Genomic DNA, 72,089 nt, shown 5'->3' on the forward strand with positions numbered 1-72,089 from the left:
CCCAGACCCCCGCCGCTGATTGCAGCCTTCAGCGATCACGCCGCCACCACCGCCCCTCCCCTTTCAAAGGACCTAGCTACGCTACTGAATTGGATTAATTGTCATTGGGGCCCGCAAAGCATATTCCGCACAGGGCCCGAAATACCCTAAGACCGGCACTGAGGCTACATTGTAACATTACTGGGGTTAGTAGGCTACGTCGAAATTTCGTCTCAAAATAGATCATTTCTTGTATCAGCAGCATATAGCAGCGGTTCTTAACCGGGGTCCTCGAAGCGTTTTCAGGAGGTCGGTAAAAGTTGCCGAGCTTATGCAGCAAGATTGATAAATTTGTGCTTTTTTGAAAAAATTGAAAAAAATGAAAAAATCATTTGTGCTTTTTTTGTGTAGCCTATTAGGCCTGCAGTAATTCTCAAACTGTATGTTGCGACGCCATGGGGGGTCGTTTGAAATTTAAAAGAGACACGTTCGGTTTTCCAACTAAACAAGTTCCATATAAAAGAGTCAAATCCTTTTATTAAGCTATGTAGCCTATGTTTAAGTCTATTTTTTTAAAACAGCAGATTGTTGTTCAATGCTAATTTAGAGATACAAACGTTAGTTTGCAGCCTATTAGCTCTCACAGACGTCACAGTTTTGCCATGACTATATACCCTTCCACCTTTTTCTAGACCTCTGCTATATGTTTGTCATAGCCTACCGCAGTAGGCCTAGGCTATATTGTTTTTTCGTTGTGATGGTCAGAAATAAAAACAAACTGAACTATGGATCCAACGGAATATTGATTGGGTTAAAAAAAAGTGAGAAATCCTATATAAGTGAAAGGTCTCGAAAATTCTATATTTTAAATCAAATTTATAGAAAAACATTATAAATCGGCGTATAGATTAGGCTACTGATTTTGGATCTTGTGTAGCCTATGTGTCCGTGGAACATGGTTGGTTGGTTTTGAATCTTTATTCTCGGACTGACTAAGCCTTTGATATGTCATACCAGGCAGTTTCGCATACTTGTAGAGGCTTTGAACTACTGATGCAAGCAGGGCCGGATTTAGCTGATGGAGAGCCCGGGGCACTTTTAGATCGGGGGCCCCGTGCAAAAACCACCTCTACGTCTACAGTAGCATTAATCCAGCACTGCACAGCATTTTGCAGAAACTTGAAAGGCTGAAAGAAAAAAAATAATAACACAAAATCACATTTTTCCACGTCGGAGGCCCTTCAAAAGGGGGGCCCGGGGCACCTGCACCCTCTGCCCTCCTAACTCCGGGCCTGGATGCAAGGTCAGTTACAGAGCTTGACAGAGTGAAGTTTCCGATAATTGTTAACGTGTTCTTTCCGGCGAATTATTCCATCCATTAGGTGCCTGAGCTAGACGGGGGCGGGTAAGTTGAGCATTCCATCCTGACCACATAGGCGTGTCTTTATAGCCAGCAAAAGCGATTGACTGAATCTCATACCTTTTTTGTCACATTTTATAGATTTTCAGAAAGCATATTGAAAGTTTTGAAATTGACGGAAACTATCTTGGCTTTTTTGTTACAGGCTCTAGCTCAGTGTGAGGAATTGTCAGTGCACGTTACACGCCATATTTCGTGTGACGTTTATCCAGTGTATAAAACATTTTAAGTGCACTAATATTTTCAACTGAAACCGCCTGCCCCCTTTACTATTTCGTCAAATGTTGTGTATAAGTTTAGTTGTTTGCAGGACGCAAACCAGACATACATTGGTATGTCAACCAAACATTTATTGGCAAGGGTCGGGGAGCACTTAAACTCAAACATAACAACCAAAAGTGCTATTAAGAGCAGATCGCCTTTTGTGTAACGATGTCTCGATCGACCAATTTAAAGTCATCTCTCCGGGTAGATCTGAATTTAAGACTAAGATCATTGAAGCCTTAAGAATCAAACGTAATAATCCGTCTCTCAACAGGCAGTTATTTGCCTGTGGCTCATCGTTCCATTTGTGTGTGTTTTAATTGTTTGTCACATGCCTGTGCCCTGCACTTTACATCTCATGTGGTCTGTTTCTTGCCGTATAATTTACTCGTAATTATTCTTGCATCACTTGTTCAGTTTGTGCTTTTCAGTCCGGAGTGTCGTTACAATTAGGCTTTTGTGCATAGTCAGACTTATCTTATAATGTCTCATTGTAGGCTATATGTGTAGGCTATGTCCCTATTGCAGACTTAAGTAATTCCTGATGAGCACACACGTAGGCTACGTGACGAAAACGTTTGAGTTTATTTTTTAATTATGGTATATCTTTTTGTAATAAAACACGTTAAACCCGCCAAGGTTGGTCTACTTTCTTTTGTTTTTTATGGCTCAAACAATCGTAGTTGCTAACCCCTTAATTCTCTGCAATTATTTCCTTGACAAATTTTTTCTTCTCCAAAACCTGTAGGGCAATTTCTGTTTTATACTTCCCAAACAAAGTGTAGTCTAAACATGTGTCCAAAATAGTCAGAAAGTTCAAAGACATTTTTGGACTCGTCAGTGATTTCGGAGTCATTCCTAACAGCAGATGTTTTGCAGGCTTGATTCTACATTTGCAGCTTTTTAAACGTTGTCTTTAGCGGATGACAATGCCTATCTTTCACTTTCACAGCGCTCAATCATCGTACCTTTGCCACCATATAGGCTACGTATATTTGTAGAGCTACACAAGATCTTCAGATGGTTGCATTTCACCATCATTCAACAGATCCGCTGTTATAGGTGGCTTTAGCTGCTTTACTTTAACTTAGCCTACTGCTTTGCTCAACAGTTTTGTGACGTTTCAAGTGTATCAGTATTAGTCTTGCAGTGCGTTCAGTATTGCTTTATAAAACTCCACAGCTTTCAATTCAATGTCATTTTCCCACACACACAAAACAAACGTGGTTTTTAGCAGTGTTGTCACATTTTCTAAAATTTCCGGCCTAATTGCCTTAAAAACTACGCTAAATAAGGTAGCTCAATCGTTACAAGTAATGAAACAAGCATACACGTAACCCACATTTACAAATTCGTGCAAAGTGAACTAATCAAAACTGAAAATTGTAAAGGAAATTTTATCGTTCTGAATACTTTCAACTGTTCTAACAGTCCATTGTATAGGTCTATGTAAATTTGTAGCAGTAGATATTCAATGAGCTCTTAAGCTGACGACATCCAAAGTGGTTCTCAGCTGTAACCTTTGTGCATTTGCAGTTTGTGCATTATTTCGTTGTTTTGGATACCGTATGGACAGTTATGTCTGACGCAAATAAATAATAATAATAATTTACTCCATAAAAGTTGGTTGAAAATAAAACAAACCTAATGAAAAACCAGACCACAACAACTTCAATTTCCCGCGACCAGAAAATAAAATTAACTCAATTCCGAGGGAACACAACGCAACATGCAACTTTAGTTTTGAGCCACGTATTCAACCAACAACCTCAACTTTCTCATGAGCTCTAAGCAGTGATGGCATTCTCTTGTAGACTAAGTCAAAAAATTGCAAATATCTTAAGATTGTCCTGTTTTTGGCTTGTAAGCTTTCGATTTTTGAATTCCACGCCCAAAATAAATCTAAAAAAGTCTTCCTTGCTTTTCCTAATGAAAATGTAATTAAACGTGTTTAACTCTTGTTCTATTATTATTAACCACTGTATTTTGTTCAGATGTAGATATTACTGTACCGGTAGGCCTTCGTAACAACTGTTATTCCTGAAGATGAAATTGTTACGGACAATCGTTCCCTAAATCAAACCTCACATAAAACCGTTAAGGTCTACTTAACCTGGCGCCTTACGTCATGAAATATTGTTAAAAAATGAGCAGAGATTTCAGTATTCTTTGTAACACGTGTAAGGTATTTTATCATCTTGAATCTTGAATTACGCAATGTTGCATTTTAAGCCAAATTTATCTAGTGCTGGAGTGATACAACAATACTATCGACTATTACGTCACAGATACAAGTTATGCGGTTTGAAATATCCCAAGTCAGTTTCGTCATTTTAGAATTGTCGCTGGAAAAGTTGGTCGAATATTAAAACTGTTTTGCTTGTGCTTACCAGACGAAATTTCAGTCTTTTATCTCAGAAATCTGTTTTGTGTTGATAAGTTTTTAGCGCGTACGTTTGCACCCTCTTTTTGACAGCCTGTGGCTATTCTTTGCTGAAATACAATTCGTGAAAAGACGTTTTCAGAAGAGTATTTTTTCGGTGTGATCGCATGCAGACGAAAAGATTCTGAAATTTTATGTTACAACTTTCCCACGAAGATATTATGGTTTTCCGCTGTGACCAGTAATCGTGTGATGTTGACGACGTTCTATGTGAGATTTTATTTAATGTTGCCTATACAGTAGTGTTTGTTTTTTGCAAAAGTTAAAAATAAACGTTTATGTGAAATCTAGTTGCGTTACTCGGCTCCGTATGGTTATGATGGTACAACAAGAAAAACTCTCTACAAAAGCTCTATCATCTCTAACATATTTAAAAATTTGTTTGCCGCTGAATATTTTTTAAAATTTCAGAATCGCTGTCTTGGATTTCAGAATTACTTCAAAGTTCCTGAAGCCTACACTCAGGTACGGTAGGTAAGAGCAACTAAGAGTAGTAGCGAGCAAAATAAATAGTGAAATTCAAATCAATTCATTGCAACTGAAGCTTTCAATTTAAAAATCAGCTCAGTTGCATGGTTTTATTGAATAAACCTTTCCATTGTTATTCTTCATATAGCCCAGTGGTTCTCGACGGGGGTGGTACCGCCCCCAGAGAGGCGTTTGATTTTGCAGGGGGCTGGTATGATTACCTCAGCTTAAGGAGGGCGTTTTGATTAATAGGGGGCATTCTGGTTTAACCTATCTACAAACCAGCGTAACAATTTCGTCACATCATTTTCTGGATAATCTACTCTACATGCTCGCACGACAGCCAAACAATTGCTCTTACACCATCGGCGTATTTGATTGATCAACCGTTTTGTTTACAAACGCTATAGGCTATCTATTTAAAGTTTAAATTCAGTAATTTTTCAGTAGCCTATATCACAAAATTACCAGTATCGCAAATAGCCTATGTTTGCTTTTCGTAATTAATCATTTTTGTTTGGGGGCGGTAAAATTTCGCCAGTTTATAAAGAGGTCGTAAGGCCAAAAAATGTTGAGAAACACTGATATAGCCTAAGGAAAACAAATAGCTGCAAACTAACTGTGATTGGTTCATGCGGATGAAATTTCTGCAAAATAAAAAATTCCGAACCGTTGTGTTAAAGGTTAAAAAGCACTAGTTCAAGATATTAGGTAGCTTACCAAATAGATCTGCTTAGTTAGTGGCCGAGAGGCTTTGCGTTTGGCTCTGGTAGGTCTGAGATCGATTCCAGGTCAGATTATAATCTATGGTACCGGTACCAAAAACTTTAAAAGTGGTGGGCTATACCGATTGTATTTTTTCGGGTACGGTACCGTAATAATTTAATATAGTGACATTGTAAATCTGGCACAAATTAAAGATGACCCATATCATTAATAGGCTAAGCGTAGCCGAGTGGTGAGAACGTTTGCGCGACGTTCCAAAGGACGAGGGTTCGACACTGCTCCAGAGCACGCGGCTGTGTCTCGGCGAAAGACACTTAATGGCAAGTCAAAATAAGGGGAGCAGACGACTCGAAGACTATATGTCACTTCGCTGCATCCTGTCCTTGTATCGCATTTGTGATCGCAGTGTTATCGCAATCAGTGGCGTATATTCAGGGTGTTCAAGGTGTGCACTGCACACCCCAAGAAATCCAGAAAAAAAATAAAAATAGCGGAGGAATGATCTTGCTGGTTGTTACCAGTCACCCACGCTGACACGAAATTTTGTTTCCAACATTTCAACCTCACTGAGGTGTCTGAATGCTTCAATAAGCAGTAAATTGCGGGTTTGCATCCTTCGCTTTTTGCAGCATTTTTTACACAACTTCTGGGAAGCTATGACTGAAAGACTGCAACAACTTCAAATGCCAGCTTACACCAACTAGTTAAAGAACAGTCAGTTGCTTGGTCTACTCTGCTGTACTTTAGCGCGAACTGCTATGCTTTGGCGCAAACTTTTTAAAACGTGACGTCATTGGGGATTAGATAATCACGTGACCGCGATTCAAGCGAGCAAAATCTTCGTCAAGATTGCCAGTGTAAACAAAACGAGCTTAATCACTAACTTAAGCAAGAATTTCTAAGCAAGAACACTTTCTCGTGTAGACGCACCTTAAAGCTGGGTGTGCACTGACAGCTTTGCGAGTGCTATTTAAAATAAACAATTAAGAAAAATGACGTCACAAGGCAGCGAAAACAGCAATGGTTTTAGGTCAGCCAGGCTGTGCACTCGCTGATCTGAACACCTTGGCACGTCATTGGGGGAATTTTTAGCAAGTTTTAGCTTGTTGGATTAGAGTTTGAGGTGATCAGCGTTGGAAACAACTTTTGCTAGAACTGAAGCAAAAGCAAGCTTTCTACGACGATGTAATTCAAAAATTTATTGCACAAACAAGAAGAATCAAATTATGCTATAGATGAATTTTCCTTCTGTAGTCGAGGTGTTAAACATTTTCGTTTTTAATAAGTAGTACGGCGGATAAAAGTACAGCCGACCAACATAGCAATCGACTTTCTTTTCTTGTTTATTATCGAGTTGCTTTGCTATTGTTTTTTGTTTTAACTTTCAACTGTTTGTTTTTAATTCGCTTGTACATTTCTCAAGGTGTTGCGACCGTGCCTAATCCTTGCATGAAGTAAATCATTTCCATCTCGAGCACGCTTTAACTTTCACGTTTTTTCAGACTCCTGCTGTGTTATGGCAAGTAATATTGTTCGTTTTGATGGTCGGAAATAAAAAGTGAACTGAAGTATGTGACTTTAGAAATGCAACTTAATGTTTGATATTATTAAGTCTTTCATTCAATACGCTGTCAAATAAATATCTATTTTGTATTCTTCTCCATTCCGACAACATTATTTTTGTCAGTTCTGTTCATGTTCAGAATTTGTGCTGAAAATGCTCTCAGAACGCACCAAATTCAATGGTAATTTTAAAAATTTTCTGGGGGAGGCCCCCCAGACCCCCCGCTGTTGCTTTGACGTCACTGAACACCCTGTCAAAGTGGTCACGGTACGCCACTGATCGCAATGGGTGCAAATAAAGCATGATTATTATTATTAAGCATACATTTGGTGCCATTTGCATAGTCGACTACTTGGCTGAACGGTGAGAACATTTGAGGGTTACGCTACTCGAAAGGACGATGTTTGGAGTGATTGGACAGCCCTTTTTATTTACTGAAGTAGCCTAGTTTGCCTGCGCCTGCATTCACGTGTGTATGAATGTGTAGTTATAGATTTATTCAGTAGGCTACTGTAGGCCTATTCGTAAAAAGCACAAGGTAGCCTAGCTATAACTTACCTACTGTCAGATTTGCCAAAAATGATAAATAATACACAACTTTCAAAACACTAATCTTTATTCTACCATAGCATGAATTATCAACATCAAAATTGGACGAGATCACGAGAGGTATACATTTTTTTTATTTTTCTATGAATAGGCCTACATTCCAAACAGCCTGCAGAGAAGAATCTAGCTTACATTATCCTCTTTACAAATTTGGGATCTAGTATCCTTTGATGATCGGTGGTTTAGCAGCCAGGATGTTACTTATTTTTAGCGGTAAATTGAGCCACAGGTGGTCCATTGCAATTAATAAACATCACAACAGCTCACATTATCAAAGATGCTCTTAAACCTGTGATAATATGTTTCATTAAACTGAAACCGCGTTCACATTATGCTGTCGAACAGGGTAAAGTTGAAATAGCTGTCAAGAGAGACTTCAAATCATTGGGCACAATCAGTAGCGTAGCCAGAAATTTTGAAAGGGGGGGGGGGGGGACGCTGGCGCCGACTTACGGGGTTACGGGGTGGCCACGCCATCCCGTAACCGCTATGGCGGGGTGGCAGCCACCCCGTTTAGGTTACATTACTTACTGCAAATAAATGTAATTTGAACGGAAGTTTAAATCTTTTTTTGATCATTAGTTTTCGCTTCAAGTCAACGTGAAGCAAGAGGTGAACCAATACAGTATTGCGAACAAAATGATTGTTTTGTCACAAGCATGATACTCGCGTAACATCAAGCAAGCTACGTGAAGATTACGCAACACATGGCTACAAGTTTTTTCCTTGTTGTTGTTGCGATCGTTTTATTTGTTACTTGTCATAAGTCATTGTTACATTTGTTAGGTTTACAATGGGATTTATTAATCAATAAAATACGATCTTTCCATTGCCTCCCTCAAAAATCTTTTTTGAAAATTTTTAAACTGCTCATAATATCGCTATAAATCATGACAGCTATAAAATACTTGGAAATAAACTTATCTGGATGATTGATAGCTCCACTCCCTAAATAAATATCTATTTTCAAATTTCATTAAAAAAATGCAATTTTCGAAACTTTTTGAGTTTTATTTAAATAGTGCACTTAGTAAAGTAGCAGTTTTAACGTTCTGCAAATTTACACGTTTATATGATTATATTTGAGGAAAGCTACACCCCCTGCCAATTCCCAATAATGAAAGCAACCTTTTTTAATTACTCAAGATTTTGCATTTTGAATTATTTTTCGATTTCAATTGGAGTGTACTGTCATCTACTTCATGCTTTAATTTCTACTTTGTTATCTACTTCATGCAATAATATTGCGTGTCAATGCGTGACAAACTGTGAGGCGGGAATTGATTGGTCTGACATACTGTAGGAGTTGCTTGTTACATCATAGAAAAAATTACGAAAAGTCGTCCTGTAAAAGTCTGAGGCGAGAATTTATTGGTCTGACATAGGAGTTGCTTATTACATCATAGAAAATAAAGAAGACATAAACCCAACGCTTCTGCGTCTGGAATTGCAACAGCTGGAAAGTTTTCAACAGCAAACAGATTTTTGTTTCAACTATGTCGCAACTGCTTGATCTATTTGCAAGCAATGAAACAATTTCATTAATGCTTCCAAACGTGGTCTGCAGTGTGAAAATATACTTATCGTTGCCTTCCACCACCTGCGAGGCGGAGTGATCATTTAGTGCACTCAGGCACATAAAAACCTACTTGCGATTTACCATGACACAACAGCGATTGAACCACGTCCTAATTTTAAATGTTTATCAAGCTGAAGCTTCACGGTTACAACTTGACCAGTTGATTAGCAGTTGGATTGACAGAGCTGCTGTTCGCAAAAATACTTTTGCCAAATGTTAAGTGTCAGACCAGCAACGTAACAATAAAATTCACGACATACCTCCTGTGCTTTGTTTTAAAGTTGCTTTGTAAATTATCGAGCTACAAATCAGGTGTGAAAAGACAATTGCATCTACAAAACACGCTTAGTAAAAATCAAACAAAAACATGCAGTTTGATAGTTTTTAGGTTGCCATATTGTGCTACCGCCACCCCGTGCAAAAATAAAAGTCGGCGCCTATGGGGGGGGGATTTTCACGACCCAGCAGCGGGGGGTCTGGGGGGTCTCCCCCAGAATATTTAAATTTTAAAAATTTACTTTGAATTTAGTGCATTCCTCAGAGCATTTTCAACAAAAATGTTGATGTGAACATTCCTGTAAAATGGTGCTGTCCGGTGACATAGCGAAAGGATAAGATCATGTTTTCTTCGGCATTTTTCGGAAATAAAGCTAATAAGTCTCTATGTTTTCTTATTGCTAATTCCTGGCTGAGATGTTTAAATGTTTGATATTGGCTAAACTCACTCTTTTAATGCAGTTTTGCTTAAAATCAGGCAATTTTTTTTAGACTGAAAGCATTATTCTCAATCATAAAGAGACTGAAAGCATTATTCTCAATATCGTGACGTCACACGCGTGCCACAGGGGGGGTTGTAACCCTCAAAACCTCCTCTCTTATCTACGCCACTGGGCACAATTTCAACTTTTTTACTAAACTCTGAACCCTTGGATTGACTGTATTTCATCAATGTCAAAGCGTTTACAAATTCTTCTCACCTCTGCTTCTCCATGACGCAAATTTCCTTGTATCATTTTTTCAGGTTGCAAGTTAGCAATATCAACCAGTTGCTGACCATTGTTAGTTTCGGCATTAGTGCAAAGTCTCATTTGCATTCTGCTAACAATGCTCTGAATGAATTGATCCGCGTTAATTGGCACCGTTTTAGAATTCTGTATCAGAGGAATAGGCTATTTCTGAACATTAAATTATCATTCGCTGCTAAAGCCAATTGTGTTTTTTCTTCTGGATTTTTCTTGAAACTTTCAATAATTCGTAGGCTATTGTCCTTTTTATTAAAAGTTCGGCTCTAGGTAAAGTTGTACTTCGAGACTGAGAGTATACCGCGTATACCCTCGAATACAGCACTGGATTTATTGTTATGGGGTATGCCCACCACTTGCTCTTCTTTGCTATGAGCTAAACATAGGTGAGCAAAGTTACTTTCAAAAGTAACTGAGTTACAGTTACAGTTACTTGGCCAAAATAGTAACTGAGTTACCGTTACAGTTACCGATTTTAAAAAGTAACTAGTTACCGTTACTAGTTACAGTTACTAGTTACTTTCAGTTACTAGTTACTTTCAATTACTCACAAATCTGAACATAAAATTCTGCACCTGGCCAGCTCTGCGTGCAAGTCCAGTTTAACCGCAATGTTTGATATATAGTGTTAGAGCCATCCATGCTAACATAATAGCACAAGTAGGCCTACAAAACCAACAAGGTTTTATTTAAAAAAAATAATCACTGGCTTATATGTTTATTTCCTTTAAGAAATACGAGCATTTCAAAGTGCTGGTCACTCAGGCCTGCCCTTTTGGGCTTTAAAATGTCCTTGCCCAATCGTCGTCGTCGTGTGAGCCTCTGGGGCCGAGAGTCTATCCTTTTACCGCCCCAGATTCACGATGTTTTCGGACTACACTGGAAGGCTACTAGAGAGCAGCCAGTCTTTGGTTTCATCATTCATGACACGCAGACCTTCCACTCCGTTAGGTGGCTTGAAGATGTTACAGTCATTGATGATGCACGCCCCGATAGTTCAATTGATTAGCGCGTCACTTTTGGAACGAAGAAGCTTCAAGATCAAGCGGCACTAGTTCGACTCTCAGGTCATGCGCTTGAGCAACGTACGTTAAGGACTGCTCTTCATCTAGCGGCATCTAATAGATGGAATAATTTCCCGGCAGCAAGACTTCAACAATCGGAAACTTCACTCTGTCAATCTCGGTGACCGGGCCTGCGTCAGTGATTTAAAGCCTTTAGTCTACAAGTATGCAAAACTGCCAGGATTAAGTTCTGCAAGAAGCTTTTCCAGTCCGAGGATAAAGATTTAATCAATCAATCAATGATGTGGTCTGCGGTCTGTTCCTCGGCACCACATTCACAGGAGGAGGAAGAGGCCATTTCCTATTGGTGCATGGTTGAGCGGAAAAGCCCGACGCCCATACGGAGACGATTGAGGCGCACCCATGCCTGTCTTAATTGGTAGTGTCAGGTCGATGGAGTGGGTGTGGGCGTCGGGGATGAACGAATAAAGTCTGGTGATGAACAAGTGCTGCAATGAAAACAGTATTTCTACTGCATCACTTGACGGAATGGGAGTGTTATGTTTTTAAAACAGTTTTTTCATCGGTCCAATTGTGAATCTGGATCCGCTTAACTTGTCCTCAGGGTCCGCTTCCAAATACTCCTGTAACAGATTCAACGCGCATTGCTTTCTTTTCTTGGTTTTTGCGTAAAGTGGTGCAAAAAGTCTTCCGTGGCTTTACCTAGGCTACCACCATCCACTTCAGTGTCGCTGCTACTCCCCTCTTCAGCAGAGCAGTTTGCTTCTTCAATTGCTTGAAGCATGTTCTGTTTTATTTTGGTCTTCAATTCAGCAGTGTCGCTTAATGATCAGGCATTAAACACAGATAAGTCTAAATTGTGGGTGGAATGCACTCGCAAGCTGAAAGTCGCTGTCCTCGAACCAATGACCAAATCTGGTTTGTATAGCTTCCACAAGAACGTCTACCAACGGCAAGCAAACAGCAATGCTGTTGCTGGTTTAAATGTCAGACAATCTTTTTAGAGGCATTGCAAGCGTTACACTAAATGCAATAAATTTCAACTTCTTGAAGGTAACTAACAAACTGACTATAAGCATCAACAAATTGCTTTTAATCGCTGCGTGTTTCTTGATGCTAATAGTCAGTTAGTTATACAGTAGAATTCGCCTATAGTGACACCTGAAGGGACCGCGGAAAAAGTGTCACTATAAACGAAGTGTCACTATAGACGAATGATGACGTCGTTGATAAGGTCACTTGTGCAGTATCTGCGCATGCGCATCCCATGTTGGTTTAATTCAAACCCAGTCAGCAAATCAATCCTTTATGGTTCAACCTCTGCATACGTTAAATCAATGTAAAAAGATGGATTTGCTGGCTGGGAACTGGCGAATGCCGATATCCATTATTTCATCATATAAATTCCCTTTCTTTAACTAAAATGAACCATTTCAAACCATGCGTAATTTCCTAAAGAATTGTAATTTTCCATTTAAACTGCTCCCGAAGTAAATAAGAAAAAGGGAACACAAAATAAAATGGTTTGTTCGTCCTTTGACGAGAGCTCTATCACATCAAACCAGCTCAATTAGACAAAGAGCTCTATCAAATCGGACTAGCTCACATCAAACCAGCTCAGTTCGACCAGTTCAGCTCTCAGAAAAACATTAAATTGATTGTTTAATTAAAATGTAATAACTCGTGATAATGTTTCACGATCCTGTAATTTCATTATTCTGTACTGTTTAAATTCAAATTGTGTTATAGACCTACAACATTATACGAACACCTTCTGATAACTTGAAATTATAATTCGAATAACAATTGTGTGGAAATTAGTTTATGGAGTCAGATAGCTAAATTAGATAAATAGAAATTTCATCAGGCAGTTAGACAGCCTTCATCTTAATTCAACTTATAAACAAACCATTCTCATACTTAAGCTCATACTTAAATAAACTAAATAAATGATATAATACCACATTCTATTTTACGCGTGAGAATGTTAAGCGATGGTTTAAAATGTTAATTTATTAGGTAACTGGCTGTCTAATAAACTCTGTTTGTCTCAAGGATATTCACACTCATTTGTCTAATTTATATATCTGACTCTATTATCTAATTTCCACACAATTGTTATTCGAATTATAATTTTAAATTATCAGAAGGTGTTCATATAACATTGTAGGTCTCTAACACAATTTGAATTTAAACAGTACAGAATAATGAAATTACAGGATCGTGAAACATTATCACGAGTTATTACATTTTTATTAAACAATCAATTTAATGTTTTCTGAGAGCTGAACTGGTCTAACTGGGCTGGTTTGATGTGAGCTAGTCTGATTTGATAGAGCTCTCGTCAAAGGACGAACAAACCATTTTATTTTGTGCGCCCTTTTTTCTATTTTCTTTGGGAGCAGTTGCATGGAAAATTACAGAAACTTTAGTAAAAGGCAGGAAAACTTATATGTTGAAATAATGGATCGCTACAGACAAAATATGATTCCAACTTAAACTGGAAATACACCGTAAAGTGTCCTTAGGCTATACAAAAATTTTTGAGCCCAAGGTACAGAAATGTGGTGTCACTGTAAGCAAAGTGTTCTTATACACGAAGTCACTATAGGCGAATTCTACTGTAGTTACCTTCAAGAAGTTGAAATTTACTGCATTTTTATAAATATTTTCAGGTTCCTGATGAGGGCTTAAGTTAAATCGAAAACGTTTGACTGTTAAACTCATTTGTAAATATGTAAAATATATTATTATAATGCTCAAACCTGTTGTATTGTTGTGTCTTGCCTGTCTTTGGTACATATTGATTAATTGCCAAAAACAATTAGCCTAATTTAGCCAAATCAGTTATCAAAACTCGCCAAAAAAAAGCCAAATCATAAATATGAAGCTAAACGTCTTAAAAAATTGCCAGATTTCTGGACTTTGGCGATAAATTCGCCAATATGGTAACCCTTCTCCAACAGACAACAAAACAAAAGTAGAACCGCGCATGCGCAGTGCAGCGCCGATATATCTGCGAGAAAAGTGCATTATTGCGCAAACTCAGCAAACACGCACTAAGCAAGACACAACCACGTGCAGAGAAATCAACGGCAATTAAAAACTGAAATTTCAATACAAAAGTAACTTGTAACTGTAACTGTTGAAAAAGTGCTAAAATAGGAACTAGTTACCGCGTTTCGTTACTTTTGGAAAATAGTAACGAAGTTACCGTTACAGTTACTCAAAAAGTAACTAGTTACAGTAACTAGTTACTTTTGTAACTGGTTACTGCCCACCTCTGGAGCTAAACGCGTCAAGACGTGTTCCCCTTACGACCATCAGCACTCTTGATAACGCACCATGGCCGATCTTCATAGCAACTGTCCATACAAATCTTAAATATATCAGCTAAAGCTATGTGGGCTAATAAAGCTATAGCCTAAATATATGTTGTTTATTTTATTTTTTTGTAACATTTTCTTTTTTTATTTTCCCTTTATATCTTAAATTTTTCTGAAGGTGTTGCGACCATGCCAAGTTTCTTTCAAATCAATAACTTACTTCGGTCTCAAACACGTTTTAACGTTCGCGTTTTGTCGCTTCTACCCTTTTCTCGACCTTTGCTATGTTGACGTGTATTGTTTTGATACGATGGTCAGAAATAAAAACAACTGAACTGAACTGTTATATGTTATTTGTTGTTATCGGTAGCCCACCACTTTTAATTTTTTATGTTTTATCTGGCAACACTATTATGTTAGAAGAAAAGAGAGTGGGGTATTTGATTCTCAGTTACTTAGTCAATTCCCAGTTCCCACTGTGGTTCAAATGAAATAAAACGTTAACAGGATCGAGCATATAAGTAAAAACCAAGATAAAAACATTTGTAAAGTGTTGTGAGTATGAGGTTTTCAGTTGCTATGCAACATTACTTCATTTGAAGGCAAAGGTTTGATTACTTTTATACAGGCACTCAGGTTAATTAAAGTCTTCAGGGTATGACATGTTAGTGGCAAGGATAAACAGGTCACTTGTGATGAGACTGATTTGTTTAATGATGTTAAAAGTCTTGAATCAAAGCTATTTCAGTGTCACATTTGATATCCTACCGGTAGTTCATTTATGACATGTCATGTTCTAATCACAATGTTTTCAACGAAATAATGAAGTGGACAAGCTCAAACGATATTGGCGACTATCATTAACTTTTTCTGTGACTTTTCACAGCTAAATAGGCATAAATAGATTGATATTAAAAATACTTATATATACACTATACAGTATATATATATTAGTGCAGACAGTGTACACCGTTTTGCCTTCCGGCCTCCGGATGCAACCTACGGTAATTCGTACCCTGAACAGTTCGTATCCTGAAAAGATCGAGGGAAAAAAATTAAAAAAATCCGAAGTCGCTGATCGCAGTTTCCGCAAACAAACAAAAACTGTTGCTTAGGATCATTACCACAAATTTTAAAATGTTTTGCGGAAAGTCTGATTAACCCTAACCCTTTTAAAATGATTGCGGAAACTGCGATCAGCGACTTCGGCAAACTCTTTGGATCAATCCTGGAAATTTTAAAATGTTTGCGGAAACTGCGATCAGCGATGTTCTATTTTTTTCTCTCGAGCTTTTCAGTTTGTTTGTTTGCGGAAACTGCTTTTTTTCTCTCTTTTCAGGGGGAAAATATAAAATGTTTGCGGAAACTGCGATCAGCGACTTGGTTTTTTTTAAATTTTTTCTCTCGATCTTTTCAGGGTACGAACTAAGTTGCACCCCCGGCCTCCTACAGTATATATTATTATATATCAATTGTGAGATATAGGGGATAATTTTTTTTTGTTCTGACATAAAGAATTATGAAACCTAAAGATCTTCCATTTTACGATGTTGTCAGTGAAGAATCTGACAAAATTTTGAAAGAAGTGACACCCAGTTTGTTGGAAGAAAAAGTGTCAAAGTAAGATAGTTTTACTGGCTGTGGTTTCTAATTTGATTGTATCAATTCACAGTGTAGATTCAAACGATCTGTTATAGCCTGATGCTGCCGGTTCTTTTTGGCAATATCAAATTACACTAGCTTTCGGAACACAGTTCCCTAGTCATGTGCTATGACGAGTGGTGTTGAAGTCAGTGAGTGGTTCTTTAAAGTGGCTCTTTTGTCGCTTTAAAGAAGAAAGAGCCACTTTAAAGAGCCACTCACTGACTTCAACACCACTCGTCATAGCACACGACCAGGGAACTGTGTTTCGAAAGCTAGTGTAATTTGATATTGCCAAAAAGAACCTGCAGCATCAGGCTATAACAGATCGTTTGAATCTACACTGTGAAGTTAGCAACGATCATGCTGCTAAAAGCGAAACTCATTCAACTACATCTAATTTACAAACAACATATCTCATATTAAGTAACACTTTCACAGCTGTCATGCTTGTGCCCTATACTGTAGTTATGAGGGTGTCAGCAGTAGGGGTGTTCAATTTCGATATTCGATTTCGATTAAGGTGATATTCAAAATTTGTTTTTTGTATAAGACATATTCGAAATTATAGCCGCCTTTTCGGCTGAACGCGTTGAAAGTAACGCGAGTGGCGCGAAATCTGTCTTGTCGCATTTTGCAAGCGAAAAAAGACTTTGACGCATGCGCATTGTCGATCACGTGACTATCACACGCTCTCGCGGGTCTAACGGCCAGTCCTGCACCAGGGATGCCAGGTTGGCATTTTTAATGCCAAATTTCACAAATTTCTCTCAAGAATGAAGATAGCTAGGTTGTGCAATGGCAGAAAGTGTAGGCTGAGCTTTGTCGTAGTTTTATCCATTTTTTACCGAATCCATAGGCGCCTAAGCCGTGGGGGCAGGGCGTAGCCAGACCGCAGAACAAGGGGGGCAACTTTTTTTAGGGGGGGGGGGGGCCGAAAAAATTTAAATGGGCAAAATCATTGTAGCTGTTGTAGCAAAATCAATTGTAGCTGTTGCTCGAGAATGCTGAGATTTTGCCAAGGGGATGGGCAAAATTTTTTTCAGGAGGGGAGGCCCCCCTGGCCCCCAGCTGGCTACGGGCCTGCGTGAGGGCCAGGCCCCACACATATTTCTGTGTGGGGGCAACTTTTTATGCTGTATTGATACATAAAACAATAGATGAACTAGCGATCGGCAGCAGGAAAACACTTTTTGAATGCAAACCGCAACAGCTTCGCAATAAATAATCACTAGAACGAGTTGCGATGCTACAATCCAACACCAGATAACAAAATCTGTCATATTTACATCAATAATCAATGTAAAAATGACTGATTTTGCTTCCTGGGACATAGCAAAAATCTACCATTTTGTGTCGATTCAATGTCATCAGATGTTGAATGCACCCAAAAACAACATAATTTGCTTACGTAGACGGAGCGTGCGTTTAGCTTTATGCTCTTGCAAACATACTCGATGTCGCTTTCGAGTCGAAACCTCTGCACTCTGCAGTGAAATGTCGCGGCAGTGAATCGCTCACTATGAAAATGAACTTGAAGTGTTTGGGATCCCAGCGACCTCGGCCCCAGCGGAGCGATCACCAACTTGGGCCTGGAGCTGTAGACGTTATTTTGTGTTCTTTTTTCGCAAATTTTCATGGCTAGCGAATTCTTTTGTCGTTTCTTTCAATAAAATCACATTTTGCAGTTTGGTGAATAGTTGTGATATTCGAAATTCGGAAATCAACAATAAATTGAAATTCGAATTTCGAATATTCAAGTAATCGAAATTGAACACCCCTAATAGCAACTGATTTATCCCCTAAAAAGATCAAGATAAAAAATGGAGCAGCGCCGATGTCACTGATTTGAGTCATAATTTGTTGGAAGTCAATCATTGAATTGTTATGATGCACCACTAAGCACTAACCTCAACCTAAGCCTGACAACCTAACTCTTAGCTTAATCGTAACCTTACTGATTTTTGAGAAATAAAAGATTCCTAACCTCCCAATAAAGTTGAAAAAAAAACTGCAGAAAATTTTGATTAGCAACATCGACACTGCCCAAAACCCAAGTGCCCAACTCTTCACAAAACTATAAAAAAAATTGTAGGAACTCTAGGCAGCGACTTTGGCACTGCTCTAGTGCTCTATTTGTATCTTGATTTTTTCAGGGGTTGACTTTGGGAAATGCAGACTTGTTCAGTGGACGAATTAATTTGCAGTTTGCACCTCGGTAGAGGTGAGTAGTGTGTTTCAACAAGCTTAAACCTCGAGGTAAACTAAGAACATTTTATTGGATAGCTAGCACCTTATCCACTGGTACACGACAACTGGGCGAGACAAACTGGGCGATACCCACTTGGGCGAGACCAGGTGGGCGATGAGCCAAGTGGGCGATGGACCAAGTGGGCGACGGCCAAAGTGGGCGACGTAAGCGAAAGTTTAAAATACAATGATTGATTTGTGGAAGAGAGGCAATGAGAGTTCTCACGCTGAGTTTCACGAAGCATTGGAAGCAACATTTTTATTATTTTTTGTAGTCTAGTAATAGCGCTTGCTGTTTGATGTTAATTTGCATTGTGAGATCATCTTGACACATTATTTTGCAATTTGCGGCGTCAGGGTTTATCGTGAAGCTTAAGAGAAACCTCTCAGAAAAGAGACAAACGAATCGGAAAAAATATGACTTAATTTTTACTTTAAAATACAATGATTGATTTGTGGAAGGGAGGCAATGAGAGTTCTCACGCTGAGTTTCACGAAGCATTGAAAGCAACATTTTCATTATTTTTGTAGTCTAATAATAGCGCTTGCTGTTTGATGTTAATTTGCATTGTGACATCATCTTGACACATTATTTTGCAATATGCGGCGTCAGGGTTTATCTTGAAGCTTAAGAGAAACCTCTTAGAAAAGAGACAAACGAATCGGAAAAAGTAATAAAAGGTTTCTGCAGACTTTTAACCTCAGTTCTGGCTTCTCGGTGTTTTGGAAATTGCTAATCATATATATTATAATTGTAGGATTGTAAAAAGGATTCAACCAAACGTATAATAATCAATAAAAAATCAACCAGGTTTGGTAACTACAAAAATTTATTTTTGTAAATAAAACTTTTGTAGTTACCAAACCTGGTTGATTTTTATTGAATCGGAAAAATTATGACTTTTAATTTTTGCTTTAAAATACAATGATTGATTTGTGGAAGGGAGGCAATGAGAGTTCTCACGCTGAGTTTCACGAAGCATTGGAAGCAACATTTTCATAATTTTTTGTAGTCTAGTAACAGCGCTTGCTGTTTGATGTTAAGTTGCATTCGTTTGTCTCTTTTCTGAGAGGTTTCTCTTAAGCTTCACGATAAACCCTGATGCCGCAAATTGCAAAATAATGTGTCAAGATGATGTCACAATGCAAATTAACATCAAACAGCAAGCGCTATTACTAGACTACAAAAAATAATGAAAATGTTGCTTCTAATGCTTCGTGAAACTCATCGTGAGAACTCTCATTGCCTCCCTTCCACAAAATAATCATTGTATTTTAAAGTAAAAATTAAAAGTCATATTTTATACTGACAAGCTTCGATAACGGTTAGGGAGCGTTCATAACTGACTTCAACCACTCTTTGGCTATTCGTTTGTCTCTTTTCTGAGAGGTTTCTTTTAAGCTTCACGATAAACCCTGACGCCGCATATTGCAAAACAATGTGTCAAGATGATGTCACAATGCAAATTAACATCAAGCAGCAAGCGCTATTACTAGACTACAAAAAAATAATGAAAATGTTGCTTCCAATGCTTCGTGATACTCAGCGTGAGAACTCTCATTGCCTCCCTTCCACAAATTAATCATTGTATTTTAAAGTAAAAATTAAAAGTCATATTTTTTCCGAACGATTAAACTTTCGCTACCGTCGCCCACTTTGGCCGTCGCCCACTTGGCTCGTCGCCCACTTGGTCCGTCGCCCACTTGACTCGTCGCCCACTTGGTCCGTCGCCCACCTGGTCTCGCCCAAGTGGGTATATCGCCCACTTTGTCTCGCCCAGTTGTCGTGTACCGCTTATCCACTACGCCATCCTACTACACTCTCGTTAGCGTTGAAGGCTTAGACAGTATAATGAGAACTAGATCGTTAGAATCTACACTGTGAAGAAAGCAACAGATGTAATGTCAATTGATAGAATTAATGTACCGTACTCAAAAAAAAAACAAGCACACGAGGGCCCATAGGCGCCGACTTTTATTTTTACACGGGGTGGCGGATAGCACAATATGGCAACCTAAAAACTTAAGCCAAGGGAATTCGCTTTCCCACGATTTTTGATAGCTTCTCCCTTCAACAGCGATTATCCTGCTCGTGCTCGGTTCTTCCACCTCCTTGATCATGCTAACGCCTTTCGGCAGTGGCACACTTTCGTTTCGTTCAGGCGTTTGGTCACTTTCATGCTGGCTGAAATCCTGACTAGACGCAACAAAAAATGACTCAATGGAGGGCTGCAATTTTGAACGCTTTTTCGGTGGCACCTTTAAGCTGAATAAAACTGGAATGTCGGCGAAAACTTTTACTGGACTTTTCGTAATTTTTTCTATGATGTAACAAGCAACTCCTATGTGAGATCAATAAATTCCCGCCTCAGACTTTTACTGGACGACTTTTCGTAATTTTTCTATGATGTAACAAGCAACTCCTATGTCAGACCAATAAATTCCCGCCTCACAGTTTGTCACGCCATATTACTGCATGAAGTAGATAACAAAGTAGAAATTAAAGCATGAAGTAGATGACAATACACTCCAATTGAAATTGGAAAATAATTCAAAATGCAAAATCTTGAGCAATTGAAAAAGGTTGCTTTTATTATTGGGAATTGGCAGGGGGTGTAGCTTTCCTCGAATAGAATCATGTAAACGTGGAAATTTGCAAAACGTTAAAACTGCTACTTTACTAAGTGCACTTTTTAAATGAAACTCAAAAAGTTTCAAAAATTGCATTTTTTTAATGAAATTTGAAAATAGATATTTATTTATTCATTTAGGCCTTTAGGGGGTGGAGCTTTCAATCATCGAGATAATTTTAATTCCAAGTATTTGATAGCTGTCGTAATTTATAGCGATATTATAAGCAGTTTAAAAATTTAAAAAAAATTTTTTTGAGGGAGGCAATGGAAAGATCGTATTTTATTGATTAATAAATCTCATTGTAAACCTGACAAATGTAACAATGACTTATGACAAGTAACAAATAAAACGATCGCAACAACAATAAGGAAAAAACTCGTAGCCACGTGTTGCGTAATCTTCACGTAGCTTGCTTGATGTTACGCGAGTATCATGCTTGTGACAAAAACAATCATTTTGTTCGCAATACTGTATTGGTTTATCCCTTGCTTTACATTGACTTGAAGCGAAAACCAATGATCAAAAAAAGATTGAAACGTCCGTTCAAATTACATTTATTTGCAGTAAGTAATGTAACCTAAACGGGGTGGCTGCCACCCCGCCACAGCGGTTACGGGGTGGCGTGGCCACCCCGTATCCCCGTAAGTCGGCGCCAGTGCACGAGGCTATGTATTGTGGCTTAAAGAAGTAATATTTAAGACTTACACTACTAAAAAGGGAGCTTTGGCTATGCACATAAATATCTTGCCAAGTGTATTTTCAAAACTTAAATTTTTAATACTATATGATTTGTGACTGCCTTTTTATGTCAGGGCTCGAGTATTCGTTGAGGACAATACTAAACCATTGCAATCTGCCTTGGCTACACTAGCTCGTGCAGGAATTGCTTTCAAGGAGCGAAGTTCGAAGCTATACTTTCACATTAACCAACCCGACACTTTATTCAATGTGTCTGTGATCGGAGGATCTGCCATCACTGGCTGGATGTTGAATGCTTTGTTTTTTCGAAAATGTAAGTGTAAGGAAGCAATAAAAATATGCTGGTGCTGGCTTATGGTCACTATTTTGACAGGATTGCAGTACCATTTTATCGTTTCTAGCGATAATTTGTAGATAATTGTCCTGATGAACACCGACGCTTTTCAGTATCATTTCAGCTGGGTTGAAGACTGTGTTTCTTTGCAGCTTCTCATCAGGAATGTTCCTCAATCCTCATTATTTCAGAATATTAAGTCATTAAATTACATTGAAGGACATGTTTTAAAAAAAGAAAGCTTATAAGCGAACAGGTCTATAAGAATAATTCCCCAGTAACAACACTTCAACAATCGGAAACTTTACTCTGCCAATCTCGGTAACCGGCCCTGCGCCAAAAGCCTCTACAAGTTTGCGAAACTACCAGTAATAACCTATCAAGGCTGTGTCAGTCGAGGATAAAGATTCAAAACCAACCAATTAAGAAGACCATGTAAACATTTTAAAACTATGGTAAAGAGCTTATTAAAAATGGAATGATCATAAAATTTTGGACGTAGCTTAAATGTGTCCGCTGATGACAACTGTTTGTAAAAGCACAGCAATTATGAATAAAATTATCTCTTTTTAACGCTCAGTTTTTCAATCTCAATCAAATAACTTTGTCGGTTACGCAACACCCTAATATTAACACGTTTCGCATGGTGCAGCTGGTCGTTTGCAAAGAATGGTTGCACCTTTTACTCTCGGAGCTGTGGCTGCTGCTTATCTACACCCTGATACCGCCGTATCTCTTTACAAAAGCAGTTACAAGTTCGGGAACACTCAACTTCGTCAGCTCAAAGATAAGATTTCCGGAAGATAATGAAGCGATTTATCATTGCCTATGTTTTACTATTGTTATTTATCATGTCGTTTTTATTTGTCGTCTGTCCACAACAATAAATATAGGCCTAATATCAGCTACAATGAGCGATCGTCCAGGTTGCCAATAATCTGAAAACGTTGTTAAAACCTTAAAAGGGGTGCGTGCGTGAACAGTTGCCATATGGGATTGTTCTCAGACTTAGAAATCATAAAACTGTATTTTGAACAATAAATATTTGTGCTGTTTATGTTTTGATTACTTTTTCATTTTTTCGATGATCAAGTTTAATTTATTTAGCCCACAACAGAGGCACCAAAATAATTTTTTGAGTTTTGTTTCACCACAGCAGTTCTCTTGTGAACGTATCGCACTCATAAATATCTTTTGGTCTTGTTATGACGCGCCAACAACGAATTCAGACGCATATATTTAATTTACAAAGTTTTATTTTTGCCTTAAACGACAAAGTAAAATGCATAGGCCTAACGACATTGTTTGCAATAGGCTACAAACCCCATTTTTGCATTGGTACCAATATCGGAACATTTTTTAATGTAGGCCTACCTATCTCCGAAACGACGTACGTTTTAGACCGTCGCTTGAGAAGTGGTTGATACACATTTCCGCGATTGGTTTTCTTGCTTACTTACTATTACAGTAGAATTCGCCTATAACGGCTTCGTTTATAACGTCAATTCGCCTATTACGTCACATTTCGCTCGGTCCCGGCAGAATTCCTATCTTTTATGTACATTGTAGTTCGGCTACAACAGCATCGCCTATAACGTCAATTCGCATGTAACAGCACCTTTTATTGGTCCCCAGACGTCTTTTGTTCGTTTATAACGTCACTTTAAGCCATCACCTATTCACCTTCACCACGAACGGTCAGTCTTTTAATCCAGTTAGCGCTGCTGCTTGCAAAATTGTCTTCCCTTTATTTTGCTACGTCGTTCGCAGCAGGGACTTTAATTAACTGAATTAACTTTTTTCCCGCGTGAAAAGTTATCACGTGTAAAAAGCAGCTCTACAGCTGACCTTTAAACAACTCAAAGCAACAGTTGTACATGCAGTACTGTATAAACTAATTAACTGAATTAACTTTCTGTACCTTTCGCTGTAGTTTTTTTTTTAACAATTTCTTTGTTTACTGTATTTTCTGCGTGACTTTTGTCAGTTTGGTGGTACACAGTAAACCTGACTGGATTATACACCTCTTTCTTTAATCAAAAGACAGTTTTGGAATAGTTTGCGGTAGTTCGTCTATAACGTCAATTCGGCTATAACGTCAGTTTTTGCGATCCCCTAGAGGTGCCGTTATAGGCGAATTCTACTGTATTCTATTATTACCATACGGGTTAGGAATAAGTTGTCGCAATTTGTGGCATAAAAACGATGTTAGGAAGTGTGTTATTGATCGTTTAAAGCCGCGATTTACTTACTTTGGACACTTGATGATACGATAGGCTACTTCAATCTTGCAAAAATAAGTCATCGTATTAATTAGTCAATTATTATCATTCTATATAATACCTCATGAAGGCAAGTTGGCCAATGGCCATGGTGGCCAACGTACCCACCCACGAAATGGGCCAACTTCCCTGCATGGCAACCATCTTGTAAAAACTAAAATTTATGTCAAACTATCGAGCTTCTAACAACGGTTTCACCGTCAAAGTGAGCCTTAATAACCACTCTAGCGCTGCACTCACTAAATAATAACCTTTCTTATATAGTAAGAAAAAACTCAATCGACATCTAAAAAATTCTAAAATCCAAAAATTTTTAAAATCATAATTTTTCATACAAAAATCGTGCTCACATGTTTATACTGCTTGCTAGAGCCTCCCAACCTGGTGATAAGGTAGTTTCAACAGCACTTTCCCAGTATGCGTACGATACGTAACAATAACTATTGTAGCCTAGTTAAAAAATTATTTAGTGTGGACCAACTTACCTGAGTCTCCCCTACGTTTGAGACATGAAATTTTAGCTATAGGCCTATTCTTTTTTTGGAATTGTTGTGTTTGTAGACTGTCTAAGAATACTCAGCACAAGCATATATATGATTTAAAAAGTATATTGAAACGTTAGGTAACAGTAAGCTTCTTTGTTAGTTGACTTCAGTCTTCAAGCAGTAGGGGAAGTGCGGGACCGATGGGACACGGGGACCGAAGGGACATCGCGATATCTTGCCCTCTAGTGAATAGTTTTTTGCAATATTGATTTTGGACACAAAATATGTATCTCAGGTTGCGCACGTGAAAGGAATAGGATCTAGCTCAACTGAATAAACAATGGCGGCAAAATATTAATTTTAAGACCCTAAAATAAATTGTAGTTATAGGATTAAAAAAAATCTGTGGAAAATATCAGAAATAACAATGATTGACAATAAAGTTGTTTTAAATCAGTGATATAAGAAGCAAGGTTTGTGATACTAATGGAGTTTCAGATGTCAACAGCATGGACAGCAGAAAAATATTTCTCAAAATTGCTGATTGCGGGACCGATGGGACAAGGGCATTTTAAATAGGCATTTTAATTTGTCTTTCCAAACAATGAGGATGTTGCCTCAATTTCTCAAAAAGATATAGAAAAAATAATCCTTGCCACAACCAGTTGATATAACAACACGCCTAAGCGGCATTCTACGTTTCTCAGAGATTGTTTCGTCTGTATAGACAATCTATACATGGATATTGCAATTGCTTACGAACATTGACAAAGGAACTTGACTTTTCATGTTGATTTTTCACTTTTAATGTAAATAACCAATTTCAGTTCATAAAATCACTTTTTGTACCTCTTTTGTGCAATTTTAGATATGTCCCATCGGTCCTATAACACTGTCCCATCGGTCCCATAGGTATGGGACCCATGGGACAACCAACAACATTGATAAAATATTGAATAACTCAATAACTAAATATAACATTTCAATAATTTTTACATCATAACTTGTAAGTCTGTGGATCTACAAACTATGAAAAAATGGGCGACGTAGCACTTATGTTGGAGTCGCTATTAACAAATAAAAAAATCTGTCCCATGGGTCCCGCACCTACCCTAATAAGCACATTTTAAACAAAATCAGTCATTGTACAAAATCGGTGTTTCCACTTTTAAATATAAAAATCAATTACCAATTTAAGCTGATGGCGATGCAACAGGAATTAAAACGTTATGTACCTACTGAAAACGTTTAGTAGCCCACCGTCCAAAATGTTTCGATCCAAACCTTTCATTGTTTGGTTATGTATTGAAAGAAACCAGGGATATCTATCCCTGAAAGAAACATCACAAAAGCGCAACAGAAACCGCAAGGAAAGCTAATCATTTTCGAATGGGGTCATCAATGCTTCAAAAATGTTTCTATATATTGGAGCAGTAGCCAGTAGGTACTCTCGCTTGTGTGGTTCGAACTTGATGCATAATTGTCTTCTTCAGACTCGCACGTATGAATGTCTTCTACCTGTTGAGAGGTTTGTGTCAAAGTCGTTTGATTCTTAATGAACATATGTATGTAGGCCTAGGCTATGTAACAGTCAAAGGTAGGCTACACCTACATACCTGTTCAGTGGCGTACGCAGGATTTTCTCAAGGGGGGGGCCAGAGTAGCGTAGCCAGGGATTTTGAAAGGGGGGGGGTTTTGACCACCGGCGGGCGAAGCCCGTCAGCGTTTTCTTTTAAGACGAGGGTCTGGGGGCCCTCCCCCAGAAAATTTTGAAAAATTACTTTGAATTTGGTGCATTCTTAGAGCATTTTCAACAAAAACGTGGGTATAAATATTCCTGTAAAATGGCGCTGTCAGGTGGCATAAAAGGATAAGATCATGTTTTCTTTGGCATTTTTCGGAAATAAAGCTAAGTCTCTATGTTTTCTTGTTGTTAATTCCTGGCTGAGATGTTTGAATGTTTGGTATTGGCAAAACTCGCTTTTTTAATGCAGTTTTGTTTAAAATTAGGCAAGTTTTTTTTTAGACTGAAAGCATCATTCCCAAGCATAAAGAGACTGAAAGCATCATTCTCAATATCGTAACGTCACACGCGTGCCAAAGTGGAGTTGTAACCCCCCACCCCTCCCCCATGTATTTCGTATTGGCTTAGTCTATAAAACAACATTGTTACAGTAATTGCTTTGACAGAGCAAAGCAAAACATATTAAATGCCTTAATCTACGTCGTTAATTACAAAAAAATTTTAAAGGGGGGGGGGCAATGCCCCCCCCCCCCTGCGTACGCCACTGTACCTGTTCATGTATCACCATGTGTCGCTTTTTTGCTGCTGGACTCGGAAAGTATGCATTGCATTCCTTGCAAACGCGTCTCTCTAACTCTCCAGGTTTGCAATTTACTTAAAATAATACTTTCTAAACCGGTCAAAATTTGCAGCCACAAAAAGGGCCAAATAAGGCCAAATAATGCTGCCTTGCATGTTCGACTCCGGCCATCCGCCCTTGCTGTTGTTTCTCTGGGCAAGAAACTTTACGATAATTGCCTCTATCCAGTGATCGATTTCGAGTAATGGGTATAGTAGCCTACCAAATTTAAGTCATAAGTAGAGTAGACAACCGGAAACAGACATTGCCGTCGGCTGCAGCGTGGGTCAGGTGTACGTCGGAAGGAAGGCGTACACCCAGTGTTGGGCGCGATAACTCATTTTTCAGTTAAGCGATAACGACAAATCAAAAAAAGTTAAGCGATAACGATAAACGATAAATTATCGCCGATAATGTCCGATAACGATAATTTTTTTTTCTTGATTGGCGCTGCCCCATCCCATGCAGCACGAACTGTTTTCATCAACATGACGAAAAATCGAACGTAATATACTGTAGTTTAAAAGGACAAAACTTTTTGTAAGTTATGCATGAATAGAATCGCAACAGCGGCAATAAGTATCGAATCTTCAACCTCTTGATCCAGAATCAAACCACTGAGGTAACCGCCATGCTCATAATTATACCTTCAGATAGGCTACCAGTTGGCTGCTTTTATCAATTGAGTTACACACTTGCACTGCCGCTTACGTGCAGTAGGCAAAATAATTAAATCAAATGAAAATACCATAAAAAATTTCAAACTTTGTATTTTGCTTTCTGCAGGGCTGTTTACAGCAAAGTCAGCAATAATTTAGTGGGAATAAAAATATAAGTAGTAGTGGGAATAAAAAGATTTGATTGAGGTAGGCTATGTCGCATAGGTAAATGAGAAAGGTAATACTGTATTTAGCATAATTTTACCACGCAACTCGATGCGCCTATTGTCATGCAAAAACTACTACAAGATGCAAAAAATATGATGTCGGTCTGCATGTCAAATGCTTCAAGCATTATCATATTCCGCAATGACAGGTTTCAGTGATGTTGTGTTACTTTGCTAATTTTCATCTTCATATTTTTTGAACTTTTATTTCAATAAAATGCTCAAAGACAATAATGACATGACAAAACATGAACAAGACATTTCCCATTTATCACTTTGAGCGATAAGTAAAATGTAATAACGCTTAAGCATTACGCACAAGAAACTTGTGAAATTTGATAACGGATTTGCCTAGCGCAGGGGTTTTCAACCTTTTTTTGCTCATGGCCCACTAAATTAGTAAAAAAATGGCGTTGGCCCATTAACGTTTAATGAAAAACACCTAATGAAAAACTTCATCAACGAAAAACACCAAGTTTCAACAACACAATAAATTAATCAGCTGAACATTCACACAAATTTAATGAGAAGGTTGTTGCTGTAGTTTGTCCACAAGACTTTGTATTCTGGGTGCAGTCGATGAGAGTGCGCAGCGTATGTCAGCTGCAACTTCAAGTCTGTTGCGCGGCTTGGATTTTATGTTCAATAGGGATGAAAATGCTGACTCACACAACCACGTGCTGGTGAAAGGCAGTAGTTTCATAAGACAATTTTTGCTGATTGTGTGACAGGCACATCTTCAAATAGGTCACGACAGCCTGAGTCATTTCTAAGGTCAATTAATTCATCTCGCAACTCGTCATCCACTTGCTCCATATTAATACGAAATGGATTCCTCACAAGTGTGAAAGCATCTCTGCTAAGCTCTGGAAAGTAGGATTTGAATTCAGTTTGTAGAGTACCAAGGTGGTCTGCCACTTCATCCCTAATCTCATCATCCACATCAGATATACATGCAAAACTGTGAAACATGTCAAAGTTACCATTTGCCACTTTACGTCTCCAATTGCCCAGCTTTTCAACAAATGCCCTTATAAAGTCCACAAACTGAATGATATCTTTTCCTTTTCCTTGCATTTTTAAATTCAGCTGGTTCAAAGCTTCAAAAATATCCACCAAATATGCCAAGCAAGAAAGGAACTTTACATTTTCAAAATTTACTGCAAGTTCAGGTTTTGCTGTTCCAGAAAGATCTTTATCTCATCATGGAGCTCAAACACTCTGGCTACAAGGTTACCTCTTGACAGCCATCGTACTTTGGTGTAGTAGAGAAGTTGCTTATGTTCATAATTTAGGTCTTCACACAACTTCCGGAACAATCGAGTATTTAATGCGCTGTTTTTGATATAATTGACGCTTTAAACGACCACATCAAAAGCGCATTTAAGACCGTCAGGTAAGGTTTTTGAAGCTAATGCTGCGCAATGAATAAAGCAGTGAGTGGTCACAAGATTAGGTGCTTTGTTCTTTACGAGCGTCTGAAATCCACTCTTGGCACCTAACATGGCTGATGCGCCATCAGTGCACACACCACACAAACTTGCCCAACTTATGTTCTCTTTATCAAAAAAATCCTCGACCTTAGCCATTACATCTTTTGCCTTTGTGGTGGTTACCAATTCACTGCAAAAGAGCAGCTCTTCTTTCACATTTTTCTCTGTTACATAACGAACAAAGGCCATTAGTTGAGCTGCTGAAGAAACATCTGTTGATTCATCCAGTTGCAGAGCACTTTTAACTTCGGTGACCACTTGCTCTTTTATACCATTCGCCATAAGATCAATTCTTCTCTGAACTGTGTTGTCCGACAAAGGAATTGCCTTTATCTTTCTTCACTTTCTTCACTTTCTTCACTTTTCTTTCACTTTCTTCTTTAAGCTCTGTGGCCCACTGAAAACAGCGTCATGGCCCACTACTGGGCCATGGCCCATAGGTTGAAAACCTCTGCCCTAGCATCTTATATATAGGACGGTTTTTTTCTCAAAAAGTACAAACACAATTAGGAAAAAAATAATTGTGATATGTTTTTTAGGTCATAATTATGCAATATTTAAATTTTCCGAATTTTTTTTTTAAGTAGGCCTACTTTCACTTTCGGCACAAATGGGTTAACTTTTTAAGTTAAATGGCACTTACGCATTTGGTTATTATTTTTGGATTAAAGTTATATCGCCAAGCTAGAAAAAAATCGATCTTACAGTCTATAACCGATCTTGTGTTGTTATTGTGTATGAGTTTTGTCTTTTAAACTGAGTTTGTGACGTAACCGCACGTCTCAAGGCAAGTTCTTACAATTTTAGTTAATCTACTCATCTAAAGATTTAATGCCCTTAAAACAGTAAGTTTCATGTTTTGACGCGAGAGATTTTATTTTTTTACGACAATTACTAAAAAGTAATTAACACTTCCAACGAAAAAGGAAAACACAAGAATAAAATAGTTGATCGTGAGGTGGCGCGAAAGACCATGTTTCCGATGTAAAAGCGGCCTCGTATTGCGACACTTTCACAAACCACTTGCCAATTTCTTTCGCTTCGCTTCAAAAGAATCTGTACCGCCCGTGCGCTTACATTTTAATTGTAAAATTCATTCGCGATTGCCGAATGCAGCAAAACAACAAGAGACTTGTTGCATGCATTTCATTGCATTGCAATTTGCAACTCTAAAAATTATTGTGTTGTCAGGGCCGTCGCTGCAGGGGGGCGTGCCCCCTTCCCCAGTGGCGTAGGAGCATATGCTGCCGCCCCTGGCTTTCGTCGAAAATGCCGCCCTAAGTAGACTGCAGCAAATTTTGAAATAGTTTCATTGGTAGCCATCTTTTCAATAAAAATAATTGCAAAGCGTCTCAGAAGTTCTATATTGCTTGAGCAGTGCCGGTCTTAGGGTATTTCGGGCCCTATGCGGAATGTGCTTTGCGGGCCCCAATGACAATGATCCAATTCAGTAGCGTAGCTCAGTATTTTGAAAGGGGAGGGTGAGTTTGACGGCCGGTGGGCGAAGACTGACGGCGTGTTCGCGGAAGGCGACACCCAGCGGTGTGGGGTCTGGGGGGGCCTCCCCCAGAAAATTTTGAAAAATTACTTTGAATTTGGTGCATTCTGAGCGCATGTTCAACAAAAATTTGGGTATGAATATTAACTGTAAAATGGTGCTGTCCGGTGGCATAGCAAAAGGATAAGATCATGTTTCTCTGGTATTTTTCGGAAATAAAGCTGAGTCTCCATGTTTTCTTGTTGCTAATTCCTAAAGCCGCAACTGACTTCAAGGATAACGGGACTTGCTTGTGAATCGAATTGAATTTTTTCCATTGGAAATGACAAAAATTACTGCTTTTCCTGAGTAAATTGCGGGCCTCCTAATTTGCGGGCCCTGTGCGATCGCACGGTTTGCACACCCATAAGACCGGCACTGGCTTGAGAAAGAAGCCTCACTGTCTCAGCGTTAAGGCAAAAAAAACAAAAGACAAAAAATGGACAACAAATGTATTAGGCAAATAAAAGATCAATAGCTGCCTCAAAATTGAACTTTTCGAGATTTCGCCAAAGCAAAATCAGCGATAATATCTTCAAAATCAAGTTTTTGAACGTAGTCTCTGTCTACAGAAAGAATCGATAGAGCTGATAGCCGATCATCATTCATGGTAGAACGTAAATACGGCTTTATCATTTTGAGCTTTGAGAAACTCCTCTAGATTTATGACGCAATAAATGTTACTAAGAATTGAACACCAGACGGAGTACAGGCTACAGCTATCCAACATCACGCAAGAAGCAACTCGAGCTTTTTAGCTGTTGTTCTATCCTTAAATTTTTTAAGGTGTGCTAGCTGTGTGCACAGTGCAGCCTCATTTTGCCGCCTCCTTGCAGCCTGCCGCCCCTGGCGCAGAGCCAGAGCCGCCAGGTGGCTGCTACGCCACTGCCCTCCCCTGACAACGACCTGTGCACACACACTTCAGGCACTGAAGAAGAACTGGTTTTAAATTTAGTATTATTAACTAGGTGGGTAGTAAAAATATTACTTTTCATGGTCTTTCCGCTTGTGTGTTGATCCAAAATAAAATTTATCGGCGATAATCAAATATTGCCTTTGGCGATAACGATAAACGCTAACTGAAAAATAATTAAGCGATAACGATAAGCGATAAAAATTTATCGCCGATAATTATCGCCGATAAATTATCGCCGATAATGCCCATCACTGCGTACACCGATGCATAGCGCTCAAGTCCGCTTTCCCGCAATGCAGGGTAAAGATATGAAAAACAAAACAAACAAAAGGCCAGATTTTCTGGTCTTATTTGCATCAATTTTTTTAAGCCAACTGCAATTTAAAAAGGCCAGATTTTTGGAATTTGGCCTAAAAAAAGGCCATCTGGCAAGCCTGATGTTGTTCACTCACATCAAAGCAAGCTTTGTGATGTAAGAATGCTGCCTTGCAATTTCGCAATGCGAGGTTTTAAGCACTTAGAACCTGTATGGAATTACGGGAATTACCGTACCGTAGTTGATACTTGATAGAGATTTTGTTGGTGCTGAATAGGTGCTGTTGGATATGATTTCAGCTTAATTTAGTATCCAAACGACGATGCCAGCCAGCACAAATAAACTACCGTACTCGTAAGCGTTACGTAAAGTTTTGCTTGAACCCCCGATGTGACGCTAACGTAACGCTTTTCATAACCCCCCCCCTCCCCCTCGATAGCGTTACGTAATATTTGAACTGTCCCACAGACATTTATCAAACGAAAACACTAAAAGAGGTAGGCTATCAATGACCTCGATAAATTAGGCTATACAAGTCTACGGGGAAGCCATAGAGATGTGGGGCACTGCTTTTGAAGTTCAGAATAGGCTACCCCAATTTTCACGTATTTCAAAAACCACTTGGGCCTATCGTAGAGTGACAAAATTCGCAACTGGTGATCTTAGATCACTTCTTTTGTGTGATCTTGCATTTTAAAATTGAAATTTAGCCTACTTGGTCTACTAGATAGAGGCATTTTTTAGAACTCGTACTGTACAAAGTAATTTGTGACAACTAGGGCCACTAGCGTACGCAGGGGGGGGGGCCATTGGGCCATGGCCCCCCCCCTTAAAAATGTTTTAGTAGTTATAACGACGTAGATTAAGGCATTTAATATGCTTTGCATTGCTCTGTCAAAGCAATTAACAATATAGACTAAGCCAATACGAAATACATGGCCCAATCCACCTACCCCACCCCACGCAGGTATGCCAATGTAGCATAGTGTTCTGAAAGCCTATTATAGTGAGACAAAAATGGATAAAGTCTAAACTAAAACCATACTGGGATATCATGAACACGTCTGGGATATCAATGGCCAGTGGCGTAGCCAGGGGGGGGGTTGGGGGTTACAACCCCCTTTGGCACGCGTGAGACGTCACGATATTGAGAGTGATGCTTTCAGTCTAAAAAAAACTTGCCTAATTTTAAGGCAGTGGCTATTTGACCGGCTCCGGTTTTTGAATCTGAAACACTATTTGACCGGTCATGACGTCACTACATAAGCGCTTTTTTCTCTTTCTCTTTCAAAGCAACAGACGAGAAGCGCCGATATAAGTTCTAACTTCAACACGTAATCTTCAACTCAGTCCGTGGCGCGTGCGATACGTTTCCGGCTGCCACTCTAGAGGGGATGAGTTCGATACTGTCCGGAAGCATTTTTTTTTTTTATCTAAATTTTGACCCGAAGCGCATTTTTGTGGTCAATTTTTAATTTGAGTAGCCTACAGCCCATTTTTTATGTCTTTTCAAATGTGAGTAATAATGTTAGAGTTTTTTTAATTTGCTGGAATTTGAGAATTTCTCTTGGTAATTTTCCGATCGTCATAAGTGAACGTGTGTTGCCGAACGACCCTACATTTTTCTCTCAAGTTAGTTATATACAATACTTCTTTAAAAAATGGTTTCACCAATATCATTTCTTTTAAAAGAAGTATTGTATATAACTAACTTGAGAACTATACTTGAGAACTATTAACTAACTTGGACTGTAGGCTACTCAAATTAAAAATTAACCACATAAATGCGCTTCGGGTCAAAATTTAGACAAAAAAAAAAGAAAAAAAATAATGCTTCCGGATGGTATCGAACTCATCCCCTCTAGATTGGCAGCCTGAAACGTATCGCACGCGCCACGGACTGAGTTGAAAAATACGTGTTAAAGTTAGAACTTATATCGGCGCTTCTCGTCTGTTGCTTTGAAAGAGAAAAAGAAAAAAAGCGCTTATGTAGTGACGTCATGACCGGTCAAATAGTGTTTCAGATTCAAAGACCGGAGCCGGTCAAATAGCCACTGCCTAATTTTAAACAAAACTGCATTAAAAGAGCGAGTTTTGCCAATACCAAACATTCAAACATCTCAGCCAGGAATTAACAACAAGAAAACATAGAGACTTAGCTTTATTTCCGAAAAATGTCGAAGAAAACATGATTTTATCCTTTTGCTATGCCACCTCACAGCACCATTTTACAGGAATATTCATACCCACATTTTTGTTGAAAATGCTCTCAGAATGCACCGAATTCAAAGTAATTTTTCAAAATTTTCTGGGGGAGGCCCCCCAGACCCCCCACCGCTGGGTGTCGACTTACGCGAAAACGCCGTCGGGCTTCGCCCGCCGGTCGTCAACCCCCCTTTCAAAATTCCTGGCTACGCTACTCTCAATGCCCCCCCCTTGAGAAAATCCTGCGTACGCCACTGACTAGGGCTATGGAGTCGCGAGAAAAATATACGACTCCCATTCCTCGGGTTATAACTGGCCGACTATGGTTTCATATTTTTTAGGGTTGCCAATTTTTTTTTCACTTTTGTTTTAATTTGTTTCGTTTCAGTAGTGCACAAAATTGAAACGGCGACGTTCACAGTAACGAACAAGAAACAACACTTCTATTTTCTGCTAAAGTTTCAAGCGCAATAGCATTCAAGAAAACAATATTTATAAAAAAGGTATTGCAAACAAAAATTTTATTCATCGTTTTGCATCGAGTCGGAATGGGCTTTTTTTAACGACTCCAAACAGGCCAAAATCCCTCCGACTTTACAGTTCACGTGGCAGCTACTATCATTAAGCTACTGTTACTCTGATACGTGTCCAATGGTCCAAGAAAAGTCGATATAAATGAAATAGCCTATCAGTCTAATTTGGTCAGTGTAGTTATCTCAAATTTGAAAAAGTTTTTTTGTGTTGATCATAATAAAAACGTCAATGTTAGCGTATGATAAAAAAATGATTTAACTTTGTTCACAATTCTATTTTGTAAGTCCCAAAAATCTTTTTGCTCTTTTGACCCAATATTAGATGTTTCAACGATTTGAGTTACCTATGTAAAGTGGTTTATTGCAGCAAAAAAAAAATCAGACCAAGAATTGTTTAGGGTCTGAGTATAAACAAATACATTAAATGTAAAACATGCTGCCTATTTTTTGGATAGCTTTTTCTTGTTTGAAGCAGTTTATCTGATCGCGGACCTCTAAGCTTTTTTGATAGTAGACAACAGTAGGCTAACTAAGTTGCCAGATGGGTAAATAGTGCAATAAATATTGATATAATCCGGTGAAAGTTGAAACTTGTTCGTTCAAGTAGGTTTAACAGATTGTATTATTTTTATCTAAAGTTTAAAAAAAAATAAATGCCCGTTTTGCTCCGCCTTCCCCTGTAGTAGGCTAACCAACAATCAGGGGGGAAATTGTCTCCCAAGAAATATTTTAAATAAACTTAAACATTTCAATCTGTGTTACACCCAGACAGGGCCGTTAACAGGATTTCTCGGGCCCGGTACCAATTTATTTTCGGGCCCCCTTCATCGACAAATTTATGAATATAAAGGTTGTGTACAAACTTTTATTGATGTCGTTTAAGCAATGATTAGTTAACAAATCTTGCGCAATCTTAAAATTTCTTGAACCGCAAAACTTAGCCTACTATCTCTAACTAGCGGTTGCTTTTTTGAACTTTTGTTTGTCACATGGCGCTAGTATTACTTCACGATTCCATTGATGTTTCACTGGTCATTCTAGGCTCATAAGAAGAGAATTTACAGCACTGCAGACAGTTAAAAAGTTTTCAATTTGATTTGGAAAAGGTGTTTGGGCCTAGGTCAACCATTTGCTGATTGCTGCAATCTGAAAAGCGGTTTTGATCCAGTAATCTTCTTACCTGTGCCATTTCAGTTTTCCTGTTTATTTTAAAATTCGTGTTTCGAGTAATATTCGTAGCTAGGGGAAATCACTAGCCTATACGGTACTAGACTAAATTCTTATTTTACTGTTTGGTAGCAGAAGTGGCTATTTTACTACCAGAGAGCTGAAGTGGGGCCGGTACCCAGAAGGGGGCCCGGTACTTTACCATCTGACGACTGAAATGGCTGCTTTAACCTCTGATGGCAATTCCTTTAGATCTGATTATATTAAGATCTTGATAATGTTTGAAGCCGCAGGGAATCTTTTAAATCCGGGCCCCTTAAATATTCTGGGCCCGGGTCCAAAAGTACCACCTAGACCCCCCTGTCAACACTCCTGCACCCAGAGATGGGCAAGATCACCAGTATTGGTGATCTTGAAGATCAAGATCAAGATCACCAAGAATAGTGGTCACAGCGGTAAACCATAATCTCTTCGTGGGAAAATTGTAATATAAGATTCCCGAATCCGTTCGTCTGAATGTAATGACCGAAAGAAACACTCCTTTGAAACGTTTATTCAAAATTGTATTTCTGTAAAATTAGCCACCTGGCTGTCGAAATTGGAATGCAACACCGTACACCTCTAAAACTTGTCACTACAGAACAAACTACTTAGATAAAAGACGGAAATTTTCGTCCAGCTGACAAGCACTAAGCAAACCAGTTAAACATGCGACCAACCTCTTCAAGCAACAATTTTAAAATGAATGACCAGAATAGATATCAATATCTCAAACTCACGTACGCAGTACTGTGACGTAATAGTGAAAGACATTGTCACGCAATTCAAACAGGTGTTCAAAGGTGATGATGCAATATTTCATGTTTAACAGGTTTGACACAAGTCTTACGAACGATGGTGCAATTTTGGCTCATTTTTAGGAAAAATTCCATGACGTAAGATTCAGTAGACCTGAACGGTTTTATTGGACGTTTGATTTGTATAGAGATTGGCCGTAACAAATAGGTGATCTTGAAGATCAAGATCAAGATCACCAAACTAAGTGATCTTGAAGATCAAGATCAAGATCGTGATCTTGAAGATCAAGATCACTTTCAAGATCACTTTTTGTGTACTTGAAAAAAAAATGAAGTTTTTGATCAATGATGTTGCAAAAAATAGTTACTATACTGTATAAGCAGCAACCTGGGTAAAGGTACATAATTGGTATTGCTAACTTTTACTTTTAACTACTCGGTCGCTGGCCTAAGAATTGTAATGAGTTAGTTACTGTTGCTATTAGGCCTATCAATTGTTGACGTAGTTTGCGTAGAATCGCAACGTCACCCCAAGGCCGAGGTTAATTACAGTAGTAGCCTACTGAAAAAGCAATTAGTTTTATGCTTTTTATTTATAATAAATAAATAATAATAAAGTTTGAACTGCATCATTTTTTACCAAATTTTTGTCTGGTTTATGTTGGAGTTTTTATTCGTGTTACTAAGTTGTTTTAACTTTCACTGTGTTATGTCAATGTTTATTGCACCATTTACCCATCTGGCAACCTCGATACTGTTGTCTGCTATCAAAAAAGTTTCAGAGGTTTGCGGTCAAACAAACCGCTCCATACTCAGACCCTAAACAAGTCTTGGTCTGGTTGATTTGCTGCAATAAACCACTTTACATGACCAAAGTCGGCTAGAGTCCAGATTTTTTAACACCGCCATTCTACACTTTTGAAACATCTAAAATTGGGTCAAAGAAAGCAAACATTTCTTTAAAATTCACACATGGAAATTGTGAACAAAGTTAAGTCATTTTTTATTATACGTCAACATAAAGTACACGGAAGTTGACTTATTTATTATGACCAACACCGAAAACTTTTTCAATTTTGAAATGGCAACACTGACCAGATTAGATGGAGATTTTAAATCGTCTTTTGTTCGACACATACCAGATTAGCAGTGGCTTAATGTTAGTAGTCGCCACTAACTACTTTGTACAGTACAAGTTTTAAAAAATGCCTCTATGTAGGAAGGAAACTTTAATTTTAAAGTGATCTTGATCTTATTGTTCTTCAAGATCACACAAAAAAAGTGATCTTAGATCAAGATCAAGATCACCAAAAAAAGAGTGATCTTCAAGATCACGCCCATCTCTGGTTACACCATCATTTGACAGAGTTTTAGCCTAGCCTACTGTTGATTTAGGTTCATAGTAGCCTAGTCTACTTTCAGAATGCGCAATTTTAAGGTAACTTAATTTAAAAAAATGGGGGGAGAGCTAGAGATTTACGTATACGCCGCATAGGCTACTTGCGGCGTAGACTTTTTGTTTACCGTAACGCTTGCGACCACATTTTTTTGGATAGTTTGCGCTTGAGGCTACGCCGTAAAGTTTTCTCGGTTTTTTAGTGCATAGCGTCAACGCATACTTTTCAATGTCTTTTTTTCGCTACAACACGCCAATACCTTCCAGCGCTGCAGTTGAAAAAATGTTTTCAATGGGCAAAGACATATTGGAACCAAAACACAGCAAAATGTCAGATGAACACTTTCAGATGCTTGTGTTTCTTCGTGGAAATTCAAAATAAAACTTGTTTGTTTCGAGTGGTTTATACCGTGTGAATGTTTGGGACCTAGCAAACAAAGTGAGTTTGCGCTAGTGTATGCGCGCTGACGCCGCCAACATTTTTTACAAGTTACGTTGACGCATACGGCGTATGGTTTTTCGAACGTTTGCGTTTACGCTGACGGCGTCAATATTTTTTGTATGCGCGTACATCACTGGGGAGAGCCCCTCCAGGTGTTTTGCTTTTGCCGACTCGTTGCCGGGCTCACTAACGTGCGATAATGCTGATTTGCTCCTCCCGAAATTTTGCGCTGGTTATGCTACGTAGGCCTAACTTACCTGTGGCCTAGGCTACATATATTTTTACATCAGGTCTTATCAAGCCTAACTTTACTTGTGCCAACATCTGAACAATTATTCAAAGAGTTTGAGAAAGCTTTGAGAGGGAAAGCTACATGGGCAGTAGCAGCCTATACGTACGATCCGCCCACTCCATTTCCGCCTCGTGAGCTTAGTGGTTACGCGCCTGACTTAAAATCTCGAGACGCTGAATCCAGTGGCGTAGGAGCATATGCTGCCGCCCCTGGTTTTCGTTGAAAATGCTACCCTAAGTAGACTGCAGCAAATTTTGAAATAGTTTCATGTTCAAGCAATCTTTTCAATAAAAATAATTACAAATAATGTGCCGCGTCTCAGAAGTTCTATATTGCTTGAGAAAGAAGCCTCACTGTCTCAGCGTTAAGGCAAAAAAATAAAAGACAAAAAATGGACAGCAAATGTATTAGGCAAATAAAAGATCAATAGCCGCCTCAAAATTGAACTTTTTGAGCTTTCGCCAAAGCAAAAGCAGCGATAATATCTTCAAAATCAAGTTTTTGAAGGTAGTCTCTGTCTACAGAAAGAATCGATAGAGCTGATAGCCGATCATCATTCATGGTAGAACGTAAATACGACTTTATCATTTTGAGCTTTGAGAAACTCCTTTCACAGCTCGCAATTGAAACACCAATGGTAAGATAAAGTTTCAGGCACAAGCATAAATATGGTGTCGAATCAAGTAGGTGTGATTTAGCAAACCACTGTAAAACATCAAACGCTGTTGCATTACGATCAAACGTAGTTTCACGGCTTCGCACCAGCCTCTTAATCTGTCAATTTCCACAGATAACTCCAAAAAGTTCACCTCGTCGTCATAAGTGCTTTTAAAAGCGTTGGTGAATCCATTATGACTTTCGCTTTGCAGCAGCGCGTGAGGATTCAAAAATCCAAACATATTATTCAAGTGGTGTATAATTTCTCGTGCTGTGTGCAATGTGTAGCCTCATTTTGCCGCCCCCTTGCAGCCTGCCGCCCCTGGAGCAGAGCCAGAACCGCCAAGTGGCTGCTATGCCACTGGCTGAAACGGTTCTCTGGGTGTGCGCTTGAGCAACGCATTTCAAGAACTGCTTTTCAACAGCAAATCTGCAGCGTCAGGCTAAGAATGTTTGTATCTGTATTCAGGGCTGTTGACAGGATTTCTCCGGCCCGGTGCCAATTTATTTTCGGGCCCCCTTCATCGACAATGTTATGAATATAAAGGTTGTGCACAAAGTTTTATTGGTGTGCTGATAAAATTAAAATGACCGTTCAAAGTGGAAAATTAAGAGGAATATCATTTATATAGCCTATTATTATTGTACAGTATCTTCAACGATTTGTTGTATCCACGAATTTCCCCAACTGCGCAATTACGGATTAAGGATTTTTCCGTAAACCGCGAAATCCTTGCTCTAAATCACGATTTTCATCGGTATGTTTAGAGTTGTTGGACTTTTCTGCTGAAATTAATTCTTTGTAAAGTAGACGCAAGTAGCTAGAAGGAATTACCACCAAAAATATAACTTATATATTCAGAATTAAAAAGTGGGTGTAAAAAAATATTTCGTGTTTTTGAAAAAAAAATCGTGTTTAGGAAAATCACTATACCTGGAAGAGGGCCCGGTACTTTACCATCTGACGGCTGAAGTAATTGTTTTAATCTCTGATGGCCATTCCTTTAGATCTAATTATATTAAGATCTTGATAATGTTTGAAGTCGCTGGGAATTTTTTAAATCCGGGCCCCTAAATATTCCGGGCTCGGGTTCAAAAGTACGGTACCACCTAGACCCCCCTGTCAACGCCCCTGTCTATTTGTGAAGTAAAAAACGATCATGGTGCTAAAAGCGAAACTCAATAATATTGCATCGTGTGACTATAATCTCTCACACGTAGTGGCGTACGCAGGACTTTTTCATATAACCTAATCTTTTACGTGGACAACGCAGTGAGCTTACTCTATCCAACATAATCATCTCGAATGCAAAAATATACGATGGATAACCCTGGTCAACGCTGCTGGATGTCATTATTGAACATCTTCGTTGTTTCATGAGCATTTAATTTTGGATAGCCTAAGTCTTTTGCTATCAACCATTGAAATACATTTTTCAAGAAAGCGAGAGCGTAGCAGACTAGAGATTTACTGGTATTGCTGATTCAAAATATTCATTCCAAATGATGGTCAACAACAGTGCCGGATTAAGGGTCTGCTGGCCTGTAGGCACATTTTATAAGTGGCCCGAAAATCAGGGTTGCCAACTAAAAAATTAGAATTATCAGTGTTGCTAAATCATTGTCACAAAGATCGTTGTTGCAACCAGTGATGCACGCGCATACAAAAAATATTGACGCCGTCAGCGTAAACGCAAACGTTCGAAAAACCATACGCCGTATGCGTCAACGTAACTTGTAAAAAATGTTGGCGGCGTCAGCGTCAGCGCATATACTAGCGTAAACTAATTTTGTTTGCAAGGTGCCAAACATACACACGGTAAAAACCACTCGAAACAAACAAGTTTTATTTTGAATTTCCACGAAGATGCACAAGCATCTGAAAGTGTTCATCTGACATTTTGTTGTGTTTTGGTTCCAATATGTCTTTGCCCATTGAAAACATTTTTTCAACTGCAGCTCTGGAAGGTATTGGCGTGTTGTAGCGAAAAAAAGACATTAAAAAGTATGCGTTGACGCTATGCGCTAAAAAACCGCGAAAACTTTACGGCGTAGCCTCAAGCGCAAACTATTCAAAAAAATGTGGTCGCAAGCGTTAGCGTAAACAAAAAGTCAACGCCGCAAGTATGCGGCGTAGAATTTGCGGCGTATACGTACATCTCTGGTTGCAACTATAACACAGGGTACCGTGCAAAAACTTGGTCATATGCCTGACTAAATAACAACTTTGCGCGTTTTTGCGATTAAAAACGCTTAACTAGTTTTTGTAGGTCAATGTTACGGAGTAGATCGCTGGAAAAACAGAGCTATTAAGATAAATACTTATTAGTTTAGAAAATAATTATTTTAAAACATAAATAAATTTCTACTGATTTTAAAGTGGCCTGGAGTTTTGACTGGCCTGTAGGCCAGTGATGTACGCGCATACAAAAATATTGACGCCGTCAGCGTTGACGCAAAAGTTCGAAAAACCATACGCTGTATGCGTCAACGCATCTTGAAAAAAAGTTGGCGGCGTCAGCGCATACACTAGCGTAAACTAATTTTGTTTGCAAGGTGCCAAACATTCACACGGTATAGGCTAAACCACTCGAAACAAACAAGTTTTATTTTGAATTTCCACGAAGAAACACAAGCATCTGAAAGTGTTCATCTGGGTAGCCACTTTAACAAGCCGAAGTTCTGCCACTGCGAATGACTACAATGCAACCGCCAACCAATCAGAACATGTTATAAGAGACTACCGTCCAATTGTGACCCTTCTAGCACTCAGCCAGAGGGTTAATGCTTGTTTTGAACTTTATTTGGTAATTACAGAAGAAAAAAGAGCAATAGCAGTGGTGGGAATCGAACCCGCGTCAATGAATTGACTACTTTCTAGCCCTAACCCTAACCTCTAAGGCAGCGTTTCTTAACCAGGGGTGCTAGCACCCCTTGGGGGTGCTGGAATAGACTGTAGGGGGTGCTAAATGCATGTAGCATAATATCAAAAAATGCCATTTTACTTTTCTGCATTTTTTTGTCTTTCTGTCGGTATCAGCAGTTGTCATATTAATGATTGCTGTTTCGAAGTAGCCTACATGATTTGCTGTTATTGTAGTCATCTCCCAGTCAAGTACGCAAATTGATCCTGAGTAGATTGTGCGAACTTACCTGGTGGGTGCTTTGTTGTAATATTGTTGCTCACCTCTCGCTTCTAGAAACCACCATGGCAAAATGCTTTCCCACAAATCACTCATATCCAGAGTGGATAAAGCAGCCCTTCTTGGCAGACATGAGTGATCACAGGCTAATAGACAGACTGAAGGAGGAGCTATGATTGACATGCAGGATTGCAGGTGAATCAGAGTTGTCGGAGAAAATTTCGTCCTTCCGCTTGCTGATTTCTGGTGTGATCAGTTGACAGCATATCCTGCATTAGCACGAGCAGCATTGGAATTGATGGTTCCATTTCCGACTAATGTGTGAAAAGGCGTTCTCCACAATGCTCCAAATAAAAACAATTGGCCGGAAACGCCTTCAACATGGGTTGCTCCACGGTGTGAGAGTGGCTTTGACCAACACGAAGCCTCAAATAGAGAAATTGGTCACACATGAGCATGAACAATAGAACACACATTGATACATGTGTAACTAGTTACCTAGCTGGGTAACTTAAGTTTATCCATGTTCTTTCACTATTCTCGGGTTTTCCTATTTCTTTTATCACCAATGACGACAGTAGTTTTGAAGAATAAACAAAATGATCAATTTGTACTTCGCTTTCCTTTCAATAGTGCAGGCCAAAGTTTAATGGCGGCGCCGAAATTTTGACATGCTATTTGATCACTGGCGGTATATTTTGTATATTTTTGTCGCCCAACAAACGGTGCTGTTATTTTAAGAGAGTTGATTCACTTACATAATTATGGTTATAATTGAATTTCTGTTGGTGGAATGAAAGCCAAATACCAAATCCTGAATCAACTTCGTTAAAACAACTGCACAGTTTGTGAAACAACAAGAGACTTCATTACAAAATATATCGCCAGCGATATGAAGGCATGTTAAAATTTCGGCCTCTACTAAACTTTTGGTCGACACAGTAGTAGTCGTATGTCAACGATGGTTAGGGGGTGCTAGACTGTTCAGGCCTGTTTACAGGGGTGCTAGAGTCAGAAAAGGTTAAGAAACGCTGCTCTAAGGCTTTAAGCCAACCAGTTCACCCAGTTCACAGAAAATCTATCACTTAATTTGCTTTGTATCACCTTCTTTTCGCCCTTTTTACGTCACGGAAAACGCAGCTTATGATTGGTTGGTGGTGTCATTTTAATCATTTGCAGTGGCAGAAATTTGCCTTGTTAAAGTGGCTACCTTTCATCTGACATTTTGTTGTGTTTTGGTTCCAATATGTCTTTGCCCATTGAAAACATTCTTTCAACTGCAGCTCTGGAAGGTATTGGCGTGTTGTAGCGAAAAAAAGACATTAAAAAGTATGCTTTGACGCTATGCGCTAAAAAACCGCGAAAACTTTACGGCGTAGCCTCAAGCGCAAACTATCCAAAAAAATGTGGCCGCAAGCGTTAGCGTAAACAAAAAGTCTACGCCGCAAGTAGCCTATGCGGCGTAGAATTTGCGCGTATACGTACATCTCTGCTGTAGGCACGTGCCTACTTTGCCTAATGGTTAATCCAGCACTGGTCAACAATACAAGACCGATGGATGCAACGTAAGCTATAAATTGTCGAGTTTTCATAGCAGTAAGTTATAGGCTATAGTTATATTGATTATATCAAAATGCCGAAAAACGTTGCACCAACTAAATAGGAATTAACGAACTAAATGGGCCCCTAAACAGAGATGTGGGGCCCACTAACCGGGTTTTAGAAGCGGTAAATAGGGCCTTGCGTAATTTAAGCTGTTGAATATCGAGCTTCTGTAGCAACATTTACAACCTTTTTTCAATTCAAATAGCCAAGAAAAACATTAACCAAAGTGAAATGAGTGGTCCCCTAAACAACCGTGCCGTCCGGGTGTATGAAGGGCAGGGCTGGATTAACCATTAGGCTAATAAGGCTATAGCCTTAGGCCCTGGAAAAATTCGGCCCTCAATTTTTGTAAGGGTGATAGTGATACAGATCCAATAACAGTAGGCTACAGTACAGTTTTGCTTAAAAACGAATGACTGAGTTGAGTCAATACATATGAAAAGCCTATTTCCAAAACCACGTAGGGGCCACTTTTACCGAAATTGAGTTTAGAGCAGGGCTTTTCAACCTGAGGGTCGCGACTCGCGAGCCTTTTTTCGGAGGTTCGCGAGGCGCTTGAAATTTCAGTGTATTGTTTTCAATTCTTTTTTGATAGAGCTTCGGTAGAGAGTTTGTCTTGTTGAACCATAGGCATACGAAGCCGAGTAACGTGATCAAGTTTAACATCTTCAAGTTCTTTACATACAGAAACACAAAGCTATGCAACAAATTAAGTATCGAACATTTTCGACATCACAAGATGTCCTCTTCAGGAATAATATACATATAACTTAACTACATCTGAATAAAATACAATGGTTAACTAAATCTATAAACAGGAAAAGACAAAAACTGCACAGTACTTCTGACTAGCTCAAACTCAACGATAGGCTCCACGAGAATCAAAGGTAACTGCATCAAAAGGTATTAAACAGATCACATGATATGGTAGAAAGGCAAGGTGCGAAAAAACTAATTTTAAAATACAGAGAGCAAGAAAGACGAGCTGCAAGCATACAATTGTCTGTTCAAAAGTGGATTGTGATGTTTTATGTACAAGGCTTCCAAGATCTTAGTTTGAAACTCAGGCCTGCCTCTGGACATGATCTCAAATTGCTTGATAGAAACGTTATTTTGGCATTCTGTACATGAGAAAATGTGATCTTTAATTGCGCTTTTCTGTACAGAATTCAAATTCAGGTGTTCCCCAGCTCCAGTAGATAAATGTCTTGTTGACATACCGATGTATGTCAGGCTTGCATCACGTAAACAACTGAATTTATAAACGACATTAGAACATAGAGCAAAGGGCGTAGGCGACTTCAGCTGGAAATATCTGCCTACTTTAAACGTTCTATACACAGGGTAAATGTCACAATCAACGTTAAATACACAGGGCATGACCTGAAATTGACCTCACTGCAAGAAATCAATCGAGATGAACTTACTATTCTGTGTTAGGTTGCAAAATGCATTTTTTAAGAAAGAGGTCAAGTTGTAAAATGATGAGCAGCCTAATGACCACTAAAGTTCTGTTTTTTCTTCTGTTGTTTTTGCATAAGTAAACAGCTAAAAAAAATGATTAAGTCAACAAAAGCAAACAAAAAACCACTATCGACTATTTTCAGTTATTTGCTTTTGAAACAACATTTACAACACTTTTCTGAATTTCGATTTGTAATACTTGATCTGGAGTGCTTCATTCATCAATGACAAATCCAAGAGTGCACTCACTTTTGTGAGACCTGAATGAGTAGTTATGTAGATAAATCGTTGTAAAACAACAAAAATATCAAAAAATAGCTCTATGAACTTTACAATTTACGTTCTTTTGTTGCGTTTTATGTCAGCAACGCTTGCCCACCCATGCCCAGCAAGCAAATACCAATTTCTAACTAGCCTGATTTGGTTGATTTTGAATCTTTGTCCTCAGACTGACAAAGCCTTGATTGGTTATTCCTGGTAGTTTCGCATACTTGTAGAGGCTCTTGACGCAGGATCGGTTACCGAAATTGGCAGAGTGAAGTTTGGCAGAGTGGCAGAGTGAAGTTTTCCGATTGTTGAAGTGTTGTTGCCAGGGAATTATTCCATTCATTGGGTGCCGCTGAATGGAGCGTAGTCCTTAACGTGCGTTGCTCAAGCGCACACCCCGAGAGTCGAACTTGCGCCGCGTGATCTTGAGCCGGGCGCGTAACCACTGAGCTAACGGGGCGGACAAGCCTATATCAAGATGACGCTTGTAGGGTTTTCTCAGAATCATTTCTTTTGCGTTAGGGGATGAAAATGAGATTAGTTTTGAATTTGTTTACATTTCCACTGTATTTTCTCCGCTTCTACATCAAACTTTACGTAAGCGGTTATCAAAAGTAATTGCAAATTGCCTTGTAGGCCTAACATGTTACATTGTAGCTACGTCACTGCGTAGTCTAATAATCATTTAATTGTAAAAATAAATAAAATCAATCTTTTAAAACGTTAATAATAATACGTCCACACCAAAATTTTGTATCATCAAAAACTGAGCGAGCAAAAGCGATGGAAAGGGAAGAAATTGACTTCGAAGAAATATTGACAAATCGAGTCTTGCTTGATCGCTCTTATTGCTTTTTATGCAGGCCTACTGCTTAGTACGCAAGCAGGAAAATGGTGAAGTCACTATAGATTTTTTGTACTGAGAACTCTATTTGCCTTCTGGTTCTGGAACATAGTCTACTCGTATATAATCATGCTTATGAGTTTACATCTCTGATATGAGAAGAAAAATCTTCTTCTTTTAACTAAAGATTCATGTGAGGTTCGTTGTAATGAAGCAACTATTTCCTTTACTCTTTAGGTAATATAAAGGTAAGTCCCATACTTGATCTAAGCATCCGGGGATGAGAAGACCGTAAACGTACCTTATAGGCAGTAGAAACCCACATATAGTGCAGTCGTGAGAACTTAAAAGGTGGTGTTTGTGGGAAATTTTTTTTATCAAGCTGATACTTTTCTCAGACCTTCCCCATATTATGCAGATGGCTCAGGAAAAAATTTCCATCAATCGGATGATGGGAAACCCCCTTTTGGACCCATTTTCAAATGACGTCACAATCCCTTTATGAAAATTTCAAGTTTTTCAAAATAGGACATATTATACATCATTTTTTAGCTTTTTTCAATGGGAACAACTTTTTCTATTAACAAAAACCCTGAAAATGTACAGAAAAAGAGTTATTACCGATTAAGCAAAAGGATAAATCTGTGAATTTCAGGCAAATTTGAAATTATTCGTCACTGTTGGACTTATTCTTCTATATTCTATAACAAGAATTAAACAAAGTAAGCGAAACATAAATTGAATCTATCATCAAAAACGTCAAAGATCTTGCTTTCCTCCTCGTCTTGTCCCGTTTCATATCTTCATTGTACGAGAATTCCTTTTCTTCGGTACCAACATCGACGTTATGCAGAAGTGAAAAAAATTCTTCATTCTTACGTTTTTCGTCCAGTCTCTGGAATATGTCGTTCATACAAATTATTACTTAGATACAAAAAAGATGTGAAACTCTCTTTGTATTTCAAGCATACTTAGGCTACTATACTATTACATTCAACACCATGACATTCACCACACGAAGAAACACATGCCATTCCATAATTGCGACAGGTGCAAGTTTTCGTTCCACATGGATTTTTCGTTGATTTCTTACATCTGCATCTAATTACTTTGTCAATGTTTCTGGTGCTATAGGCAATAGGCATATCCGTCATTATTGGGACAAGTTCGGTGTTGCTATTGTTTCTCCATCCCCATTCACAAACACTGAATTTAAATTCTAAAGACGTAGCCCATGGAAGTAGGCTGCTCTTTGGCTTGGTGGTAGCTTTTCCAGTGCAATTATCCCTTTGCATGCCATATATTATACATGTATTTGTCATGTCTAAAAGTAAACAAAGATAAATATTACATACAGGGTATCTAGAATTGGACAATATCTTAAAAGTGTAAACATTATTTTTATATAATCCCTATGTAAAAATACATACCTGAGTTTAGTAAGCGTTGAATCTTCATTGCCACAATACCAGACCTTGAATGCAGTTATAGAGGCTTCTCCGACCTCGTTTTGGGAACTCCAGACATTGCTGATAATTGCAGAATTCTCTTTCAGCGTTTCTGATTTTCGCAAAATTCTTTTCCCTTTTCCAAATATCGATGAGTTGTGTCGCATCCTGACCATGCATGGAGGAAAAGAATATCTTCTTTGATATCTTTAATACTTGGGTTGGCTTCTTTGATGCTCCAGGCTTTGTTGAAGCTCTCCTGGACGAAGTAAATATCATCATGAGTGTCAGTCTGCCAATGATGCAGTAACATAATATCTACATCAGTATCATCAGCAATGACATTTACTGGACCTTTTCGAAGAGAAGCATAATCAAGGGAGTTCGCTACAATGGAACCGTCAGCATCATCAGAGCATTTTGCCTCGAGTAATTAACCGCCATGTGATGTGCCTTTCTCCTCTGCTTTGCAGTTTCATTCTTGTGCATTTCGTTTTTCAATATTCATTGTGTAGATCAGTTATATTTACAATGTAGATGTTATTGTAAAATCATCAGAGCAGTTGTGAACTTCAATTTCGGATTGTCTCAGAAGGGTAGAAACAAACTTGATGAATTCAGCCTTGGTTTCGATCATCCCTGGTTTCGATGCAGCTGATGTAGCGATCTTGAGTAAAAGGAAGTGAATTGCTCGGATCAATTTTCACAAACGTGCTCTGTGGAACGGAATTTCGGCGCAAGTGCTCGTGACTTTTAGTACTTTCGTCATCATAGCCATCAAAAACAACAACAGCATGGGTATAATGGTTTTGAATATATTTCACATACGAATTTCAAACTTCCGAAAACTTCATTCCTTTTTTCCAGCTAACTTTATGTAGTAAGCCTAATGCACCACCGTCGATAATAGAAGTTGCTTGTTGATTTCCTCTAAGGCATGCGACGAAGAACCTGGCAAAAGAATTTTTCGAAGGAAGGGTTTGTCAGGCTTTCTCATCATGCCTTCCTTGAACACCACTTTTTGTTTTGTTTACTTCCATTAAGGATTCTAATGGCTTGATCAATCTTTTCGTTTGATTGATGCGTTAGGAGGCTAATTGCTACCCCATCTAAACCTTGTTGGATATTTTGACCAATTTGCTCCGCTTGTTCACAATTGACGTCATCTTTTCCAGCGATGGACACTATAGACCGTTTGAAAGAAAAGATAGGTTTACATCTGGTACCAAGAATGGGCTTTTCGTTGTTAACCAGGCCAGAAAATTTTACAATCTTTGTACTCCCTCTTTTTTCTTGAAGCACCCAACTCTTCATGCTGGTTAGCCAACTTCATAGAAACTGAGCCTTGCTTAGTTGCGTCATTGCTTCATGAATACTTGCCGAGTGACTCACACTAAAAACCCAAAGATGTTGAACACTTTCTGTCATACTTTTCCTTCCGTCAATCCTCCACGCGACTTAATTGAGCGCTTAAGAGCTTGCTCGATCGCAAGATCTTTCTAAATTCCGGTGAAGCTTTTTGCTGTCCTCTTTACTGTGTGCTGCTCGGTTAGGAATTGATTGTATAGGCCTACAACCATAGATGAAAAGAGAATTCTGCAATTATCAGCAATATCTGGAGTCATGGTGTTGAATGTAATAGTATAGTAGCCTAAGTATGCTTGAAATACAAAGATAGTTTCACATCTTTTTCGTATCTAAGTATAATTAGTATGAACGATATAGGCTACTCCAGAGACTAGACGAAAAACTTAAGAATGAAGAATTTTTTTCACTTTTGCATAACGTCGATGTTGGTACCGAAGAAAAGGAATTCTCGTACAATGAAGATATGAAACGGGACAAGACGAGGAGGAAAGCAACATCTTTGACGTTTTTGATGATAGATTCAATTTATGTTTCGCTTACTTTGTTTAATTCTTGTTATAGAATACAGAATAAGTCCAACAGTGACGAATAATTTCAAATTTGCCTGAAATGCACAGATTTATCCTTTTGCTTAATCGGTAATAACTCTTTTTCTGTACATTTTCATGGTTCTGGTTAATATAAAAAGTTATTCCCCTTGAAAAAAGCTAAAAAATGATGTATAATATGTCTTATTTTGAAAAACTTGAAATTTTCATAAAGGGATTGTGACGTCATTTGAAAAAAGGGCCCAATTGAAGGTTTCCCATCATCCGATTAATGGGGATTTTTTTCTGAGCCATTTGCATAATATGGGGAAGGTCTGAGAAAAGTATCAGCTTGATAAAAAAATTTTCCGACAAAAAATCTCCCACGACTGCACTAATAGGCCTATAGGGTATAGCTTACTTATTTCCGTTAGGATAGCTTAATTTAACAGTGCAGTTAGTAAGCAAAGCGAGAAAAAAATATATTCATATATTTTAATCTAAAAACTATTATTTTCCAATACTATTATTTTCCAATAGCCTGCATAGCCGAGTGGTGAGAGCGCTGGAACGGCAATCGAAAGGGCGCCGGTTTGACTCCGCTCATGAGCATGCAGCTGTGTCTTTGGCAGAACACTTAAAGGCATGCCTGAAGGTGGACATGAAGATTGCCTTCCCGTCTAAATCTTCAACCACCAGGTGCAAGCCTGGATACGACAAACAAAAAAAATCCAATGTAGGTTAGTTTTTGCATTTACATATTTTGTCATTGCTTTTTTGAAGGGGCATTTGATCAAGTGCGCCCCAGCTCTTAGGTCGGATGTTGCTAATTTCGTATTTGGTTAACTTTGTTTTCCCTTCTTTCCATCACACTGAAAACAATACATTTAAAACATAGCAGAAATCTAGAAAAAATAGAAACGACAATGACAATGTTTTGCTTCGAAATTAAAAAAAAACTTTGTTTTCTAGTAAGGTCAAAGGAAATAGATAGCCTACTAAAGGCATGAGCATCTTACAATGCCAAAGCGGTGTAGCCAGCATTCAAGGTGTGTATGGTCTTAGATAATGTTTTTTAAACTTTGTCGATACTAATTATGAGTATTGGTGTGCTGTGCTCATAACCAATATCATAATATAATTTTGCTTCGTTAAATGAAAAGTGTTGTTGGTGGACGACCAACCTCTTTAAGAAGGAAAGTGAATGAGTCTTCTTTTTAGCACTTTCAACTTCTGTCTAACAACAACACAGCTCCCAATATATCTCCCACAAGCCTTCCAACAACAAGCGTTTCCACCTTTTTGGACGTTTGGAACAGTGACATGCGAAATACTTCAGTGAGAAAACGTTCAACCTTGTTTCTTCGTATTCTGATCTTTGAAAACGGAACATCTTTTAATACCAAATTATGCTAAGACAAAATAAAGTAAAATTACGAACAATACAAACTATACTGAATACAGTATTTTTTTGTGCAATTGATAAAACCATGCTCTTTCTAGAGTACTTTCAGCCTAAATCCATAGTGTCAATCTCTGTCAAATGATGCTGTAACCAATGGTGAAATATTTGTTTAACATATTTCAGGAGGAGGCAATTGCTCCCCACCCCCCTTTACGCCTCTAGATATGAAAACCATGTACAAACACAGGTAAAAATGCTATCATTAACACCCAAATTCGCAAAATCTGTTGGGCACAAAACAACATGGAGTCAAAATGACTCCTTCTGGCATTGTAGGTAGGCTAAATCAAATTTTCAGGCATTCTAGTGTTAAGTTTGTTGCATATTGAAGCTTTGTTGGAAAGTCCTTTGCTACAAGCCTAGTTTGAACGTTGTCTTCACGTTTCTCTACCACACTTGGTTTAGTAAAAATGTGCTTTATTCAGTTTCGTCTATTAATAGTTTTAACGACTGGTACTTGTGACATAACATATTTTGTTTCTGATGACATATCGTGACTATAAAAGGAGTGACAACGTCATTTTTTAAGTAGCGCTGCCGCCATTACTCTGCTGACGTTTCTCAGTCGGTGCAACTTGGCTTACATTTATAAGAAGAAACTGAAAGCAAAAAATGTGTAAGACGTGAATTCAGGCTTAAATTTGGAAGAGAATTTTCTCGAATAATTAAACACCAATTGGAAAGCCCGATCCTACACAAAACTTTGTTTGTTGTTTGAAGCGTTAGAGCGATAGCTATGGGCCTATAGCCATATGCTCCAACCGATTGATCTTATCAATATCTTGGACTGAATCGTTGGATATTATTTGTCTAACACTTTTTTTCAACATAATATGCCAAATTGGATTATTTTTTCTGTTTTGATGCAATGCGTAAGACGTAGCCCAGTATCACTGTCGCATGCTGCTACTACATCTTAAAATTATTATCGCTTTATCCACGTAACCTCATATCAAAGTACGCTTGATATCTGTAAGGCATAACTTCCCTGGGTAAATTTGATTTTCCGCAAGAAGATGATGTTGTTTTTGCTTGTTTGTTTTTATTCGTTTTTTTAATGCTTTGTATGGTCAAATTGTAACAATTTTGAAAGTCGTGCAAGGCCTGGTGCGTTGCGATTGAAATGGCTTTGCCTGTGATAGGATTTCTTTGTGGGGTTTTCTTTAGCTGCCTTGCCTTTCTTTGCTATGAGCTGAACGCATCAAGATGTGTTCCCCTCGCGACCATCAGCACTCTTAATAATGTGCTATGGCCGATCTTGATAGCAAGAGTCTATCTATACAATTCCAAAAAATATCAGCTGAAAGCTATATGGGCTGATAAAGTTATTGCCTGGATATATGCTGTTGTTTTTGTTTGTAATTTTTTTTATTTTATCTTAAATTTTTCGGAAAGTGTTGAGACCATGTCAATTTTCTTTTAATTTAAATGCTTATTTCGATTTCAAGCACGATATAACGTTCGCGTTTTGTCGATTCTATCTCTTTTTTAGACCTTTGCTGAGTTGACTTGTATGGCTTTCATTGTGATGGTCAGAAATAAAAACAACTGAACTGAATCAGACACCAAGAGATCATAATTTCTGAATAGAAGTAGTTTGATCTGTTTATGTCTTACTTTGATTTTCAAAACTTTGTTACTCCTAAATTGGAACAACTTCCAAACTTTATGTTTCTTCAAAATTCCGCTGTGTTACCGGTAACATACCGTGAATAATATCTCACGCAAGACATACCAGTCATACCATGTGTAGCCTACAATAGTTAGGCTATAGGCATCGATCAAATACATATTACTAGGCTACTTTGCTGTGACATTGTAAGATTTGGTTGCCATATCTTCCACTGCCCATTGCGATATCACACGTTTGAAATAGGTGTTATCAGGGCCTCCGAGAGAAATCAGGACTGGTCGGGAAATAATACGAAAAATGGGCCCCAGAAAAACAATTTTCCGCAAAAATAAAAGCACCAATTTGTATCATGCGTTGCATCATATGCTTTAAGCTGAACTTGGCTTACTTTTCTCAGCGTACACAATTGAATTCCTTTGAAGTTCAAATTTTAACTACGTATCGTTAAGAAAAAAAAAATGTCAATGTGAAAATCAACAAAAATCACTCGACTAGTAACACTTGCAGCAAAATTGCTCTTGTTGCTCACTATTTTGTCTAGAAAAACTTGTAGTAGGCCTAGTAGGCCTAAGGTCTTATGGTGTAAACCTCTCATGTGCGATGCCTTTGGCGCTTCAACCAATGTTGAAAATATCGGATGTGCTGCTCCATATCCGCCACTCATTTGGTGGTTGAGCACTCCATCCTTGACCAAGTGATCGATGTCCTGAATGTTGGATTCGCAGTGTAAACATTTAGGGCTGCTGAGAGTACTCCACCCAAAGTATCTAATGTTTTGGCAGTGCGAAAATTCATGTTTGCTGATGACCTTGTTTGCTGTGACACGTTCTTTTTATTTGTTTGTTGTGTGGAACTATGGAGGAGCCGTTTTTGGGTCGGTAATAACGGCCTCCTCCCTTTGACAAGTCTACGTGACAGGCCAGTAGGCTATTTGTTTAGCAGCAGTAGATCTTCTTCTTCTTCTTGCTTATGAGGCAGCAATTCAGGTAACATCTCCCAATTGTTGCAACCAGAGCAGTGTCTTCATATCAGGGTCTATGAGATTCACATGTTTTTCAGGTCGAAACACTGGACAGTGATTTATGATGTGCTGTGCTGTTTGACAGTCACCACAAATACAGGCTGGTGAGTCACACAATCCCCAGGTAAACATATTGTGCTGGAAGCAACCAACACCAGTACGGAGGCGATTCAGAGTTACCCATTCTTTTCTTGGCAGGTCTGAACCAGGTGGTACCGTAGTGTCTGGTGTGACTTGGAACTGGTTGGGCCGTGAGATGGTTTCCCTGCGGTCTCTCCATGACTTCATCAGGTCGAAGTGACCTTCATGAAGCGCCACAATGTGTCGAGAAAAAGGGCGCCTGGAAGGCAAGCGTTGACGTGTGAGCTGTTGTGCGTCAAGGACTACACTGTGGAGGAGGTGGCGATCATTGACCTCTGCCTTTAATGCGAGCCGTATGGTAGAATTCTCTCTGCGTAGTTGTGGTGGGGCGATGCCTGAAAGCACTGGTAGTAAGTATGTAGGAGTTGGACGCAGGCATCTAGTGGTTATGCGCAATGCGCATGGTGTCGTTAAGGGCGATATCTACTTTTCCTGCGTGTGTGCTGCGGCACCAGACTGGAGAAGCATATTCGGCAGCACTGTACACAAGCGCTACTGGCACTAGTGCGCAGTGTTGGGGTTTTGGATCCCCAAGTCGACCCAACTAGACATCTGAGAAGGTTGTTTCTTGCTAATGCTTTGGCACGAACTGAGTCACAGTGTTTTTTATATGTGAGTTGCCGATCCAAGGTCACTCCCAGATATGTAGGGCAGGGGTCATGTCGGATAAGGGTTCCATCTAGGGGGACTCGTAACTGGCGGCCAGCTTCCTTGTTGTTGAGGTGGAAAGGTGTGATGGTGGTTTTATAGCTGTGCTGAGTTTTAGTCTCCAGTCCTTTAGGTATTGTGAGATCAGCTTCATATCCTCGGTGAGGACATCCTCTACCTTAATCCAATTTTTGTTTGTATATAGTAGGGCCAAATCGTCTGCATAGCTGTACTGTGTGGACTTTGTCTGGGGAATGCCGCTAATATAAATATTGAATAACATGGGTGCTAAGCAAGATCCTTGAGGAACTCCATTCTTTAGACGACGGGGGCGGCTGGATTGTCCGTTGCTAGTTTTCAACACAAATGAGCGGTTTGCTATAATGTTAGCGAGAAAGCGAACAAGTTGTTTGTCAGGAATTTTTTGTAGGAGTTTAAGCACAAGGCCTTGGTGCCACACTGTGTCGTAAGCAGCCGTTAAGTCTACTAATATGACACCGGCTTTATTTCCCCTCTCGAAACTATCCTCTATGTCATAGAGGAGAGTCTATGTCATTGGTCAATTTAGTTGTTTGATCGGTTGTACAACGCCCATGGCGGAAGCCAGCTTGTTCTGCGGGAAGTTGCGGATCAATGACTGGTTCAAGGCGTGTCATAATGAGCCGCTCAAGAATCTTGTAGGAGACACAGAGGAGAGCATTAGGACGATAGCTCTTGGGGTCGTCCAACGGTTTTTTCAGTTTGGGTAGGGCAATCACGCTGGCCTTCCGCCATATCTTAGGAATTGTGTTGCGGTTGAGACAGATTGAATAAAAGTCTTTAAGCCAGGAAAGACATGTAGGGCCGCAGTGTTTTAAACACTCTGGTGGTATGTGATCGGGTCCTTGAGCTTTGCCACATTTCAGTTGTTGGATCGCGGTTTGCAGCTCTTGGGAAGAAAAAGGAGCTGACAAAACGCCATCAACACTCGGGGCACTCCAAAGTCTGCTACACTCCTGTTTTACTTTAAGTTCGTGTTTCTTGTCAGCACCAGGGAATTTTCCATTAGCTAGAAGTTGGTGGGCAATGCTGTTGGCTGATAGCCTACAGGGCAGGGTTTAAATGGTTTTGAACTGCGGCCAGTGAGACGGTTGAACGTCTTCCATGCCTTCCTGCTGGAGTGAGTAAAATCGATTGATTGAACTGTATCCTACCAACGCTTTAATCGCTTTTTGTCAAGACAGTTCATCAGGTTTGGGGCACTGACTGCAGCATATCTTCATTTGAGTCAGCGCTCAAAAAGGCATTGTAGTGTAAGTCACATTCCTTGCCCCAAGTGGGCATGAATTTGTGACGAACGCCACGAGGGACTGTCTTCTTAGCTACCCGAGAGAAGATATTGCAAAGGGCTCGGTAGGATGCGTTGATGTCGGCAGAGGCGGGTTGAGGAAGTTTCTTTATCTCTTTATCAACCTGTTGTGTAAACTTTTTCCAATTTGCCTTTTGAAAGTTCCACCTTTTAACTGTTGGATTTGTAGGGACGGGTGCGATGGGGTTTGCTGGGGTAATCAGTGATGGCCGGTGTTGTGATTTTGGAAATGGGTCGAGGATCATTCTCTGTGGTATTGGGCCAGCTAGATTGACAAAGGCCAGATCAGGGTTAGTTGTAGAGCACCACCTTTCGGAGCGGAAGCTGTTAGGCTGTTTGGGGTCAAACAGTAGCTGGACACTGCAGATTGATGCCCAGGATTCTAAAGCTAATCCGTCTTGGTTTGAGTGTTGATAGCCCCAGGTGGTACTGTGACAATTAAAATCTCCAGCATATATGCATGGCGCCAGAAACATGGAAAGAGAGGTTTGCTGAAGTTTAGCGAGAGGTGGTTTGCACAGATTAATTACTGTTGTACCATTGATTTCCGTTGCTGACCATTCCAATGCAGAACTAGGGTGGGAGGAGGACACTGGTTTCCATTTTATAGAATCTTTTACAAAAGTGGCAATACCGTGGATGTTACTACAAGTTTGTGCAGCCAATGTGTATCCGTGAGTTTTCAGAACAGCACTGTTGGTGGCGTGTGTCTCTTGTAGAAGAATAGCCATTACTTGGTTGGCCTTCACTATTTGTTCTAAGATGTCGAAGAAGAAGAAGTATAGCCTACCTCAATACGAAAAACGATTTGTTCTTGATTAAAGCATCTACATTCTACAATGATCGAAAAATACTTGAAACTTTTCACTCAAAAATTTATTCACTTTTAAGTTTATACATTTTTATTTTAAGAGCAAAAATGGGCCCCCCTCAAAAGTGAAAAAACGAAAAAGTAATTGTTTTTCCTTTACAATGTTATGCTAGGGGGTAAAGTTGCCCGACTCCTCCCTCTCGGAGCCCCTGGGTGTTAAGAGGAGAATATGAGTCATGGCCATGCAGAGATTTTGAAGTCAAGTAAGTTAATCTATATTTATTAGCAGTAGAAAAAGTTGTAAGAAAAGCTGTAAGCTATTAGCGTTAGAAACATTAGTTTTCAAGCGTAAGACATTTTTTTTTAAGGAAAAAGTGGCTTCAGGCTGTAGCCTTTGTAGCCGGGTAGCCACTTTAACAAGGAAAAATTCTGCCACTGCAATTGACTAAAATGCACTGGCAACCAATCATAAGCTACGTTTTCTATGACGTGGAAAAGAGCGAAAAGAAGATGATACAAAGCAAATCAAGCGATGGATTTTCTGTCAACTGGTTGGCTTAGGGGTTAGGGCTAGAAAGTAGTTATTTCATTGACGCGGGTTCGATTCCCACCACTGATATTGACCTTTTTTCTTCTGTAATTAACAAAGTTCAAAACAAGCATTAACTCTCTGGCTGAGTGCTAGAAAGGTCACAATTGGACGGTAGCTTCTTATAACATGTTCTGATTGGTTGGCGGTTGCATTGTAGTCATTCGCAGTGGCAGAATTTCTACTTGTTAACGTGGCTACCTTGTAGCCTCACCCTCCCTGGTTTGAAATAGGATACCAATCTGTTGTAAGCCTACACAATCAACTTCTACAGATGTAATGGTGTGGTTTGCATTTTTTTCGATCAATCTGCTACTAAAAATTCATTAGAAACACTAACACATGACGCAACCATCAGTGAAAAGCTTGAAAAAGTGGGGGGAAGAGAGGGCATAGTTAACTTTCCTCTTAAAATGAATGTTCTTTGATACGTTGTTACGCAGAGACTAAACAACTTTTGAGCTGCAAAGACCTACGCTTTAAAGCGCTTATGCAAATTAGGAGGAAACTTTGTTCCCATCACTTCAGATTTGAAGAGGTTAAATATCCGAGTTAAGTTCTGTTATATCATCATCGTCAGTATGTTCCGCTGCGTTGTGTTTTGGAAAGTAGCGTTCCGTGTGCCTTGCCTAGGCCTATTGAATAAAAATCAAAAGATTTGGAATCTAAAAAAACTTAACTTCATAGCCTTTAAGCTGCGATACCGTGGTAGGCCTAATTAATCAGTAGGCCTATAAGTTTTTGATAAGCCAAAGTTTAGCTTACAAAAGCTAAACTTGATTTTTCAAATAAACCTATTGATATTGCTGTATAATGTAGGCTATATGCGTTCCCTATGCTGCAACTACCAGACAAGTGGAAAATCAACAATTGATTTACCGCTTAAATGTATTCAGTGAATTTTTGAACTTTTCAATTTAGTTTTTTATGATCGTTTTACATTGAAATCCATCAGCAAGTCAGCAAACCGCCGTTAAAACTGTTTTACTATATTCTTAAGCAAACTCAATTATAATCGTTTTAGGCATTTCAGTTTAGAACATAAAATCGAAACAAACTCCACTACAGTTGAAATGTTTGCCTCTGTTTGAAAAGTCAGATGCAGTCGCTATCCGGTCTTGATTCTTTATTGTATGCTAATTGTGTAAATGCAAAGTTTTGTGGTTTGGCCTATGAAGGTGATTTGAATTTTGCATGGTCACAAAGTCACAGATTTACTTCATGATTAGCAATTCCAAAAAAGATTTAATTTTGAAGCAACACGTTTCAAGCCATGAAGATGACAAGGCAAAACTATTCAACTAAAGTAAAACTTTGTGAGGTTCATACCCAGCTGAAACCAATACTAGAAGTGAAAGTGTTTTATGCTTTATTTTAGATTGTTAAACTGGTAATAACTTCTTAACCATCAGCGGTAATCAAGCTACTAGATAGCCTTGTGATAACCTTGATTTCTAGTAAAGTCAAAAATGCCTAGCCTACTAATAAAGTTATCGAGGAAAGAGGTAAGCTATAGGCAGTGGCGTACGCAGGAATTCCTCAAGGGGGGCATTCGAAATTATTTTTGAATCGAAACGAAGTCGAACTGAAAAAACGCAAATTTGCTAATAATAACCAGCAGGCTAAGGCAAATTGTGTAAGATTAGCCAACCATAGTCAGCTTGTATTGACGATACCTAAATAGATTTCGTATAAAAAACATAAAAATGTGATATGACACTCGACGTCCGCACGTCGCATAAACTTATAATGTTTTACGTAGACGACGTAGTTAGCTTACTCAACCCAATGAACCACGCGCATTGAGGGTATAGGCTACGTTTAATGGCGTTTGCAGGATTTTCTTAGCCTATATTGGGGGAGAGGAGCGTTCGCAATAACTTGACACTTGTTTATCAAGAGTAGCCTAATTCACCTTTCTAGTCTAACCAAGGTTTAAGGTAGCGGAGGCTATCTGTTGGTGAAATATACAGTATACTCTCACAGTCTTTGAGTATCCCACTGTACTTTTTGGATTGAATTATTAGATATGTAAATACAAAAAGCATGATGGTGGGCCTAAACGGATAAGTAAAAGCTGTAACAGTTCGATTAACAGGCAATGTCTTCAGATTAAAGCATAAATCAAAGCTCTATGTGAAAGTTTAAATATCGACTGCGATTTATTACGGTACTTTGAACAAAAATTATCGCACTCTGAATATAGCCTAACGAAAAAAAGGCCTACCTTTCAGGGCTGTGAGAGCACCATCTCGCCCGCCCCCTTCCAACATTCACTAGTGGGCCTACGTTTTAGTAAAGATGCCTAAAATGTTTTTCAAACCATCGGTTGTGAATTCGGATCAAAAACATCAGACTGACTCCACTAACTGTTATGTCTCCATCTTTGACTACACAACAATGCAAAGGGCTATGGATTAAAATAAATTATAACTAGGGCGATTTTTTTGCAACCTAAAAAACTCAAAAAAGTGACTTCTTTTCAAAAAAGTAACCAAAAAGTAACTTTAATCAACGAAAAGAAGAAAGCGAAAGAAATAGCAGCAATTCAACATAAAAAGCATCTAAATTAGTTTCAATTGGTGCTGAAATTATAATTAGCCTACGCATAATTATGTAGGCTATAGGCTAATGTTTTACATTCTCTAGCAAGAAGTTTCTGTCAATCAAACACTTTAGCTGTTGCAAAGAAAACAAGTGGCTAATTGGCTAGTTAACACAATTTCTTTAATCGAAAAAATTACTTTACGTTTATGAAATTTCGGAAATACACGCGATATCAACAAGCATGGGTTTGTGCAAACCTAAAATCCGTACCATAGTAGAAGATATATTAAAAGTCTTGGCATTACATAGAATCTAAATTCATCTGTCCAGTAGCAATGAAAGATAAATAAATAGGGGAATTAGGCAAGAAAGTATGCAAAATAAAGTGACCTAACAAAGGAAAAGTAACTAAAAAAACAGAAAAGTAACCTAAAAGCACAAAAAGTGACTTTTAGTAACTTTATAACTTCTTATATTGACCACACAACCATGAACTTTTGGTTCTACATTTCTTTTGTTGATTAGTACAACCAAAAAAAAGTAACTTTAGTGACAAAAAAATCGCCCTAGTTATAACTTAATAACTAAAAGATTTTTATCATCATCATTTTCAGCCTGTGGTAGCCCACTGCTGAGCGAAGGCCTTCCCCTTTTCTTGCAAATGTAGTCGATTGTGTGTTTACCAGTTTGTTGTTCCACGTTCCACAAAAACTAGGTGAAAAATGACGCAGTGTTTGTATTGAAAAAAAAAAGACTTGGTTGAATGCCAAACAACTTACTTCAACAAGGTAGTTACAAAAACATTTGGCGACGTGGAGTTTCCTTCCGTATGCAAGTCCCCCCTCCTAAACAGTTTTTTAAGTTAAAAACTCATCACGAATGCTAAAGTATAACGCTTGATAATCCTGGTCAACGCTTCTGGATGCCATTATTCAATATCTACAACGTTTTACGAGCATTTAAATTAGGACAAGTCTTAAGGTATCAACCGTTGAAACACATTTTCCAAGAACGCGAAAGCGTAGGCTAGTATTATTTCTTCTGTAAATCCCAAAAAATGGCATATTGATTTAATGGTATTCATGATTTGAAATAGTCATTCTAAATGATGATCAACAATACAAGACCAATGGATGCAGCGTAAGCTACAAAATGTTGAGGTTTTGTAGCAGTATCATCACATTTTTTGTTTAAAATTGTCGAATAACGCTGCACCACTAAACTTAAATATGAGTGGGCCCCTAAGGAAAGATGTGCTCCCACTAACCGGCAATAGATTTGCTTCAAAAAGCAAAAATTGTTTCAAAACCAACAGGGGTTGGATGAAAACGTACTGCAAAAATAATACGTGGTGCTTTCTTCAAGTTTACGGGCCTTCTGAAAAGGTTCCAAGCCCTTGAAATAATCCAGGAAGCTGGTCGAAAAGTAGGCTACTGGCTGCTTCCTAGCCTCCCTGTCAACACTACTGGCTAGCCTACTTGGGTAGTTTACACATGACCGTTCAACTAGTTGCATTTATTTGTTTTATGAGTGAATTCGGGTGAAACCAGAGACTTCAAACTACAGCACAATCAATAGATCTTCGGTGGTCACTGTGATGAATTTTAGAGGAGTGAAAAACTGTTTAGGCTACTGCGTTCCTGGCAAGAAACAGAATATTTAAAAACAGAAAATATTGTTTTGTTTATAATGAGTGTTTTTGCTCATTCAACCATTACTTTTCAAGTTGCCGTAAACAAAATTGTGAACAGATGGTTAAACGATGGAAAACTGTTAAGGAAAAGTGCAGGAACCATTGATCGATTGTGTCAAATATTTAATTTCGAAATGTAAAGGTTTTTTTGGAAAACTTAATCATGGCAGTTTCACATGCTTGTAGAGGCCTTGAACTATTAACGCAGGTACAGCTAACAAAATTGACTGAGTGAAGTTTGCGCTTGTTAAAGTGTTGTCTGCAGTGCTGTATTCGAGGGTATACGGCGGTATACGCAGTATACTCTCTGCTTTTTCGAGCAACTAATAGTATACCCTCTGGTTTTCCAAAGAGAGTGCCTATGCTATCCTTACTGATTCTTGACAACTAGGCTACTAGATCCCAAATTTGTAAAGAGGATTAAGATGTAGATTCCTCTCGGCAGGCTGTTTGGAATGTATTTATGGAAAAATAAACAATGTTATATCTTTCGTCCAATTTTGATGTTGATAACTCATGTTATGGTAGAATAAAGATTATTATTTTGAAAGTTGTGTATTATTTATCATTTTTGCAAATCTGGCAGTATACCCTGTGCTTTTTTTACGAATACAGCACTGGTTGTCTGTAAATTATAACACCTATTATCGTCTTCTTCTTCTTTGTCTTCTTCTTTTTTTATTCTTCTTTTTTTTTTTTACTGGGGGCAAGGGTCAATCCTTTTACTACCTTAGGTTCAAGATGTTCCCGGACTACACTAGAAGGCTACTGGAGAGCAGCCAGTCTGTGGTTTCATCATGCAAGGCAAGCAGACTTTCCACTCCGTTAGGTGGCTTGAAGATGATACAAGTTGTTGTACTAAGCAACAAAGTAAGGTAAGAGTTATAGAAACAAACCTTAGCAGCACCGCTTGCAATTTGTAAGCTGACTATTTTGTAACTAAATTATATCAAGTAGCCTACATGTGAGTTTCGTTTAAACTTAGGTAGTAAAATAATTGACGAAAACGATTGAAATTTCTCACTTCAGTTTACAAAATTTTGTTGTCTGTTAGATTTAACCAAAAACGGGGGGAGAAGAACAAGCACCTTCTCGTGGTCCCTCCCGTCAGTACCATATCTTCAAGAAAAAAAAATATGCGAAGCGAAGCTTGTCATACTCGAGCAAATCAGGCCCAGGTTCAGCGCAGGGTGGATAGGGAAACGCCCTTCTCAGGGCGCGACAGCTCCTCTGTCGAAAAGTACCGACGACCCACCGTACTGCAGCTGAACACCGAGGGCATTACGGCCAGCAAGCTCAGCATCATCGAGTATCTGGCCACAAAACATCAGGCCCTCATCATTCTCCTCCAGGAGACCCACTGCACATCTGTGGATAAGTTGGTATTAGACAACTTCACACTCGCAGGCGCAACCATCAGCAGGAAACACGGCCTCGCCACGTTTGTCCATAAGCAACTGAGCTGGACGCCAATAGACCAGTCCAGTGCCCAATCGGAGATAGGGTGGCTATGCATAGACATATCAGGCTATCACATCATCAATGTCTATAAGCCACCACCCTCACGCTTAACACCAACAGCCATCCCAGTGTTCCCCCAACCCAGCCTCTATGCTGGCGATTTTAATTGCCACCACGTTGACTGGGGCTACAACACCACCAACATCGACGGAGAAAGCCTGGCCTCATGGTCAGCCAATAATAACCTCACCCTACTGCACGATCCCAAGGGTGCAGCGAGCTTCTTCTCCGGACGCTGGAACACTGGTACAAACCCCGATCTGGCTTTCCCAAGTGATGACCACGATAATTGTCAACCGGACAGACGTGTGCTAGAGAAGTTCCCCAGGTCCCAACATCGACCCTCGATTATCACGGCTCCAACGCTCATAATGCCTGTCCCGAGCAAGCCTGTTAAGCGATGGAACTTCAGAATGGCTAACTGGGAGTACTACAGCATCCTCACAAATGAAGCCACACAGTATCTCCCATCCCCTCACACCAACACCGTGGAAAAAGCCTATCAGGACTTTTGTGATGCAATAACATCAGCGGCAAAACAATCCATCCCCCGCGGCCGACGAAAGACCTACATACCGTGCTGGGATAAGGAGTGCGAAAGCCTCTACTCCGACTTCCTCCACGCCCCTCAGGGCAATGACACCAACAGCTCAGCCACAGCTCTGCTGGCAAGGCTGGACTCAAAGAGGAAGGAGCGCTGGACAGAAGCCGTTGAATCAATCGACTTCACGCACTCCAGCCGCATAGCATGGAGTACATTGAACAACCTAACTGGCAGATCACGTGCCTCTCGTCAACAATGTCCCGTTTCAGCAAATTCCATCGCCTCACAACTTGTGGAGAACGGGAAATACAAATCGAGAGACCGTGGATCAGATAGATCCGTCTTGCAAGAAATGACGGACCTCTGGAGGGTAACAACCCCAGACGGGGACAACATCTCGGGTGAGTTCACCCCGGAAGAATTTTCCGCCGCCCTCCAGCACATAAAGCCAGGTAAAGCTCCGGGCCCTGACCACCTTTGCTCGGAGCTGATACTCCATGCTGCTGCCTCCTTAAAGTCCTGGTTAAAAGACTTCCTTTCCTGCTGTTTGCGCCACCTGAGAATTCCCAGAATCTGGAGAAGAGCCGTTGTGGTTGCAGTTCCTAAGCCGAATAAGCCCCCAGGGGACCCGAAGAGCTACCGTCCAATCTCACTGCTCTGCATCCCCTTCAAGATCCTCGAGAGACTCATCTACGCCCGTGTCGAACCAATAATAGATCCGCAGCTCCCCCGTGAACAAGCTGGTTTCCGACACGGACGATCAACCGTAGATCAGGTCACACTTATGACCCAAGACATTGAGGACAGCTTCTCGGCTAAGAAGAAGGCTGGCGCCGTGTTTGTTGATCTCACGGCTGCCCATGATACCTTATGGCATAGCGGCCTTACCTGCAAGTTACTCCGTCTGCTCCCTGACAGACACAGGGTCCATATGATGATGGAATTTGTGCAAAACCGCAGTTTTACCCTCACAACCGGTAGCGGTCGTCAAAGCAGACTACGCCGACTTAAAAACGGCGTCCCACAGGGCTTAGTCTTGGCTCCTCTCCTGTTCAACATATACACCTACGACTTGCCCCCCACCATCTCCAGGAAATATGCTTACGCAGACGACCTGGCACTTCTGCACTCAGCAGGAAACTGACAGTCAGTGGAGAGAAACCTCAGCCAAGACATGCAAACATTATCAGCATACCTCCAGAAATGGAAGCTACAGCTCAGCAAGTCAAAGACAGTGTCGGCGGCCTTCCACCTTAACAATCGGGAGGCACAGCGTGAGATAAACATCAACATTGATGGGGAACGCCTGCCCTGTGCCGAACCTACATACCTCGGCATAACCCTGGACAGGTCACTCACGTACCGCCGGCACTTGAAGTCACTGCGCAAAAAACTATCTACACGCGTCGCACTTTTGAGGCGATTGGCGGGTTCCGGCTGGGGAGCTGGTGCTAAAACTCTTCGTACAGCTACCCTAGCCCTTGTTCATTCCACCGCTGAGTACTGCGCGCCGGTCTGGTGTCGTAGTTCTCACACCCACCAGATTGATACCGCCATCAACGACGCACTGCGTACTGTGACTGGATGTCTGCGTTCCACTCCAACGGACTGCCTACCTATCCTAGCAGACATCCAACCCGCTGAGCTACGCCGTAAAGGAGCCACGATTTCTCTCGCTCGTCGCGCTTTGGACCCCGACCATCTCCTCCATGCAACATTCAAGAGACCACCACCTATAAAGCAGCGGCTGAAATCAAGACGCCCCTTTGTGCCTGCCGCACAACAACTACTGAAGAACGCAGAAGAACTTGGTTTAAGTGCGGCACACTGGACGGACCATATGTGGAACACGGAGTGGCAAAATCACACCTTCACGCTCCGTGACTTCATACCCGACGCCGATCCTCGTCCACCAGGGATGTCCCTCGCAAGGCTTGCGTGGGTCAGGCTTAACCGCCTGCGAACTGGCGTCGGCCGCTTTCGTTCGGACATGCACAAGTGGGGCCTGGCTCCTTCATCAGAATGCGAGTGTGGTGCCACTGAACAGACCGCAGACCATGTCATCCACCACTGCCTAACCCACCGGCCTCCACACGGTGCGCATGGTCTGAGGGTCCTGGACGACGAGACTGCTGAGTGGCTGAAGATTTCCTGCCCTCCAATCTAGCCTGGAAAGATCGCTCATACGCCATCATCATCATCAACAAAAAATTACAAAGTACATAAAAATTAAACTTGTTTATTGCTTCTGTTGCCAAATTCAACAACTTGTCACACAGAGGATACTGACTAGAAAGTAGCAATTGTTTATTTCTATGTTCAACGACATGGTACTTACATTTAGAGACTACGGATACTAACACAGTGTTTTGTTTTACATTAAACAAACGTAAAACTAATGCAAATACAACTGCTCAGCAGAAAATTTATAATTAAGCAAATCTTTCGAACAACTGTTGTTGTCATATCAACAATGGCAACAAAGATATTCAAATCATTTGATCTATGCGCTTTCTTCATTATCTGATAATAAAAGCTTGAGTTCTTCTGGATTCTAGAATCTATTCAATAGAGTCTAAGCGCTTTACTCTATCACTGTGCTTCAACTGCTATCACTCTTATTTTCGTTGTTATGGAGCGACAGTAGGCTAATCGTAAGCTATTCTGTACATTTGAAAGAGCTTTCGCTTATTTTGGATCGGTGTGAAAATCTCCAGCCTTATTTTGTTACGCAGTTCAAACGTGTATTAATTTTATAAGATAATGTTGTGCGGTCTCAGTAAGCTGATAGCCACTCATTACTATTTTTCCTCTGAAATTATCAAAGTTTCAAGAGGTTATAGGTTACATCAGCAAAAGTGAAGTCTGAGGAGCGCTCATGAACTTTCAACGAATAGAATGGTGACACTTTTATAATGCAGTTGAAAGCAATAATATTAAAAGTCTGTGTTTTTAACTTAGGCGTGGATTAATTGTTTTGTGGGTTGGACATGGGAATACCTTTCAATCGAAAAATTTTTGCTGTAATATTTAGAAAAATTAAATCTAAAATTATTGCAAAAATTGTAATATTATGCAATTCTTAAATTGCTCTAACAAAAGCTTTTCTCATTACAAACTGTTTTGTTGTTCTCTGTTGTTCAATTCGAAGATGCCAAAGTGATCTGTAGCCCTGCACATGCAAGATGGCATAAAAGAAGTTTTGAAGTTTTAGAATTACTTCACAAATGAAACAAAAAAAAACAGTCAGTCACTGTGACTGCATACCATGGGTTTAATAATACTTGTTGAGTTCAAACTAAACAATGTGCCGAGACAGAGAAATATGAAAAGAAGGTTCTCGGTTTAAATGTTTAGCCGATGCCATATTTCCCCTTTTTTCTTTTAAAACCAGGCTTTGTCTACAAAATGGCGGCCATTGGTCACGAAGTTGCATGAAGACGTAGCTACCCACAGATTTATAAATAAGAGAAATATCAGACAAGGATTAATGTGAGTTGTACGGCAAGCAGAGCTGTGTGATTTTCTTGCAGTGTAAGCTTCAGCAGAGAGCCTATGCCCCAGCTACATGCGTATTTAGCTACAGCAAGTATCAAAATGAGTTCTTAAGTCAAGTTTAATAAAAGTAACTGAAATTAATGGTAATGCCATCTCAGTAAAATCGAATTTTCATTTAACTAAATTTGAGAAAGGTTAAATCAATGAAGTGATTTTTCAATTGATGCAATAGTGAAATGCAAGTATAATATTGTAAGCCTGCTAATGATATTTACAAGACCTCAGCAGCACTAAAAACTTAGCTCGCTCACATGGATTGTAAGTAGTGGAGAATTGTTATAGGCCTAAGCACCAAAACTTGCCACCATATTTTGAATTTATCAATGTGGTAAACCTATTTTTAAAAGCGACTGATCACATAATGAATAAAATTGTCCAGCACGTTTTTTCAGCACTTTTTTTTATTTATGGAAGGGGTAAAGAAATAAAGTTGCAAAGGTGTAGAAATGCAATAATGATTTAAAAGTTTTTAACGAATATGACGCGTTTCGCTTTTGATAGTAGCCTGAGCAAACCTGGCTGTAGACTATGCTACTGAGAATTAGGCACTTTTCTACACAAGGATGTGGTCTGATCTTACAATGTTTAGTTACTGTATTATCAATTTGTACTTGATACAGTATTCAGTAGCCTTGATACTGTATCAAGTCTCGTTGACACGTTTATTAAGTTTTGATGCTAATAACTAACTTCCAAGGCTATTTGTGTAGATCTTGCTTTGGAAACATATTTTTTAATGTTTTGCAAAACTTCAAGTCCAAACTGATAATATGTCATTAATGAATCAACCCACCACGAGTGGTGGAGATCTGGATTTTTCTCGAACGTTTCTTCCAAATCCACACAGTTCCATAAAATCTGACTGCCCCCCGGTTAATGATCTTACCCACATCGAAACTAACCCCATGGGTTTTTACCCCAACCATTTACCGCCCCCTCTTTCTTCCAATGGTCATATCAGTCCAGAAATGTCTTTGAAACATTTAAATGGATCAAGAAGAGATGATGATCCAACAGGAAGAATCGGAGTTGTTCAACAGGGAGAGCTGAGTTCACCATCGTCACAGGAAGGCCCAAACGGAGATGATTACGGGATTGACGGACAAGTGGATGAACTCGGAAAAGGTCCAACAGTTGTCTATCCCTGGATGAAACGGATTCATGTTAGCCATGGTGAGTTGCAATAATATGTGTACAAAAGTTTGTGGTGTCAAAGATTTGTTGTCAATGTGTTTCAAGGAAGATCAGCCAAACAAATAACTTGAAGCGATAATGTGATGCCTTTGAACGCAGAATGTAGCCTACTCTGAACATTGATATTTGATGCAGAATGTATAATAATGCAGATGTGTGATAGGGTAGTGGTAGACACGTAGTGCAGAAGTGGTAGACACGTAGTGCAGAAGTGGTAGACACGTAGTGATATAATTGGAGGTGGTTGAAAAGATTAACTTCCATTTTTCAGGTACGTATCAGTTGTGAACCTGGATACGATAAAATATGTTGAATAGTTTCAGAGATAAAAATAACCTTTCTCGTTTGCAATCAATATTAAACCATGGCGGTCTAATCGTTTTAAGGTTTCTGTAAACTCTGGCTTTTGAACTGGTGCTTGCTCAAACATAGTTACATAACTGAGTTGTTTTCACAAACGTTGGTAGACCCTTTAAAGAGACAACGAAAATTTAGTTTGTTTTTACTTTGATAAATGAGGTTTGTTGGACTTTGTTCTCATGTAATTCCAATTGCGCAAATGCATCTGTAACAATGCAACCTTTCAGAATTTGTCCAAGTCAGCAAAAGTGAGTTAATAATCTTGAGTGTTACAAATGAGAATCGGCCTGAATTGTAGTCTTATACCTTTCTTTTTAGTGTTCCTCAGGACCAACCAAAAGTTGAGCCAACTGTAAAAACCCTGTTGTTGCTTCGTAAAGATAGTATAGCGATGGTGCAATAGCTCACGTTGCTAGTCAAGTTTACTTTTTATGTGGTCACAAAATGATACAAACAAACTGAACACTGTTTAACGTGGAAGCAATAAAAAGAATAGCCTTGCCTATTGTAGGATAAAAAATTTCTTAAACAGTCATGCATAATATTTGCAAAAACATTTGCTTGCATTTACTCGTATTTAAAAATGTGAGATTTTCAGGCTGTGTTGTCAATAGCATTGAATTTTTCATCAAATGTTAGTTTTTCGGTGCACAAGATATGTCTCCATCAAGCACAACTTACTTACATCTAGGTCAGTGCTTCCCAACCGGTGGGTCGCGAAGCTATTTCAGGTGGGTCGTGAAGCATTTCTAAATGTTACTGAATGTTAAAATTTTCTAAAAAATACGGATAATACTATGGATCTCACAAACCGCAGCTTGGTCTTGAACAATACTGCGCCTTTGCCATTGCTACTCTAATCTTCACTTCATGTGATGACTTTCCATTTTCACGAATTGTGCACCCTATTTTCTATTAGATCGGGAAATTTTACTCATTATCGTTGCATTATCATTACGTAACAATTATGTAACAACGTAGCAGATATGCCATAACAAAGATTTCATATCTCATTGTGGGGCCCACAATAAAACTTGCATTAAAAGTGGGTCGCGAACTGAAAAAGGTTGGGAAGCACTGATCTAGATTATATTTCAAAAGTCTCTGCTTCGTATCGATCAGCATTTCATTTTCATAACTGTTTTCTTTGTGCACTTATATTTAACGAAGAACTTTCACAAAACAGTTGGCTACAAAACTGCAACTTTTTCAGTCTTTTTTAAACTTTGTCGGAACAAAGCTTTTTGTTTGGTTTTTAGCAGAAATAGAACATAATTTTGTTCCATCGTGTGATCCATTTGCAGCACATGGTTTGTGTGCCATGGGAACTTTCCAAAGATCCATTGGACATGTTGTCCGTTAGAGTTTTATTTCAAACAAACTTTTGATAATCTTAAGATCCTAGTACTGTTTATAGTATGATGCTTGTACAATACTTTAATTAACAAATATATCACTTTCCTCGTTTTAGCTTCACTGCTTTGTTTGAACCTGCTTTGAAATCCGCAGGTTGTTTGATGCGATGTGTTAAAAACAGGTCTATGTTCTAATTCGTTGACTTTCAAATTTACAAAGTCAGCAAAACATTTCGTTGCATTCCTTTTCTTCATTTGTTTCATACAGCTTAACATGTCACCAACGGTAGCAGACACGTTTAGAAATGTTTGTCAACAAATGTTTGATATTGATTTTTAGTTATGAGTCTTATGACGTAACGGCGATGAGCAAATTTGTCTACATCAGTGAAGAAACAAGGTAAAATTAAAAAGGACCGTTTTCGAGTGCAAAGTTATATAATTAGATACGATTTAGTATGGAGTGTTGTAGCTTAAAATAGTTTTTTCTTTAATCAGTTTAAGATTTAAATGAAATTTACACCCTAGTCTGCCCTATTTAACTGTGTGCAAAAATTTCACAATGCACAAAGATGGATGATAAAACTTATGACCAGTAACCTAACACCACACTAAGAATTGCTGTGCTTTTGTTAAAAATCATTCAGCCATACCAACATAGTCCCAGATTGAAAGTTGCCAAGAAACCATTTTTCTCCTGTTACGTTGTTGACCTGATAACACACATTCTTTCTTGCTATCCATCACCCCTACCCAATTTTTTCCTATTCTGAAAAATTGCTTGCCACATTAAAAAGATGCTGCTGCGTTTGTTGTAGATAGCAAAACATTGACAGCTATATTGCCGCAATAAGTTTATTTTTAAATACAAAATTTAATGTTGCCGCTACTTTTTCCAGAAATGTGTTCATTTGAACAAAAACCATTCACACTTTTTTGCTTTCTATTCTTTCAATTTGTTTCGGTTGGTGTCAATTCTTCTCTTCGTTTAAATAAAGATCCTGAAAATAAAAAAGGTAACAAAGTTTTGCTGAGATTGTTCAGAGAACCTAAGAATCTTTAAACATACAGAAAAAATTTACTGCGCTCCACAAGTGTAAGATGACGTCAGCACCAGAAGTGAACTATGAAAGTTTTAAGACGACTCTTCAACGCTATAGCCACACATCTGCAATATTTTTTTTTCCGCGGCAACAAATGAATCCAATGGTTTACATCACGTCTCTCGTGTGCTGCGAAAACTCA

General features: G+C 39.1%; 5 protein-coding genes across 5 annotated transcripts in view; 2 read left to right on the plus strand and 3 right to left on the minus strand.

The window, feature by feature from the left end:
- The first annotated feature begins 15,847 nt into the window (after positions 1-15,847).
- LOC145769363 (uncharacterized) lies at positions 15,848-25,048 on the plus strand. The gene is made up of 3 exons (XM_082580977.1): positions 15,848-16,045; positions 21,763-21,962; positions 22,636-25,048. Exons 1-3 carry the CDS (start codon positions 15,945-15,947, stop codon positions 22,788-22,790), a joined length of 456 nt encoding a protein of 151 aa, XP_082437103.1. The 5' UTR covers positions 15,848-15,944; the 3' UTR covers positions 22,791-25,048.
- A 3,650-nt stretch (positions 25,049-28,698) lies between these two features.
- LOC145769033 (general transcription factor II-I repeat domain-containing protein 2-like) lies at positions 28,699-29,076 on the minus strand. Its single transcript, XM_082580632.1, has one exon. It carries the CDS (start codon positions 29,074-29,076, stop codon positions 28,699-28,701), a length of 378 nt encoding a protein of 125 aa, XP_082436758.1.
- Positions 29,077-29,357: 281 nt separating this feature from the next.
- On the minus strand, positions 29,358-29,774 carry LOC145769034 (protein FAM200C-like). Its single transcript, XM_082580633.1, has one exon. The coding sequence runs from the start codon at positions 29,772-29,774 to the stop codon at positions 29,358-29,360; it is 417 nt and encodes a 138-aa protein (XP_082436759.1).
- Positions 29,775-55,857: 26,083 nt separating this feature from the next.
- On the minus strand, positions 55,858-57,403 carry LOC145769035 (uncharacterized). The gene is made up of 2 exons (XM_082580634.1): positions 56,571-57,403; positions 55,858-56,407 (listed from the first exon to the last, which is right to left on the minus strand). The coding sequence occupies exons 1-2, from the start codon at positions 57,401-57,403 to the stop codon at positions 55,858-55,860; spliced, it is 1,383 nt and encodes a 460-aa protein (XP_082436760.1).
- An 11,316-nt stretch (positions 57,404-68,719) lies between these two features.
- LOC145768756 (uncharacterized) overlaps positions 68,720-72,089 on the plus strand; it is a 17,077-nt gene continuing 13,707 nt past the window's right edge. The window contains exon 1 of the mRNA XM_082580341.1: positions 68,720-69,108. Within this exon, the coding sequence (XP_082436467.1) occupies positions 68,841-69,108 (268 nt within the window). The 5' untranslated portion in view covers positions 68,720-68,840. The remainder of the gene's footprint in view (positions 69,109-72,089) is intronic.

Source organism: Aplidium turbinatum, chromosome 4 (assembly GCF_918807975.1).
Source record: "Aplidium turbinatum chromosome 4, kaAplTurb1.1, whole genome shotgun sequence".
Lineage (NCBI taxonomy): Eukaryota > Metazoa > Chordata > Ascidiacea > Aplousobranchia > Polyclinidae > Aplidium > Aplidium turbinatum.

Excerpts from the sequence above, each read along its gene's own strand:
- LOC145769363 (XM_082580977.1), top strand. The coding sequence starts at position 15,945 with ATGAAACCTAAAGATCTTCCATTTTACGATGTTGTCAGTGAAGAATCT. Across the intron at positions 16,046-21,762 it reads TTGGAAGAAAAAGTGTCAAA|GGCTCGAGTATTCGTTGAGG; the intron begins GTAAGATAGTTT and ends TTTTTATGTCAG. Across the intron at positions 21,963-22,635 it reads TGCTTTGTTTTTTCGAAAAT|CTGGTCGTTTGCAAAGAATG; the intron begins GTAAGTGTAAGG and ends CGCATGGTGCAG.
- LOC145769033 (XM_082580632.1), bottom strand. The coding sequence starts at position 29,076 with ATGCAAGGAAAAGGAAAAGATATCATTCAGTTTGTGGACTTTATAAGG.
- LOC145769034 (XM_082580633.1), bottom strand. The coding sequence starts at position 29,774 with ATGGCGAATGGTATAAAAGAGCAAGTGGTCACCGAAGTTAAAAGTGCT.
- LOC145769035 (XM_082580634.1), bottom strand. The coding sequence starts at position 57,403 with ATGGCTATTCTTCTACAAGAGACACACGCCACCAACAGTGCTGTTCTG. Across the intron at positions 56,408-56,570 it reads TCAAATGAAGATATGCTGCA|GCTATCAGCCAACAGCATTG; the intron begins GTCAGTGCCCCA and ends CCTGCCCTGTAG.